At 59.0% G+C, this 69,279-nt stretch overlaps 1 protein-coding gene across 4 annotated transcripts; it reads left to right on the forward strand.

Annotated features, from left to right (window-relative positions):
• Nucleotides 1-2,083: 2,083 nt before the first annotated feature.
• STK35 (serine/threonine kinase 35) lies at nt 2,084-37,286 on the forward strand. Of its 4 annotated transcripts, none has more exons than XR_010751474.1 (5): nt 2,084-2,898; nt 3,536-4,142; nt 16,580-17,329; nt 34,818-36,072; nt 36,153-37,286. XR_010751474.1 is itself a non-coding variant. In XM_066384254.1 (4 exons), exons 1-3 carry the CDS (start codon nt 2,587-2,589, stop codon nt 17,290-17,292), a joined length of 1,632 nt encoding a protein of 543 aa, XP_066240351.1. In that variant the 5' UTR covers nt 2,084-2,586; the 3' UTR covers nt 17,293-17,329; nt 34,818-37,286. The 4 variants fall into 4 exon arrangements, 1 of the variants encoding a protein (XP_066240351.1); XR_010751473.1 differs by having other exon boundaries at nt 34,818-36,012; nt 36,073-37,286; XR_010751475.1 differs by having other exon boundaries at nt 34,818-36,012.
• The last annotated feature ends 31,993 nt before the right edge of the window (nt 37,287-69,279 follow it).

Raw genomic sequence — 69,279 nt, forward strand, 5'->3', positions numbered from 1 at the left:
GAATATTATTTCCAGCTGAGCGTTGTAGTTTATGATGTTGCAATGTTTTTCTTATAAATTATTGTTGTTTTCTCGCCTTTAAGAATCACCTCGCATCTTATTCGCTTAGTTGTTTTTTTTTTGTGGAACAGCTCCACTGTCTCCCTAAATTCCCTGCCGGGACTCCACTCCTCTGCGACCACTTCGGCTCTGCGCTCACCCTAGGGGCAGTGGAGCGTAATGTGATATTGTCAAAGTGCGGTCCCCGGCCGGGCCAGCAACATCAACATCAGCATCATCTGGGACCTTGTTAGAAAGGCGAGTTATCAAGCTCCACCCAAGACTTACTGATTAGCCACTGTGGGGGGTGGGGCCAAGCAATCTGGGCTTTAACTAGCCCTCCAGTCATGCACACTTGAGAACATCACTGTAATGGTGAAGAACTTAGCTACAGAAACCTAAGGCTGTCGGGGTTCAAATCCCAGCCATTCCACTCGCTTGTGATGTCACCGTTTCTGAGGCTCAATCTTGCCATTCGTAAAACGGGGACAAACCGTCTCTCCCGCTTAGTTGTTGTCAGCTGCGCGCGTGGTGCTGGGCAGCGCAATGAGCTCGCTTCTTCTTAAAGATGGCCCCCAAGATTCTGTCCACGGCCCTCTGAAGTCCTCCTCCTAGACCCCTGTCTGCTTCCCCTCCCTTAACCCCTTCCCCCTCCAGCTCCCCGCCCACCACAAAGGCCCTTTCCCATGATTCTCTGCCCGAGTCCCAGGCCACCTCCAGCCCCCAGCCCTGCCCCCTCATTTCCCGCTGCCCTTTTCCTCTGCCTGTTAGGGCCGTTTCGGCTCCCTCTCCCAGTTCCCATCCTTCCATAGTCCTCCCTGCCACCCAACCTTTCCCTCCCAGGCCGGAGTCCCTGCTTTTTCTTCTGGAAACCCACCCCCCCAGGCTGGTTTTCACCCCCTGAAGTATGGGTGTGGGAAGAGAGCGTCACCACTCTGACTTCTAATTACCTTTCCACTTTAAAGGAACGAAAGAAACATGACAGCTAAATGTAACAAGTGATCCTGAATTGGATCCTAGGGGACACCCTAAAGGACATTATTGGGACAATTAAAAAAATGTAAATATAGAAGATGTATTAAATAAAAGAATCATATCCTTATAAATCCCCAATATTGATCATTGTTCTGAGATCATGCCCGAGAATGTCCTTGCTCCCAGGAAATACACACAGAGTATATGGTGATAAAGGGACGTGAAGTCTGAACCGTATTCTAAAATGATTTAGGAATAAACAAAATTCATGGTTTACACACACACACACGTACACAAGAGAAAAAATGGTAATGAAAATGCATCAAAATATAACAATTTGCTATTCTGGTTGAAAAATATATGAGAAGTCTTTACTATTCTTGCAATGTATACATACCCTTGGAATTTTACATATAAAAATACAGCCTTTAACTTTATCAGAAGTGGGCTGTCCCCAACCCCCGGGCATGCTTTAGCTCATTCTTTTTCTCCATCACACCTGTCACAAGTTATCCTGTGTTTAATTCTTATTTATTGATTTGCCAGCTATCTATATATTATAAATATATTATATATATATATATATATATATATATATATATATATATATGGAGAGAGAGAGAGAGAGAGAGAGAGATCAGTTTGCTGTTCGACTTATTCATGCGTTCATTGGTTGACTCTGGTATGTGCCCTGAACCTGGACAGAACCGGCAACCACGGCATATCTGGAGGATGCTCTAACCAACTGAGCACCTGGCCAGGGCTATCCAGTGTTTTTAATAATACCTAACATTTATTGTGTGCAAGGCCCATCTTTGTCTGAGGTGCTTTAATTGTATAACCTCAGTGAATCCTGCAACTACGGTTCTTCTCATTTTACTAATGAGGAATGCAGACACTAGAAATCTGATGAACTTGCCCAAGGTGACCTACATGATCTGTCGTCTCCCGTCGCACAGAATCTCAACTAAGGCAGAAACTGTTGTTCGCTGCTCTTTCCCCAACGACTTAAATGGTGCCCAGCACATTATAGGGATTTAATAAGTGATCTGTAGATTCAGCTAACAAATATTGGGCATAGGGGTATACAGTAGCAGTAAACAAAATACTCAAAAATCCATGCAACCCTGGGAGGTAAGGCTCAGTCTATCTATTTTGCAGGAGAGGAAAATGAGGCTCGGATCTGCGAAAGGATTTACTCAAGATCAAGGGGGGGGGGGGGGGCTAACTGGAGGCAGGCTGTCGATTCCAACCTAATCCCGGCGGTTCCCAGGCAGGAGCTATAAATCAATCAAACCGACCAATCCGGTCAACCAATCGGTATTTATTAGGCGCCTACGGCGTGCAGGTTCGACCTCACGCAGCACCCCGCGAGGAGAGAGGAGGGTGCGGTGTAGCCAAGGCTGCTTCGGCCGCGGGAATTTGGCGCCTACTTTTTTGTAGGTTGGTTGTTCTCGCCTGTGATTGGGCCCCGCGGCCGCGGCTGCGGCTGCGGCTGCTCGGTCGACCTGGGCAGAACCCCGGCGTCTCGGTGGTGCACGCGCGCGCGCGCGCGCGACCCGCCTCCGGGGAATGGGCCACCAGGAGCCCCCGCCCGCGGGCAGAGCGCCTTATATAAAAAGGTTCTTTCAAAGGGTCAGATGGCGCGAACACGTGGAGAGCAGCGGGAGCCCCGACGCCGGGTTCTGCCCCGCGCGCGCCGCTGCTCCCCCCAGTGCAGCAGCCGCCGCCGCAGCAGCAGCAGGTTCCGGCGCACGCCGAGCGCGGGCCGCTGCCTCTCGCGCTGCTGGGGACCGAAGGCAGCCTTGGCCGGGAGCGGACCATCCCCAGCCCGGGGCTCCACGGGGGAAACCGGCCGCCCGGAAGTGGAGGGGCCTGGGCCAGGTAAGGCTGCGGTCTGCGGAGGGAAAGTCAGCGCCGGAGCTGGAGCTGCTCGCCCGCCGCCTCGGGCCCTTGGGAAGGGCTGGGAAGGGCAGCTGGGCTCCGCGTCTGGCGCGCGCGGGGACGCCGAACTTCCCAGCCAGCCCCCTTCCACCCGCCGCCCTCGGGGACTTGGGCCGGCCCGCTGGGCTCCGCTCGAGCTCCATTCAATGGACGGTTGACTCGCTGGAGGGCACTAGGCGGGACGCCGGGAGGGGGGGTACCACTGGGAGGCGGGCGGGAAGGAAAAGCGCCATAGGCCGCAGTGTGTCTGAAAGCAGTGTTAGTGCATCGCAAAGGCTGGTAGTTGTTGTGTTTCCTACTCCTACACGATAAATGAACGGAGAAGGAGGGAGACGGTTGCTTTTTCTTTGCGGCTCCCCTCGAAGCCGCAACATGTGGTTTCGTCCTTCCCGCTGACCCCGCCCCTCCTTGGTTCTCTCGGCGGCGGTGGCTTCCGTCTTAAAGGGGCCGCGGCGGCCGGGACTGGAGAAGGCGGAGGAGGAGGAGGAGGAGGAGGAGGTGGGGCGCGCTGTGGCCTGCGCTCCTTGCCTCCCCCGCAGCCTGGGCCTGCTCGTTTAATCGCTTCTTTCACCCACAGGTCGCAATCCAAGCTCCCGCTCCTCCGCGTCCCGGGGCCGGACGGAGGGATGAGGCAGAGGGGGCCTGGGCAGCGCCGTTGCTGCTCCCCCCGCCGCCCGAAGCCATGGAAACGGGGAAGGAGGACGGCGCCCGCCGAGGTACACAAAGCCCGGAGCGGAAAAGGCGAAGCCCAGTACTGCGGGCGCCCAGCGCGAAGCTGAGGCCGGCGGCTGCGGCCCAGGCCATGGATCCCGTGGCGGCCGAGGCCCCCGGCGAGGCCTACCTGGCGCGGCGGCGGCGGCCGGAGGGCGGCGGCGGCGGGTCCGAGCGGCCGCGCTACAGCCTGTTGGCCGAGATCGGGCGCGGCAGCTACGGCGTGGTGTACGAGGCAGTGGCCGGGCGCAGCGGGGCCCGGGTGGCGGTCAAGAAGATCCGTTGCGACGCCCCGGAAAACGTGGAGCTGGCGCTGGCGGAATTCTGGGCTCTGACCAGCCTCAAGCGGCGCCACCAGAACGTGGTGCAGTTCGAGGAGTGTGTCCTGCAGCGCAACGGGCTGGCCCAGCGCATGAGCCACGGCAACAAGAACTCGCAGCTCTACCTGCGCCTGGTGGAGACCTCGCTCAAAGGTAGGAGCCGCGGCCGGTCCGGGCTCGGACCCCCCGCTCGGGGCCCAGACACACCCTCCTCTCTGGGATACTGGGATGAGTCCTGTGCCCCCACCCCCACCCCCCCTGCACAGTCATTAGCTGCTATTTTCATGACAAGCGTTCGCTTAAGTTCTGACTATTGTCTTGAAGTGCTCAGGACGACGGGTGAGCCATTATTATGAAACGTGTAGTTTTTGTAAGATGGGTCGAGGAGGTGTGGAGGAGGGTTGGGTTCAGAGTTGGTGGAAGAACTGCAGAAGCCCCCCACACCCCCTCCACCGCGCTCTGGAAGGCCTCTTCCCTTTCCCTCCCAAAGCAAACAGAAAAGAAAACTTCGCTGAACCTGGGGGGACCCCTCCCTGCCTGGTTCCAGGTACCCGCACAGCCCCCTCCCCCAGCTTCCCCCCCCAGACTCTTCTAGTCTGTCTGCCTTTTCCTTTGAGACCACCAGCCCCTCGTCCTGGGAGGGACACACAAACTGTCTGTTTTCTGGCTAAGTCCTCCAGGACCTTTAGAATGATAACCCCACAGATGGGCTCAGCACTGTCACATAATAATATCTAACTTTTTTTTTTTTTTTTTTTTTGGTCCACTTTACATTCTTCATGTACTTCTTAACTCTTTGAGGCTCGCATTTCCTATAAGTGCTTTTACTTATAGGAAAGACAGGACTCAGGAAGGCAGGGCGGCTTGGCAGTCCTTAGGAAGACGAGTCCTCTACTTTCCCAAGTTTTCCCTACAGTTGGGCAGTGTGTCCATCCTAAGTCCTCAATGCTCATGGATCTTGTTTGTGCCAGAGGAAGCCATGGATTTGTTCAGACAGGAGCGGGCCAGAAGGGTCTGAGGGGACTTCGTCAGGGGGAGAGGTTACCAGTGTGGGTCCCAACTATGTCCTAGATATCTTCCAGAAGGGACTCTGGGCGATAATTCTGAAAGTCGTCCCCTCTTTCTGTAAGTGGGGAAATGAAGAAATTCAGGATCAGACACGAGCAGACATAGTTGATGAAGGTTAACCGGCGTGTAAAGGAAGTCACATTATGCTCCTGTTTCTTCACTTTTTGTTAGAGGTCAGGGGTTGTGCATCCAGATCTGTCTTGATTCAAGCCTAGAGACCCTTTCCAGTGGGCATGGTGCCCTGCCTACACCAGGGCAAACTAGAGCTGGCCTTTAAGGACGGGGGTAGGATTTGGGGTGGGGTTGGATAGGGCATTTCGTGTAGAGCTTCTGCCTGACTTTGAGATCCTATAGATTGATCCCAAACTTGTTTGCCCATGGAGCACATCCTATTTCCTGTGGGGTCAGAAACACCAAGTGGACAGAAACGCTGGTATTTTCTTCCTTCCTCTGTGAACTAAAACAGGCCTGGAGAAATGAAATATTTTGCTTGAGATGACATACTTAATATGTCCTGTTCAGTAGTTTGGAGTCTTACATATATTTGAGCCTCTATTATGGGTCATGTCATGTTCTGGGCTCTGAGATAAAACGCTCAAGAGTAGCCTCCGCTTGTGACACTAGTAACTGACATGTCAGGCGCTAATGTGGGGAGCAGCAGCAAGCATTTGGGGTGTTGTTGTTGTCTTTGGTGTTAATATTAAAGTGAAGGACAATTGTTTGCTTTTAAAGTGGAGAACAAAGACCCAAAGAACTCCCTTCTCCTGGCTCTAAGCCTCTCAAGTTTAGTAGTCGTAATCTGCCGCTTTGACAGCATACCGACATCACGCAGAAATGTCAGAGCTGGAAGGAGTCTTGGAGATAATGTGGTTCGGCTCTGTCCTTCAGTGGACAGTCCACGGAAGCCACCTTTTCCAGAACGTCTGTGAGGCGCAGTCCAGTGTGGGGCCCAGAGCGGGGTGTGCCTCAGCCCACCTGCATCGGACAGGCCCTTCCCTGAGGCGCAGTCCAGTGTGGGGCCACAGAGCGGGGTGTGCCTCAGCCCACCTGCATCGGACAGGCCCTTCCCTACATCCCCAGACTGTCTTCTCCTTCGCTGTGGTTAATCAGCGGTCTAGATTTGCCCAAAGGAACTCACTTGAAAAGTTTGAGGACTTAAATACTAATCAAGTTCACAGGAGAAAAAAGCAAGTTGGCTTACTAAAAGGTCTCTGTTTGTACCAAGTCAACAGGGATGAGAATCAGAAGTTAGTCAGAAGTTGGCAAGGAAAGTGGGCTTGAAAGAAGGGGGCGGAGGACCAACCAGGTGATCCTTGGAGCACGGGGGAAGGTGGGTTTCACAGCTGGGCCAAATAGAGAATAGTGCTTCCCCCATCAGTATGAACCCTCTGGTGAATACTCAGAAGGCATTTCTAGAGTCTTAACGAGTTATTTGACAGATTAGTAATCCCATAGCCAAGAGGAAAGGGAAGCCTCTTAATGCAGTTCTTGGTATTCTCCAACTTTGTTTTATAGGCTTCTGTCTCTGTCCTTTCTTTCTCTCTCAACATGCACCAGACAAACCCTACCCAGAGCGTTAGGTGACAGCAGGAGCTTCAGAATCAGTAGCAGGCTTAGATGTCTGAGCTGGCCTTGTGTTTCACAGGGGAGGAACCAAAGCCCATACAAGGCACAGGACTTGCCCCAAAGGACTGGCCCCAGTGCCGGCATTCAGACCGGCTCCCAGGAGTTTTAAAGCCACATTAGCAGTCTGTAAATAATTTGGTTGATGAGTTGGTGTCGTTATTTATCTTTTAAATACTTTTCACAGAAAGTAAAGACTTCCACAGTTCGTTTTCATCTCCTTGTGTTCATTGCTAAAGGACCCTGTTCTGAAAGTGCCTTAAGCTAAGTTCAGGATTACGGCCACTTAGAGGAGAGCAGGCTAGCCCGAGCTCGCTGTCAGACTCAGGATTCTGCTGCTCTGAAGCGCACACTGATTCTAGGGGCAAAAAAAATGCAGGACCACTCAAGGCTCCTGAAACCAAATTAGAAAGCTGGAACCTAACTTATCCGAACTTGGTAAAGACTGGCTCTGCTTACTGACTTTTTTTTTAAGTGTCTTTATTATGGTTTTTTTTGTGGTTTGTTTTTTTTTACAGAGATGAGAGTGAGTCAGAGAGAGGGATAGACAGGGACAGACAGACAGGAATGGAGAGAGATGAGAAGCATCAATCATTAGTTTTTCATTGCGCGTTGCAACACCTTAGTTGTTCATTGATTGCTTTCTCATATGTGCCTTGACCGCGGGCCTTCAGCAGACCGAGCAACCCCCTGCTAGAGCCAACGACCTTGGGTTCAAGCTGATGGGCTTTTTCCTCAAACCAGATGAGCCTGCACTCAAGCTGGTGACCTCAGGGTCTCAAACCCGGGTCCTCTGCATCCCAGTCCGATGCTCTATCCACTGAGCCACCACCTGGTCAGGCCAATCATTAGTTTTTCATTGTGCGTTGCAACACCTTAGTTGTTCATTGATTGCTTTCTCATATGTGCCTTGACTGCGGGCCTTCAGCAGACCGAGTAACCCCTTGCTCGAGCCAGTGACCTTGGGCTCAAGCTGGTGAGCTTTGCTCAAACCAGATGAGCCCGCGCTCAAGCTGGCGACCTCGGGGTCTCGAACCTGGGTCCTCTGCATCCCAGTCTGATGCTCTATCCACTGTGCCACCGCCTGGTCAGGCTTTACTGATTTTTTGATGTTTGCTGTTCTCAAGGTGCCATTAGGAGGCTGACACGGGTGGGAATCTTGGCCCGTGGGGGTAGTCGCATCTGCACCAGTGCCTGTGATGACCGTGACCCAGGCATGTATTCCAAGAGGCTCTGCAAAGTCTCCTCATTTGGGCAGCAGACCTGCCCAGGTGGCCACAGAGCAAGGTCACGAAGTGATGGGTAGCCTGGGAAACAGCGGAAGCGGCCCGTGTGCATGCCCGCAGGGCAGCAGGGAAGGGAGACCTCGCTCAGCTGCGGGAGTAGCTCAGCTGCGGGAGTCCCCGGGGAGGAGGACCGCAGCCGCAGGGCAGCAGGGAAGGGAGACCTTGCTCAGCTGCGGGAGTAGCTCAGCTGCAGGAGTAGCTCAGCTGCGGGAGTCGCCGGGGAGGAGGACTGCGGCCGCAGGGGCAGCAGGGAAGAGAGACCTTGCTCAGCTGCGGGAGTAGCTCAGCTGCAGGAGTCGCCGGGGAGGAGGACCGCGGCTGCAGGGCAGCAGGGAAGGGAGACCTTGCTCAGCTGCCGTGGTCGCCGGGGAGGAGGACCGCGGCTGCAGGGCAGCGGAGAAGGGAGGCCTAGCTCAGCTGCGGGAGTAGCTCAGCTGCAGGAGTAGCTCAGCTGCCGGAGTCGCCGGGGAGGAGGACTGCGGCCTCAGCAGTGGATTGGTTGTTGGCCGGCAAACTGCCCCCAGCCTGTGGAGTGCGCAGGGGCGCCTCAGGCTCAGCACCAGGCCAGCCCTGCCCAGGCCCTAGAAAGCAGCTCCGAGTTCTCTACTGCTGCCCGGGGCCTCAGTTATACAGAGACGAGATCCCTGGGGAGAGGCAGAGCACTGAATGGTGATCTTTGGCTGTCCTGACAGTGACGTAGATAAAAGGTGACGATAGCGGCCTTGGGAATACAGGACACAGTATAGAACACCGGTGTTGACTTGAAGTCAGGCCTGGGCTTGCTCCCAGTTTCACCTGCAGACAAGAGCTAAAACGTGCTGATTGTGGTGTGCTAGGTCTATTCTGAAGGTTTTACACCTCTTAAGTGGCTCGTTCAGTCCTCAAAACCGTTGGAAGTCCATATTATAATTATCCCTGCTTTACAGATGAGGCAGGGGGGCCCTGAGGTTAGTGGAATTGCCCAGGTAAAACAGCTGACCAGCCCAGGCGTTCTGGACCGGGTCCACATTCCTCGCTGACTGTGCTGCACTTGGGACTGGTGGTTCGTGTTCTGGGTGGTTCTGTTTTCCCGGGTTGTTAAATAAGCATGATTATGTTTTACACAACTAACGGCTACTATTTATTTTTAATTATACGTTAATCAGCGTCAGTGACTCTGCTGGTTTCTCTTGGTGCCTTGTGGCAGTGTGGCTGCCAGCACCCTTTACCTCCTTTCTGGTCTACGCTCAAGTGTCTGGGGACAACCACACAGACTTCTCTCCTGCTTCCAGACAGCTGCCTTCCTCCCGCGCATGGGGGACTTAGCTCCCAGCCCCAGGAGATGGAAACAGCCCTTACTTAATTGGAGCTGCGTTGAGCAGGGCTTTTAACACTGTGTCAACTCTCAGAGAGCTCAGCTTCCGCCTAGAACGTCAGGCTGTTTTCAACCTCGGCTCCGGTTTGGCCTTAGGTTGGCGACTCTCGAGTTCTGGGTGTCTTTAATTTCCATGTTCTGCATTCCCTGGTCTGGAACTTTGCCTCTTAAGCCTCTCCAGCTCAGAGTTCTCATCTTGATTCTTTCCACCAGTTATTGAGTGCTGGGTGTGCAGTGCCCTGCGGAGCCCAGAGATTGGCCACCCCGTCCATGTCCATGGGAGGAGCCGGGCATGGCCCCCAGCTGCAACTCCGCTGCAGCCTGAGAGAGGCGTGCTGGGGGCCAGCAGCAGAGCCTGGACTTCCTGTAGGGGAGGGAAGGGTGGGCTGTGAGGTCAGTCAGAGGCTGCCTGGCGGGGAGGAAGGCCGTTGCTGACGGAGGGAGAAGTGTCCCCTGCCGCCGTGGGTGACGCCGCTCTGCTCGGCTGGTGGAAGCTGCATGTTTGACACGATCTCTGCAATGTCCAAGGATTAACAGCTAGCCTCACCACATTCTCAGATGTGTGCTCTCCTGCAATCCTCTCCGCGTTAAGCTGGCATTTTTGTGACCTGGTCTCACACCCGAGAAAATGAAGACCCGTCAGGGTCGAGCACCTGTCTGGTGCCACTGCCGTGAAGCGTCGGGCTCTCACGTCCGTCCGGACGGGCTTCCCGGTGTCCTTGTTCTGGACAGGCCGTCTCAGGACCACACCGGACAGCTGCCAGTGGTGTCCAGACACGGTGCCCTGGTTAGCACTCGGCCGTGGCTGCTGTGGTGCCCGGCTCCGTGCGGGAGGCTCTGCGTGTCGCCCCCGAGCCTCGCGGTGGCGGCCGAGGCGGCTGTCTGCTCCCCATGTGTGGAAAGGGAAGCAGCTCATGGGCTCTGAAGCCGTCTGCCAGGGTCACGGAGCCACCGTGTTGACCCCGGCCTGCTGTCACCTTGTCCTTCTGCTAGGCCTGCGGGGGCGTAGCTGCCCCTTGGCATCGGCAGGACACTGCTTGTTGCCCTGGCAGCCGCCCGAGGGGTCCGTTTTCTGGGGCCCGATGACATTGGACTAATCTTGGGAAGTACTTTGAACACACCGGCCAGTGTTGTCTCTGGCCCCAGACTTACAGGGACAGCCCAAGGTCAGTGTGCTGGGACCGAGGCTGGTCTGGGCTCCCTCCTTGGGAGGTGTCCTGAGTGGGTCCCGTCTGCAGCAGCTTCTCGGCCGACCTTCAGCTGGGCCGCTTCTTCCAGACACACGTGTCCAGCCCGTAACTAGTCAGCCCAGGGTGGCTCTCGCCCAGGTCAGCTCATCTTCCCAGTCCCCTTTCCAGCCCTTTTTCTTCAACACGATAACTTTCATGTTTGTTTGTTTTTCACATTAAACTTGCTTATGACATGGTTTTTTATTCAGGTAAACTTTGGTGAAGTATACCATGGCCTTTTAGAGCATCCAACCAAATAGTAATCCCAGAGTTAACTGGTAGCTGCTCTTGGACAGTGGTTCCCAGCTCTTCGTTTTATTGATTTCTTTATTTTTAAGTTTGTTTACACTCTTCACTTTCCCTGTGCCGTGTGGGGCGCTGGTTCTGGCTGGTTTGGGTGCACACTGTGCCTTTTTTTTTGTTGCTATTGGTGATAGCTGCAGTTTTTGTTTGTTTTTGTTGTTTTTTGGCTTTTTGGTACTCTTGGAATAAATTGCTTGAGTGGGTTTTTGCTCATGGATTGAGCGTCTCTCAGATTGGTGGTAACCTGCTGCTCACCAGCGTCTCAGCATGCTGGAGTCGATGATAGCCCTCCACTGGAAAGGGGCCCAGTGTCTGTGGGCTGGCGGTCGGCGCCAGGGGCAGGAGGGGGCTGGGTGGACACTGACCCCCTTGGGCGCAGGTCAGAGTGGGAGTGAGACGTGTAGTGTCAGATTCTGCTGCCGGCATTACGAGGCAGTCGTGGGGTGTCGGTCGGGGATCCCGGCTGCAGAGACTCCAGGGCCTGCCCCAGACTGGCTTCGGGGCCCCAGGCAAGCTCGTCAGTCTTCGAGGCTCAGTTTCCTCACCTGCGAAAGGGGTATTATTGTCATCTAAGAGGAGAGGAGTCTGGAGTAAGTAGACAGGATTGACTGGGGGACTCTGCATTCTCCTGTCCATCACTCCTAACATGTGGTAAGCTCTAAGTGCTGTTGATTCCAAAGCTCTAAGACCTCTTTCTTTCAAACCCCTTCTCACCCCCCCCTCTGGCATTTCAGACCTCCTGATGAGTCTCTTGGCCTCTCATTGGTCAGTCTCCCGTCCTCAACTCCTGGTACCTCCAGAGGGAACTTGTTTCATCCATTCTAGGCATGCTCCTTCACACACTAACTTCCCTGAAGTCGGAACTGTGCGTAGTCGATGGCACACCATGGCGGTGACAGCAGCCTGCAGATCTTACTTATGTGGCCTGTCTTAAAAATGGATGACTTCTTAGATTCAATAAGCAGGACGTCTTTCTAGACTAGATCAAGAACTTGTAGTTACTTCCCGTGTCTTACAGTCAAACCTCAAGTCCCTTTGTCCGCCAGAGAGCGTGTCTCATGGCCGGACACCGGCTGCTGCGTCCCCGGTGACTGCTCCAGGTGGGTCAGGTCCTCCGCTGTCCACGCCCGGCCGCTGTGCGCTGGGCCGTCCATCCTGGGAGGCAGCTCGTGGGCCGCGTGGGCGGGGCTTCTCGGCCCGCCTCCCTCCCCTCCTCCCTCCCCGCCTTCCCCCCTCCTCCCTCCCCGCCTCCCCCCTGCCTCCCTCCCCGCCTTCCCCCCCTCCTCCCTCCCCTCCCCCCTCCCCGCCTCCCCCCCCTCCCTCCCCGCCTTCCCCCCCCCCTCCTCCCTCCCCGCCTTCCCCCCCCCTCCCTCCCCGCCTCCCCCCCTCCTCCCTCCCCGCCTCCCCCCCCACCTCCCCCCCTCCTCCCCCCCTCCTCCCTCCCCGCCTCCCCCCCGCCTCCCCCCCTCCTCCCTCCCCGCCTCCTCCCCTCCTCCCTCCCCACCTCCCCCCCTCCCTCCCCACCTCCCCCCCCCGCCTCCCCCCCTCCTCCCTCCCCCCCTCCCTCCCCGCCTCCCCCCCTCCTCCCTCCCCACCTCCCTCCCCGCCTCCCCCCCCCTCCCTCCCCGCCTCTTCCTGTTGCTCGGGCCGAACGGCGCCCTGGGTGTTCTCCGCGCTGCGGCCAGTCTTCTTGACTGACCAGGACCCTCTAGAAAGCGGGGACCACTTCTTAACTCCGGGCGCTCCGGTGTCTGCCGAGCACCGTTCTATGGAGGTTTCGGTGAATTGACGAGAGCCGGGTAATGAACGGCGGAGGAGGCTGGGACTCGGAATGGGAGGTAAAATCCTGGCTATTTTGTGTCCCTTTCGAGGTGCTGCTGCCTTTCCATACGGTCCATACCGACTTCCTCTAACGCTGAGCGTGCCGGCCTCAAGGGTCTGGGCAGAGGAGGCTGCGTTTTTGGGAGACAGATTCCAACGCTTCCTCTTCCTCTGAGTGATGAGATCTCATTTCTGGGAGACACCTGCTTGATTCCGGCCCCGCCCTGTTCTCTGTCCCCATGAGGGGTGGCACAGGGTGGGTCTGGGGGTACAGAGTTGGCTGCACGGTCTCCTCTCCGTTGGACTTGGGGGAGGAGGTCAGAACCCTCCTGGTGGTGGGTCTGCCTCTTTCGTCAAAGCCCCCGTGACCCGGGAGGGAGCGTGGCTGGGGAGGCCACGCCCTGCGCTGCCCCTCTGGGCGGTGGTCTGCGGCCAGCGCTCCGCCCTTCTCCCCCTGCCCCCGCCTCCAAAGCAGTGTCACACAATGAATGGCCTTTAAAATGGCACCTGGGACCTGGTGCGCTCCCAAAGGTTCATTTCCCTCGAATCCTCACCACCTCTGAATAACACTCCCACTGCTTCTCCCGCCGGGAAGCTCATGTTTTAACTCTAATCAGTCTTACAGAGCAGAACCATCAGATTATACTAAACAAGGGAATTACAAAACTTAATTTCCAAAACTTTCTTTCCTATTCAAGAACTGTAAATGTCATCTGGGAATTCTACTAGTTGCTGTGTATCTCTGTTCCCATGATGCATCCTGAAACTGGGGAGTCCCCGTAGGCCGGCCCGGGCCCCCGGGGCCGCTGCAGTGGGGGGCAGTGCTGAGGCTCCGTGAGCCCACTCCGCCCAGCGAACCCCAGTGGCATTCTGGATCTCCAGGGATCAGTGTCATTTCAGAACCAGCGTCTGGTAATCTCTGAAGTTTCTGCCTGTTTTCCCTTTCACAGTCCCCAGGTAAATGATGAGATTAGGTCTGGGCTGCTCAGCAGCGGGATCGCCTGGGCATCAGGCGCGTGTCCGTAGGCGGGCGCTCCATGGAGTTTGGCTGTCGCAGCCTGAGAACTGGGACGTGTGACCATCACTTCCGTTTTCCGACCAGGCTCATCCTTTGTCTGACACACGGCCTCCAGCACTGGCGTCACTGAAATCGGTCACTTCCTTGGACTAGGCTGGGGTCCAGGAGGGGTAATGATGTTGGTGACAGTCAGGATGTGATGCTCTCAGAGGATCTTACACTTGCAAGACCTGTTTCAGGCCTGTGACCTAACTCACAGTTCTCTGTGGAGCAGTGTCATCCTCGTCTGCTGGATGACAAGACTGAGGCTCAGGGACTTGCCCAGCGTCTGACCGTCCTGCCTCAGTCTCCCCGTGTTTTCCTTTGACCTGAGGGTCCAGTGAACCCGTGGGACTTCCTCGCGCCTGGTCTGTGCTCGTCCCCTGATGTCAGCTCGGCCTGCGGCTCGAGAGCAATGGATGCCTCGAGGGCCCCATCCTTCTGCCATCGTGCTGAGGTGACGCAGTGGCCGGCCAGCCTGCCTGCGGGGAGCGGTGGGAACTCCAGCCTGCCGCTCCTGTGTTGGGTGGGCGGGGGCTTCTGCCTGAAACGTGCTGCAGCTTCTGGGGAACCGCGCCTCCGCGGAGAAGGGCTCTCTGTCGCTAGGACAACTGGCGGTGGCCCCATTCGCCATCTGCCGTGCCCATGGAGGCTGTGTGTGCTCCTGAGAATGGCTCCTCCCCAGTGCTCACCCCTCCCCCAGCACCTCTGAGCCAGGCCCCTTCCCCGGAGCAAGCTCTCCGCCCACCCGCCAGGGTCCCCTCCGCCCCACCCACGCGCCTGCGTGGGGCATCTTTACCCCGTCTCTTCCCCAGGGTTCTCACCACCTGGACTTACACTGTAGTCTGTTTTGCAGACTTGTTTTCCTTCCACTTTGGTTGCCATAGTTCCCAACTCTGTATATAAAATAATCGTCCCTCCCACCCTCTGTTTCCCCACTGCCTCAGTGAAAAAGTTGCACTGTTTTCTGATGTGGCCTTTCGAGAAGGGATTGGATGGCTTTTTAATCGTTTCCTTTCTGGCTCCACTGCCACAGACATTTCTTGTCCTCCTGTTTATGTGTCTTCATTGATTCAGAATTCCAATCACCACCTCATCTGCTGGTGTCTCTAGACGGAGGGCCTGGGCCCAGGAGAGCTGTGACCTAGACAGACAGTCGTGAGATGGGAAACAGCGGACTTAGAAAAAAAACCCCAAAAGCCCATCTGCTCTAAACTGGTTCTACCTGTATCGCTTTGATTATGAGTAATATAAACAAACAAATTGTACAATTGCAGGGGAAATGACGCCTGTCAGGTCGTGGTCAGAAACCTGAGTGCTTCTGCCTGCCCGTCTTACTGCCTCAACCTGGAACTCCCCACGCACTGGCTGCGGCAGACCATGGGCCTTGGGCGTCTCGGTGGGCTGAGTGGGGAGGAGGGCGTCCCGGACCACAGTGCCCTGATAACAGAGACTAAGTGGTCGGTGATGAGGGGACCCTCCAGGAGGCTCTGCGAGGAGGAGCAGCCCTCGACTTTTAGTAGACTCGAGACGCTGAAATGGGGTTCAGAGGACTTGGCCTTAGGCCCTGGCTTGGTCATGAACGGTTCACGTGATCTAGGACAGGCCCGGCCCCGTCAGCTGAGTAAGACAGCTGTCCACTGAGGCTTCGCTCTCAGGCACTGGTGGTCATCCAGTGAGGCCACGGTGTGCTGTGCGTTATTTCATAGAGAATATTGGGGTGTGCTTGGAGATGCTGGTCCCCAGCTGCCCTGGTGCTTCTGAAGTTCAAAAGGAAAGACAGACCTGGGGTTTCAGGCCACACAACTTGATTCCACCTGTCCCTCTGCTTCGGACGCGCTGTCCCCGCCAGACTGCCGCTTACACACCTCGTGTCCGTTTGTTCTTCGTCCCGCTGAGTGGTTCCGTCTCAGCCTAGAGTTCCCTCCTTGCCGATTGACTGCCTGCCCTGTCCTTTTGGGGTAACTTGAGTCCTGTCCCTCTGGTTTCGTTAGATCTGGCAGCTCCTGCCACCTCTCACTGTTCATGAAATGACCTCAGTGCAGGCGCACGGCTTACGGTGGTGGCTGTTTAGGTGCCTGTTGTCCCCTGAAAATGAGCTTTGTGGCGACGGGGAGTGCCGTGTGCTCCCTGTGCCGGGTGTGCGGCGGGCGGGCGAGCAGAGAACTGGTGACCGGAGCGCCCCTCCAGGCCACGTGCTGGGTGCAGAGACAGGAGTCGGCACACAGGTCAGAAAGGAGGGAGGAGAGGTCGTCTGCCTGGCCGGAGTCCCAGGTGTGTGGCGGGCTTCCAGCCCGGGGGCGTGGGTGCTGTGGTTCTGCCCATTTGGAGACGGAATAATGGAACGCAGTGGTTTTGTAGTCTGAGTTGAGCCTTCACTCTTGAAGTCTCTGTGAGCCTCCAGTTCTTTATTTTATCCGATGGGGCCACTGGCTCCTGCCTCTGTAGGTAGTGGCAAATACTCATCTGAAGGCCAAGGGCCAGTGCAGGCACTCTGTAAGTTGTTACACATGACACTGATAGGAAGAAGTAGAAGCAGAAACTGGGAAGGGTGAACCAGGTTGCCTCCTGGCTGGCTGTTCACCAGTGTAACCCTGAGCTGCCGCCCAGGCGCCCTGCATCCCAGTCCAGGTGCTCGGTGCTGGTCCCCACCGCCTGTGTCGGCCGTGTCTCCTTAGCTGCGACTCACCCGGTGTGAGTGGAGCTGGCCGGCCAGTGTGGAGCTCCCCTTGGACGGGAGCGATGGTCCCCAGCCACTCGCACCCGAGGACCCCGCATTCTGGTAGCCCACGGTGGTGTGCGTATGCCCGCCCGCTCACTCAAGCTCTCTCGGTCTTCCTTTGATTTAGGAGAAAGGATCCTGGGTTATGCTGAGGAGCCCTGTTACCTCTGGTTTGTCATGGAGTTCTGTGAAGGTGGAGACCTGAACCAGTACGTCCTGTCCCGGAGGCCAGACCCAGCCACCAACAAAAGCTTCATGCTGCAGCTCACGAGCGCCATTGCCTTCCTGCACAAAAACCACATCGTGCACAGGGACCTCAAGCCAGACAACATCCTTATCACGGAGCGCTCTGGCGCCCCCGTCCTCAAGGTGGCGGACTTTGGACTGAGCAAGGTCTGCGCCGGGCTGGCGCCCCGAGGCAAAGAGGGCAGTCAAGACAGCAAAAATGTGAACGTGAATAAGTACTGGCTGTCCTCGGCCTGCGGCTCAGACTTCTACATGGCCCCCGAGGTCTGGGAGGGACACTACACGGCCAAGGCCGACATCTTTGCCCTGGGCATTATCATCTGGGCAATGATAGAAAGAATCACTTTCATTGACTCTGAGACCAAGAAGGAGCTCCTGGGGACCTATATCAAGCAGGGGACCGAGATCGTCCCCGTGGGAGAGGCGCTGCTAGAGAACCCAAAGATGGAGCTGCTCATCCCCCAGAAGCGCAGGACTTCCATGTCTGAGGGGGTCAAGCAGCTCCTGAAGGACATGTTAGCTGCTAACCCGCAGGACCGGCCCGATGCCTTTGAGCTTGAAACCAGAATGGACCAGGTCACATGTGCTGCTTAAAATTCAGGGCAAAGCATCTTGGGTGTTTTTAAACTAGGTGAGTGTACGCTTCTTGTTGCGCATGCTGTCTTCCTGGACCGGCGTTCCGCCCGGGGCCCCGGGGTGGGCCCTATGCAGTCTCGGGGGAGGCAGGGTGCAGGAGAACTGAGTGCTTGTTATCCGAGACGCCCCAAGTCTGAGGAGGAGCCACGGGGATTCTCTAGGTGTGAGCCGAACATCTGCAAGGGTGTCCTGAATGGGGTTGGCATTTGAGCTGAGTCTGCTGAGTTTTCTAGAAATATTTCTCCTCATCAATTAATAAATGCTTACAGCGGAAAATGTGCACAGAAGAAAAAGGTTTGGGCAGTTTTTTTCGGAGGATGAACGCTGTCCCTAACTGCGTCCCTCCTGTTTGCACGTGCAGTTCTGCCTGGCCGGGTGCAGGCGTGTCCCTGCTCTCTGACGCCACACCAGTCTGAGCATCTCACCTGGTGCCGTGCTGTGGAAATGTGGCTTTCCATAACTGACATTCATCATGTCCGCCATAATGTCACCCTTCTTCTTTAGCTATCAGAGGGTTTCTCCATTTCTAGGCACTAAACAGTGCGTGAGGGAGTGTTCTTACCTGGAAGTTTTGCTTATTTAAGTTACTGCCCACATTTATCGTGGGCTTTTCCTCCTCAAGTATCGTACCAGGCTCTGGGGCAGCGGTGGTAAGCAGCACTGGAAACTGGCCCCATCCTCATGAATTCTGCAGCTTGATGGAGGAGAGAAACATTCATATTTATCACAGCTGCTTTGCAACAAAGAAGAGGTGTTAAGGAACATTGACCTTTCAGGAGATGGTGCTCAGAGGCGAGAGCAGGGACCTGGGGCCACCGAGGGAGCAGTCCGGGTAAAGACCCAGACTCTGCAAGGACCGGAGCCAGAGGGAGCCTAGCGCACTTGAGGGACTCCACCGATTTGGGTATCGGGAGAACAGTGGTCATATGGATCAGTGGTTTTCAGCCGCCAGTCTGCGGGCCGGTGCTGGTCCGGGACAGAATCAGCCCCGATACTGCATGAAGATGATGGAGTCCTGGCTCCCGGCCGGCCTTTCTGTTAGACCGTTGTCACAGCTGTGACTCCGGCTGCACGCAGGAGACACACGTGGCCCCCATGCCGGCCCCGTGAAGAGAGGCCTCCATAACTGGGGTCGTAGGTTTCAGAGTACCGTTTAAATCAGGGTTTCCGTTTTCTAGCAGTGAAAGGCAGTGCGCTTTGGGTTGGAAAGACGGCATCCTTCGGAAAGGAGTGCTGCCTGGTGGCCTCGCTGGGACCAAGTCCTGGTGTCTGTGGTTCACTGGCTGTGTGACTTCAGGCCAGTTGTTCTACCTCTCTGGCTTTTATCATCTATGAAATAAAGCGGATCGTGTTTGTCTCATTGAGGTTGTTGGGATGCACAAGAGGTTGTGAAAGCGCCCTGTAAGAACGGTCTAGACCAGGGGTCAGCCAGGTCCCTACCGCCCCCTAGTGGTGGTCAGCCCGGTCCCTGCCGCCCCCTAGTGGTGGTCAGCCCGGTCCCTGCCGCCCCCTAGTGGTGGTCAGCCCGGTCCCTGCTGCCCCCCTAGTGGTGGTCAGCCCGGTCCCTGCCGCCCCCCTAGTGGTGGTCAGCCTGGTCCCTACCACCCCCTAGTGGTGGTCAGCCTGGTCCCTGCCACCCCCTAGAAGGTGTTCCAGCTTTCATGGTGGGCGGTAGCGGAGCAACCAAAGTATAAATTAAAAGATAGATTTAACCAGAGTAAGTTGTTTTATAAAGATTTATTCTACCAAACGGCAAAAATCTGACATAAAGTACTTGGTAAGTAATTAATTAGTATATGTTCTAACATGCTGTAACTCTGCTTTATAAATTTTATAAAGTAAAGTTACTTCCCTACTTTATAAATCACCATGACTGTGGAACAGGTGGGCGGTTAGAAAATGTTACTACTAACAGATACAAAAGTGGGCGGTAGGTATAAAAAGGTTGACAACCCCTGGTCTAGATGAAATGGTAGAGGGGAGGATTTTAGATGCGCACTTCTGACTCGGGGTGGAAGTCTTGTCTCCTGCTTTTTCCTGAAAGTGGGGGTCTTCCGCGGGGGTCTTGCTTCTGGTGCTTACCAAATGTTTTTTTCCCAAACAGAGCTGTCCCCAGGGCAACTCTGTCCAATGGCTTGTTTGAGGACAGTTATCTATTTTTAAAGGTCACTCAGTGATGAATTCTATCTTTCTCTTATTTGTCATTTTTTTTAAAGATGCTTAATTCCTTTCTAATGGTTGCTGCCAGCCGGCCACAAGCCTGACCCAACATGGGAGGCCAGCCAGCCTGATGTCCCAGGTGCCAGCGCCCACATGTCACCAGGGAGGGTGTTCTGGGGCTGAGGGACTGCGTTCTGGCCGGCTCACTGTCTGATACACAGGCCTCGGTTACTAAGGCCTTTGGGAGCCAGGGCTGCGCGTGACGGTTCTTTGGAGCAGACAGCGCCAGCTGCTGAGGCAGTCGTGTGGGTGTGGTCTGAGGGGCCACAGGGAAGTCCTCGCTCCCTCTGACCTGTCGCTGCTCCCCCTGACCTGTCGCTGCTCCCCTCGGAGAGAGCAGTCAGGCCAGTCTCTTGTTGAAGTGGCGAGTGCTGTATGTACCCTGGCCTGGGGTAGCAAGCGGGGGTCTGGGTCGGCCCCGTGACTGGTTTCCGATTTTGCTCCTGTTTTGCAAGAGCTGAGGCTTTTTGTTTTTGAATGTGAGGGTCGTCACACCTCTTGTTGGGCCCCGGTGGTCTTCTGGACTCACAGACGTCCACTCGTCTGACCGCAGCAGCATGCTAGCTCACACTGAAGCTGTGGGAGCCGCTCGGGTCACTTGCTTCCTCTCGGCTGGAATTATATCCCAAACCGAGTCACGTTCCAGAGTGGCAGGTTCATCAGAAGTGACAGTAAAAGCTCAGTGAGAAGGGGCTCAGCTGACCTGGCTCATTTCAGACAGCGAAGTCTCCAGAGCACAGTCACGGAGGGTAACTTACAAATGTGGTTTTAGGTGAGAAATGGGGAGCCCAGGACGAGATCTGTCCACAGGTCTCTTCTGTTGAGAGTGACTTCCTGGCCCAGCCATCAGGACTGCCCTCCCTGGGGGGGTGGCCAGGGTAGCTTTGGGGCTGCAGCCCCCGTGGCCGCCCTGCCTCCCGAGTGTGGAGGCCGAGGGGTTCGGCCGAAGGGGGCACAGTCCTGCGTTGACCAGAGATGGTGTTACGTGTAGGTCCTCCCTGGGCAAAGTGCTTTATGACCCTTATCTCGTTACGTCAGTAAGTACCTTCCTGAAGGTCACAGAGCTAGTAGGCATACAGCCATGGTTGGCTTGACCCCGTAGGGTGTGTTACCCCATTGAATCACCTGTAAACGCAATGCTTTTATAGCTGAATTCAACAAACAGCTGCGCAGGGGGTAGATGGGTCCTCTGGGTGTGGGGGCAGGGTGGAGGTGGGGGCCCTGGTGCAGTAGCTTCCAGCTTGGAGGGCGTTGTTCTCTGAGACGCTCAGTGCTGGTCAACAGCTAGGCAGGAGGCCCGAAGGGATGTGTAAGCAAGCAAGGAAGGCTTCATGGGAGAGGCGAAACTACCGCAGGGACCAGAGCTAGAGGTTTGATTCTTCACCCCTGAGGCTTGTCCCACTGTCTCTGGTGAAGCCTTGAGCAAAGGGAGGGTGGGAGGAGGGAGAGGCCAGTGACCCAAAGCGGATGATTAGATTCTTAGAGAGTGGGGGTTTTAGTTAAAGTGCAGAGATCATTGGGAGGAGTGTGTGGGCTGGCGAGTCCTTGTAAAGGTCGTTGGTCCAAGCAGACCCGGGACCTCGGAGCCTCTTGGGTCCCTGTCTGTAAAGTGGAAGTCCAGCCCTGCCTCCGCCTTTCTCCCCAGACCCCAGGGAGCTGTGCGCGTGAGGGGCGCAGGGAATGAGGGGCGCCAGGTCGTTGGCGTCTCTGTCCCCCGAGACGTTAAGCTCAGCCTTCGCTGGGTGGCCTGGTGGCCCTAGGGACCAGCATGCAGGACGTCCTCTGGGGCCTGGCCTGTCTCGGCGTTTCCTGGGAGACCCCGGTGGGGAAGGCTGCTGTCTGTGAGGTCCGCCAGCCCCGAGCGCTCTGGTCCCTGCTCCTGCGGCGTCCATGTCAGCGAGGCGGCTGAGCCGTGGGTTATGTAACGTGGCCTCCAGGGATGCTCTGTCCCTTGAAGCTCTACAGGACATCAAAGCATCTGCGAGGGGATAGGCCTGCCGCAGGCTTCGCTGCTCCTGTTATCCTTGGCATCCGCGGCTCCTCCCAGCCCAGACAGCGTCCCTCTGGGCAACTCGGAACTGCTCCTGCACCTCCCTGCTGTGAGCACAGCTGCCTGACGCTGGGGCCTCGGGTTCCTGTCCTCTCACCGGGTGCACAGAGAACCCAGCAGCGGCAACAGTTCCTGGTTACAAAAGCCCGCTCTGAGGGCCCCTGACGAGTGCAGGGCAGAGAGGGCTGCCCTTTTATCTCCAGTCCTGAGTTAAGGACTGTAGTATGTTACTATCCTAACGGCATCTGCAGGCTGCTTCCTGTTCCCGCCTGTATCTGCAGGTGGGAGAGCTGAGAACCACTCGCCTGTGAGAGTCAGATGTGAAACAGGGTTCCTGACGGAACATTCCGTGGCCCGTGCTGCCTCTTCGGCCTCTTTAACAGCGGCTTCTGATGGGTTTCTATATTTTTCGAGGCAGACTGAGTTCCCCTCCAAACAGCATCACACAGGTGGCCCTGTTGCTCATTTATTGAACCTTGACTAGAGCAAGGGACTGACTGCATCATTTCTGCCTGTCCTTGGTGTGGCTGCCTGCAGCCCTGGGTGGGAAGGTCCTGGCCGAGGCCCACCTGGTGAGCGGGCATCGCCCGGTGGAGTGTGGGTGCTGTAGAAGCTCGTGCTGCCCCCGCGGGGACGGGCGCAGCAGTGGGGATGAGACAGGGGCAGCGCGGTAGTAGGCGTGACTTGGAAAGAGTGGACAGAATGCTTTCTGGAGGACGTGGCGTCTTGGGCTGGTTCTTGAAAGTACGTAGGTATAGAGGTGCCTGTTGGCCAGGTGACGAGTGAAGAGGCCACATCTTGGGGTTTGTCAGGACTCGGCTGGCAAGGGGAGAGGGCACTGTTCTAGAGAAATTCCCAGCCAGCGATGCAGCCACGGCCGGGGCGCACGCAGGGGAGGGGAGGAGCTGGGGGGGCGCACGCAGGGGAGGGGAGGAGCTGGGGGGGGCGCACGCAGGGGAGGGGAGGGGCTGGGGGGGCGCACGCAGGGGAGGGGAGGGGCTGGGGGGGGCGCACGCAGGGGAGGGGAGGGGCTGGGGGGCGCACGCAGGGGAGGGAGGAGCTGGGGGGGCGCACGCAGGAGAGGGGAGGAGCTGGGGGGCGACCGAGGCTCCGTGCTGATGAAGGAGGGCGGCCCTCCTCTCGTTCCCCCGGCGAGCCCTCAGTGCTGCTACAGAATCAGGGAGCCAAGACCTCCTGCCGCAATTCCAGGGTTCAGAGGCCTGGCAGGCCTTAAAACCGCCAGGCGGGTTTAAAATAAATCAATACCATAAAATACAGCAATGAATTTCCCAACTTAAGAGGAATTTCACTTTCTGTTAGAGGTGCCAGGGGAAAGCTGTAACTCAACCCGCATCGCACACAGGTCAGAATTCTGTTTTGTTTCTTTGTAAAAGGAAGTGATGTCTGGGGACTTGGGAGGGATGGATTAGAGCCACCCAGACGTGCCACCGGGCACGGGGAGGGACGTGGTGGTGCTGTGTCCCTGCGGCACGGAGGAGCTGGACGTGGGCCCAGGCAGGTCATCTCGCGAATGGTGACCTGATTTTTCAGGATGACGAGGCGCGGCCCTGCGGCAAGCCGGCGGGCGGGTCGGCTTCTCTGGACCGTGTTGGGTTGCAGTCTCGGCCGTCTGTTCCGGTGGCAGAGTCACATGATGCGAGCCGTTGACTCATTCTGCATTTACGTCCATCCTTTTGCATAAAGGAAACCCTGAAATGTCGTGTGCAACACCCTCTGGTCTCCGTCTTCTGCCTTTCCTCAGACATGCCTAAGACATGTCCTCCCAGAAGGCTCGGCCCGGCGGCCCGCGGACCGGAGGTGTAGCGCTCACAGATGTGGGCAGGACGCGTGAGCCTTCCCGGCTCGGCCCAGCTCGCAGCAGACACGGGAGGGCCGGGCATCCCGGGGAAGGCTCGTTTTGTTGTTAGTAACCAGATGGCCTGCTTGGAGTAGATGCAGATCTGGAAGGAGCCCCCTGTTTGCGGGGCGGTGGGAGTGTGACTGAGCCACACCCCGGACACACAGCAGGGTGACGTTGACCTTTAGAAAACAAAGTCACTTGGGAGTTTACTCTAGTTGCCTAAACTGAAGTCCAGATGTCACCGCTGACATTGTCCCGAGTTCTTCCTCCCGGGTCCCTGCAGCCCGGGGCTTCCGGAGTCCCACAGCAGGGGCTCAGCTGTCCCTGGAACGCCAGCTTCCCACCTACTCACAGGGTCTTATTGAGTTTGGGCATAACCGTGGTGCCACACCAGACCCAGCTGTGTGAGTTCAGGGTCGACAGCCGGTCACATGGCCTGGGTCCAGTCTGGGTCCAGTGACCACGGTCAGAAAGGCCGCTCCCACGTTAGCAGTGGACGGAAACAAGGGGGCTGTGAGCAGGTGTCCTGTGAGCTGGGACCAGCCCTCCCTTCCCCCCCTCACCCCCTCCCGCCCCTCAGCGCACGCACACAGGGCGGTGACACCTTAGCACAGTGGCTCTCACGGTTGGTCCCAGACTGGCAGCATCCCAGGGAGTTGTTAGAGATGCCCATGTCCGGCCCCTCCACAGACCCCGGGGTGTCAGCGGGGACGGTGCTCAGCAGCCCCTGGGGACGCCGCTGCTCTCCGTCTGAAACTGGCCGGGCGGGCGGAGCGCCCTCTGCCACGTAATCAGCTGTGAGACACGAGCCAGCTGCCTCGTCTCTTCCCCCTTTGCCCTCAAAAAGATCCAAACAGCTTGGATCTAGGCCTAAGAGCTGGGAGGGCCTGCCAGGTTCCGAAGCTGGCGCTGTCTTCTGCAACTAAGCCAGCCCTGGGACTCCGGGCATGTCGCTCCTGCAGGCCGGGGGCTCCTCATCCGGAAAACCAGAGGCCCTGGAGGACCCCTCCTCCCGGCCCCCCACCCCCGCACCACATGGGGACTCCTGGCTCCTGCCTGGGTCCTCCCGGAGTGGGGGTGATGTGAGGCCTAGCAGCCTTCTCTTGGACTTCCCGGCCCGAGTGCAGCAGACGTCTGAGCCCTAGTAACAGGGAACATCTGGGGGTGCTCTCGGCGAGTGCCGTCAGGCATAGTGGGTCCCCGAGAGGCCCTGCGGTAGGATGGGGGGGGTCACACTTAGAGAAAGGGGAGTTTGCGAGGCAGCAGGGCGTGGGGAGTGGGGAGCAGTGGGGTGCACAGACAAGGCCCTGGTCTCCACGTGGAGCCCCAGGCGGGGCTCTGAACCCGAAGGGAAGATTCCACCTGTCCAGTCACAGCCGTGTGCTGAGCACCTGCCGGCGTGGGCCGTGGGCTGAGGGTGACCCCTGGCCTCACTCTCCCAGCCTGGGAGTCCTCGTCCACCGGGGGGTTGCTAGCGCTTGTCGGTAGGATTTTCCTGAAAGGCTCATGGAAAGTGGATGGGAAGCTAGCCCGGGCATGCCGTGGGCATCCATGCCGAGTCCTGCTCTCCTTTCATGCCCGTCCTTGGCCTTGCAGCCAGCAGAGCTCCATGTGGCCGAGAACGAGTGTGGTTCATGTGCTCTCCAGCCGTCCCCCGCCGATGAACACCCCCCCGGAGGGGCCTGCTGCTGGTTCCGGGGTGACTGTGTGTCGTAGGCACTATGGTGGGTCCTGCCAGCACCTCGGTGGAGCACTAGACCTGGTTCCTTGTCCCTGAGGCATTTATACCTCAGTTCACGTGTCATCCAGGAAAGCTACAGACACAGTTTCAGGTGTGCACGGATGAAGGAAATAGAAAACAGGGACCTGCCCGAGACGGTCAGAGAAGTCTTTCTAGGGAGGTGACACTGTGGCTAAGACCTGAAAAATGAGGCCTCTGCCAGCAGAGGGGCGGGACCTGGCCGAGCAGGCCAGACAGGAACCCGGTGACGCCGACCTCTGGGGACCCCGACGACCCACAGAACAGCGGCTTCGGCCCGTCTGGGCCCCTGTTTGAAGGGCACCCGGCGCTGTGGCCAGGGGCCTTGGAGAGGCAAGCAGGAGCCCTGCGGCCTCCCAGGGCGGGGTGGGCAGCTCAGCCGACGGAGGAGGCCAGGTGAACTCAAGGTGTGTTTCCGAGGGTTCTGAAGGGCTCCCCAGTGGGCTGTATCAGGGAGGTTAAGGAAGGGGTGACCAAGAGTAACCCCATTATCTGACCAGAGCCGCCGGGCATTAGGACAGAGCCACTCAAGTTATAGAGAACCGCAGGAGGCAGGGTGTGGAAGAGAGTAAGGAATACACAGGGGTGTCCTGGGCATGTGCGTGTAAACCCCTCTCCTCCGGACGGGAAGGTGGTCAGCTGTGGGCTATCGTCTGGGTCTTCCCGGAGGGCTGTTGAGTCCCGAGTGTGGGGCTGACCCCGGTGCCTCCCCGGGCACGGAGCGCCCTCCCGAGACCCAGGCTGCGTTCACTGCCTCCTGATGGCTGGCTGTCCATGGTTTGTTTTCCCCTGTAATCAGCCTCTTGTTAGGAGACCGCCGTGTCTGGCTTTTCTGTGTCTTCATTTGCATATGCTATAATTATGTCTCAAGAACATAGCATTTTGTTGTTTGGGTATCTGCTTTCGCTTCTTAGAGCTGAGGGGTGGACAGGCTTGTGGGTCTGCAGAGAGCCGCTTTTTAAGTTATATCAACATCAGGAATCAGGACCATAATTGCTGGTTATAAAATTGAATTTGAGAGCCACATTATTTTGTAAATTGGGAAGTATTTTCTATTTCAGATTAAGAAAAGGAGGTGGGGACCGCTGACCTCTGATCTTTCCTATTTGTAAGTACAAGTACCAGGCAGGGGTGGCCCGCGGCCCGAACTGGACGGCAGCTGGTGGGGCAGGGGGGGCCCCGCGGACTGAACTGGACGGCAGCTGGTGGAGCAGGGGGGGCCCCGCGGCCCGAACTGGACGGCAGCTGGTGGAGCAGGGGGGGCCCCGTGGACCGAACTGGACGGCAGGGGGGGGCCCCGCGGACTGAACTGGACGGCAGCTGGTGGAGCAGGGGGGGCCCGCGGACTGAACTGGACGGCAGGGGGGGGCCCCGCGGCCCGAACTGGACGGCAGCTGGTGGAGCAGGGGTGGCCCCGTGGCCCGAACTGGACGGCAGCTGGTGGAGCAGGGGGGGCCCGTAGACTGAACTGGACGGCAGCTGGTGGAGCAGGGGGGGCCCCACGGACTGAACTGGACGGCAGCTGGTGGGGCAGGGGCATCAGTCAGCCCTTCATCTAGACCCCTGGTCGGCAAACTGGCTCAGCCACACATGGCTCTTTGGCCCCTTGAGTGTGGCTCTTCCACAAAATACCATGTGCGGGCGCTACCTCGATAAGGAATGTACCTGCCTGTACAGCTTAAGTTTAAAAAACTTGGCTCTCAAAAGAGATTTCAGTCGTTGTTCTGTTGATACTTGGCTCTGCTGACTCCTGAGTTTGCTGACCCCTCACGCTTGGTGTGGCTTGTGCACAGAGCACAGGGTGGAGGCGGCCCCGCCCACCTGGGACCGGGAGAGCCTGGGTCCTTTCTGGTCTGGTTTGGCAAGTAAGTGCTTCTGGAAGTTTCTGCAGCTCGCTGGTGTCTGGGGTCCTCTTGGTCTGTTTCCTGAGAATGAGCCTGTGTGGCCTGGAGTCTTCACCAGCATAAGGCACATGGGGCGGGGAGGAACGGACACCTCTCACCGGAAGAGGCTGGGCTCCTGGTGTTTACCAGACTTCATCCTCTCCCTGTCCGTCACCTTGCTAAGGCCTCATGTGTGTCCCGGGCACGGTGCCCTCCCCACCCACCCCCACTCCCACTCCCACGGAAGTGATTTGCCCCCTGCTGACACGGCTGGAAGCCCCCCCGGTGCCATGGTCTTTCCCGGGAGCTTCTGTAGATAGGTCACAGGAGCCAGTCTGTGGTGCAGCACTGTCTCAGGGCTCCCAGGGGCTCAGGAGGGAGGGGGGTCTTGGGCTTGGTTCCCACCGAGGCCACAGCAGGAGAGCACAATGACCCTAAGTTGCCAAGAGCCTTGAGTGTCAGCCTAAGGGGGTTGACCTGCACCCTGTAAACAGTGGGGGTAGGGGAGGGGTGGGTAAAGCTCTATTTTTCACAGTTGGGTGGGTCCCAGTGAGGGGAGAACTGTCAGCCCCCTGGGGGCGTGGGCGCGGGCAGGGAGATGAGATGCTGCACCTGACGCTAAGTGACACCGGTCTCAGGAGTGGGCACAGGCGTCCCCCGAGCATGTGGCTTCCGTATGGCTGTAAATCACAGCTGTGCCACTTACCAGCTGGGCAACTCTGGACAAGTCGCCTAACGTCGGGTGGCCTGTTGCCTCACCCATTAAACGGTCCTCACTTAACACCTGAGCTCACTGTACGCCTGAGGAGACCGCACGCAAGAAGAGGCCCACCGCCGTCCCTGGCAGGTCTGAGAGCTCGCTGGTGGTGGTTCCCTCTCTCTCCCTCTCTCCCTCTCTCTCTCTCTCTCTCTCTCTCTCTCTGCTGGCCTCATCCCGTCTGTCTTTGCCACATTCTCCTAGGCTAATCACCGTCTCCACCTCAGTTCTCTTCAACAGTCTGCGGAGCCCATCTTGTCCCCGTGGGGCCACGCCCCTCGGTGCACGCCCGGTGAGTTCTGTCCACACGGGGCTCGGGCTGGTCCCTGGAACCAGAAGTCCATATGGTCTTTCCGCCTGGGCCACTCTGGCATGACTGTGGCTGAGTGTTTGTAACCACAGACTGTCCTGTGCCCACATGGCGGAGTGACCTCTTCCCTGTAGACGTCTTCCTCCTGGCCAAGGGCCCACAGGAGGGAGCCCCGGGAGCCTGGGGTCCCCCTCGCCCATTCCCTGCTCATTACAGCAGCTGCAGCTGGACCTCAGCTCTTCGGGGACCACTTGTGACAGCTTTCATTTCATCCCCACACTCCGTAGTCCAGGAAGGGAATTCGTTGAGGTCTCCCCGTAGCTGCTGCTAATTGTGAGGCTGTTTCTCGAGACCAAGAGGCACCTCTGGTTTGTTTTGAGTGAGTCCCACCGGGTACCTGTCTACCAGCCAAGGCGCAAAGGGGAAGTCACCGGCACCAGTGCCCTAATGGCTTCCACGTGTGACTTCCCAAGGCCAGAAAGACCAGGTTTAAATAGTCTTTAAATAGGCGTGAGGACTTGGGGGGTATCCTGCTCATGGCTGGTCCCCAGAGAGACCGCCACAGCTCGGGGTCTGAGGTCCGCCCCTGTGACAGTTTGGGCAGTTGGCAAACTTCAGTACTGGCATTTAGGTAGCACTCTCCAAGGAATTGAGAAGTTTAAAATAATATTAAGCAAGTCAACAGCAGTGACAGCATGGTCACGGCCGCAGCGTGACCAAGTCTCTGTGTCTAAGCTTCCACCACGGCTGCCCCCTTCGGCGCATGGAGCGTCCACGGCCGTGTCCACACTTCGGGCGCACTCAGGAGAGCGCCGACGTCCACTCGCACGGCTCTCAGCCCTGCGTGTCCCCTGGGCCGGCCGGTGCCTCCACAGGAGCGGTGTCTTTGCTGTGAGACGAGGATCGGGCTCGGCTGGCCCAGCACGGAGCCCGCCTCCTCTCGGTGGCGCTGGTCAGGCTGCGGGCGTCTCGGAGGGGGACGCCGCCCTCCCGCCCTCCCGCCCTGCTCTCCGATTGGAGGTTTTCCTGATCAGATAAGGGGCCACGAACCTGCTCTTCCTTCTCAGCCGTCCCGTCTGGGCCCTTCTCAGAGCCTGGGCGCCGGGCTGTTCTCTCGGAAACCCGCCCGTGACTCCAGGCTGCGGTCTGCACACTCCTGCAGGGGGCTGGCAGGCCTGTGCAGCCCTGGTCCTGAGACCCTCATTGGCAAGAGGTGATGTCCCACACAGAGAGGGCTCGACAGGACCGGGAGCCCGATTTCCCACCCCGTGGCCACCGGGCAGGACCCTCCGTGCTCCTCGGGCACTTCCCTCTGCTGTCTCCCAGCAGCAGGTTGCTGCCCGGCGGTCCCCTTCTGCCCCTGTATTTGTGGGGTCACAGCCGGGCGACCCTCCGCCTTTCTGAGGGCTGCTTCCTCGGCTCGCCCGCGTAGGCGAAGAGGAGGTGGAAGATGGGAAGGGTGGCCTCTTAGGCGCAGGGTGGACCCTGGTTGCCGAGGGCTGGAGCTCCGTTCCTCAGGGCCGCCTGCCCTCACCGCCACGGTCTCCACAGTCCGTGGATTGTGCATGCGGAGTAGTGGAGTCTGCCATCCCTGACCGCTCCCTAGCCAGGTCTCGACCACCTCTCGAGCCACTTGTCAGCTAAGGAGAGTTGTGGGGCACCCCCCCCCCCCGCAGGCAGCTGGGCCTGGGCACGAGGCCGCCACGCGGGTCCCTGAGGTCTGGGCACGAGGCCGCCACGCGGGTCTCTGAGGTCTGGGCACGAGGCCGCCACGCGGGTCTCTGAGGTCTGGGCACGAGGCCGCCACGCGGGTCTCTGAGGTCTGGGCACGAGGCCGCCACGCGGGTCCCTGAGGCCTGGGCACGAGGCCCACAGAGCTGAGGTCTGGGCACGAGGCCGCCACGCGGGTCCCTGAGGTCTGGGCACGAGGCCGCCACGCGGGTCCCTGAGGTCTGGGCACGAGGCCGCCACGCGGGTCTCTGAGGTCTGGGCACGAGGCCGCCACGCGGGTCTCTGAGGTCTGGGCACGAGGCCGCCACGCGGGTCTCTGAGGTCTGGGCACGAGGCCGCCACGCAGGTCCCTGAGGCCTGGGCACGAGGCCCACAGAGCTGAGGTCTGGGCACGAGGCCGCCACGCGGGTCTCTGAGGTCTGGGCACGAGGCCACCACGCGGGTCTCTGAGGTCTGGGCACGAGGCCACCACGCGGGTCTCTGAGGTCTGGGCACGAGGCCGCCACGCGGGTCTCTGAGGTCTGGGCGCGAGGCCGCCACGCGGGTCTCTGAGGTCTGGGCACGAGGCCGCCACGCAGGTCCCTGAGGTCTGGGCACGAGGCCGCCACGCGGGTCTCTGAGGTCTGGGCGCGAGGCCGCCACGCGGGTCTCTGAGGTCTGGGCGCGAGGCCGCCACGCGGGTCTCTGAGGTCTGGGCACGAGGCCGCCACGCGGGTCTCTGAGGTCTGGGCACGAGGCCGCCACGCGGGTCCCTGAGGCCTGGGCACGAGGCCGCCACGCGGGTCTCTGAGGTCTGGGCACGAGGCCGCCACGCGGGTCTCTGAGGTCTGGGCACGAGGCCGCCACGCGGGTCTCTGAGGTCTGGGCACGAGGCTCCCACGCGGGTCTCTGAGGTCTGGGCACGAGGCCCACAGAACTGAGGCCAAACCCACGTGTTCCGGTCCAGCCTGCCCTTGTCCTTCACCTCCGGGCAGACTGGACCAGGGCCGCGCTCTGAAGCCGGGCCAGCCCCAGCCGGCCACACCCATGTTGCGGGCTCCTCCCCAACGAGGCAGGTAGCCTCTGCAGACAGCTGGCCGTCCTAGTCCTCATAGTCTCCCTCTGGAGGGTGGTCCTGTTCACAGGGCGGGAGGAACGAGTGGTGACTAGGCTGGAGAGGGACCGGAGCTTCTTGTGGGGTGGCAGGAAAGCCCTCACCCCTGTGAACCCCGCTTCTCCCAGCCGCTCCAAGGTGCAGGGACAGGGACTGGAGTGGTGGCAGTTAACACAGGTGAGACCCTGGTCCCGTTGCCCCCCCCTCCCCCCCCCCCGGCTGCTGGAGCAGCCCTCTCTGCCCTGCCCCGGGGCTGGCGGGGACGTTCTGTGGGAACTCAAGCAGAAGCAGGGATGGTCACAGCCATGCTTTTATCCTGAAATCCTGTTGTGCCCGAGTGACTCCGCGAAGTTCGCACAGTGGTCTCAGTGCCACGTGCCCCCCCCCCCCGTGTCTCTGTCCAGCTGCAGCCTCTGAGCTCCTGGGCAGGAGCCTGTCCCCGTCCGTCCTGGAGGAGCCTTGAGGTTATGGGGGGGTGACGTCCAGAGCATGGCCGGTGGGGGCTGCGGTCACGCCGTGCCGGTCCCTGGAAGCTGCCCGTCTGGAACTGCTTCCTGGGAGGAGGGGTGTGCAGGGCACCTCAGAGGCTGAATGCCACCTGCGGGGACAGAGAGGGGACAGGGCTGGGGCTGGGGCGGGTGGGGTGCGCAACCTGACCGGCAGTTGCCGAGGCCCGAAGTGGAAAGGCTGCCATCTGGAGCGAAGACTGGCTTGTGGCCACGCCGTCTGGTTTGGGACTGGGCCTGAGTCGGTGCCAGTCGTGAGTTTTGGTGGTTTTGGTGGTTTTGGTTGTGACCTGAAGCTGCCATCGCTCCTGTTCAGTGCAGCCTGTGCCTCACGGCCTTCCACAGACCCTGTCGCTGGACTTCACACCCTGCACGGTAGACGCTTCCGTATCTCAGGTTGAGAAAACGGGCTTGGAGGGCCTTGACTTGGCGAAGGTCAGAGGGCGATTGGTGGAACCGGGGTGTGGATTTTAGGTCCTCACGCTCCTCCAGAGCTCCTGCGGTTCTGTGACACGCGCCCTGAGAGGCATCCCTCACCAGTGTGGGACCCGCTCCTACCTCGCCAGGTGGTTTGGGTCTCCTGGTCAGGGCTCAGAGACTACACGATGCCGGCGTGTGGCTGCGGGGAGCCCCTGGTGGGTGGGTGCGCTTTGATCACCTCTGGGCTTCTGTAGCCTCGGAGGCGGAAAGCACTGTCCCCTACTTGTCACCTACCCCCGTTTTTACCAACAGCAGGACCCCTGTAGACTGCGGGGGCGCTTGGGCCACAGCCGCCCCTGGTTCGCCGCCTGCTACCGCCCACGGTTGCTGCGGAGCCCGAGAGGGACGGCGCGAGGAAGCTGGGCCGCCCGCCGTCCCTCTGACAGATCCGAGGCGACAGTGGGCCAGGCGCCCAGCCCCCGAGGGCTGGCACAGTGCTAACTGCGTCTGCAAGGCCAGCTGCTCCGTTTGGTGTATTAAACAAGTGAAGAGTGACTCCCTCCGAAGCTAATCCTGTTTAGAAGGGGAGGCCTGCCCCCATGACCCCGAGGTCGCCTCTGCACCGCGCTCCGCGGCGTGGTAACGCTGGAGCCCAACCGAATGGGGCGCATGGGCGGCTCATCTGCAGGTGGAGGGCGTGCCCGCGCCGCCCTTTGTTGGCACAGAGGAGGCAGTGCATGGCCAGCCTCGCGTGGTACTGGTACCTGGCCTATCAAACGCGTGGTTAGCTCAGCAGTCCTGTCCCCACGCAGGACTGGGGGGAGGAGTCAGGTGGGGGTGAGTTCCTGGCCACCCGCCTGGCAGTGCTGCTGTTGAGCTGATACCGTGCTTGGTCTGTGAGCGTGACAAGCAGATGATCTTCCCGCCTCGTGAGCGCGGCCCCCAGCCCAGCCCCCCCTTGAGCGCCACTCCTCACGTCCCTCCCCGGGCTCTGCTCTCCACACTGCCCGTGGCCGTCCCTTGGAGGACGTTCCTTGTTCTAGCCTGGTTCCTCCTGGTGGGGCGGGGGGTGAAAGCCTGAAAAGGTCCTGACTGGTCCCAGAGATCATCCTAGCGGACCACACATGACCATACAGTTTACCGAGGGTTTCTGGTCGTATTTCAAGAGGACTTGGCGTGCACGCCCTAGATGGTGAGGCCCTCCCCCGGCTCCTGACTGCTCTGCTTTGTCTATGGAAGGCATGGGTGAAGGCTGGAGGCATCATGGGACGTGCGCACGGTTGTTTCAGTGTCACACGTCGGAAACTGAGATGCAGGCCCACCGTTGGGTTTCTGTTGAAAGGACTTAGCAGGCAGCGCACAGGAGCAGCAGAGGGAGAGGCTCGGCCCGAGAAATGCCGTGTTTCCTTTCAGATCAGACACCTTCCCCGTGCCGCCATCATCCAACCCCGCTGTCCCCCCAGATGCTGGGCCACCTTGCCTGTGCAGCACAGGAGGGAGGCACAGGCTCACCTCTCAGAGGTCGGACAGGTGTGGGGAGCTCCGCGTGTCTCCACTGTACGTGGAAGCTTCCAGAAGAGACCCAAACCTGGTGCCATGGGCCTCTCGTTGCTCCTGGGACCTTTCTGCTGGAGCCACCGGCTCTAGCTCTTGCTGATTGCGGGGCACTTACTCCCATTACAGAGTCGAGCGTGACGGCACGCTGTGCTTGGCGCTGGCCACGCGGAGGGCACGTGGGGGCGGGGCGAGCGCCGCGCTGTGGTTTCCTGCACTCGGAGGTTCTGTCTCACAGTCGCGGTCCTGCTGTCCCCTGTCACCCAGGGAAGTGCCCCTCTGCCACGGCCCTGCTGTCCCCTGTCACCCGGGGAAGTGCCCCTCTGCCGCGGTCCTGCTGTCCCCTGTCACCTGGGGACGTGCCCCTCCGCCGCGGTGCTCGTGTGCCGCCCGGCCTTCCAGTTCCTCTGTGACTGTCGCCGAGTGGGTGGGTCACGTGCTTAACTCTCCTATTTGTGATTTGTGGGTTGTTGCCTCATAATTTGTGCTTCAGTGAGCGTCTTTGTTCATCAAGTCCTTCTCTTATTTAGGATTATGGGTTAAGCTTCATTTCCAGAGGTGGAGTTTAAGGTCTGCAGGTCTCAACAGATGTGGAGCTCTGAGGACACACTGGCGGACGGCTCTCTGGAGGCTGCCCACCTCCTGCAGCGGGCGTCCTCTTTCGGGGCACCCTACCCCACTGCGTGCAGTGTCGCTGGTGGTTAAAGGCCCAGGGCCGCCGCCTGCGAGAATCCGATAGACTCAGAATTTCTGGTGGGGATGATGGGGGTGGGGGTAGGGTGGGCGCTCATCACATGTGTCCGCCCTGCTGTGGGCCAGGGACCCTCTAGTTACTCACCTCAAAATAGAGCCCCCCACTTCTCAGGAGAAAACCGAGGCTGGCAGGAAGTAAACTGCTGGCTGTCCCTGTAGCCCGCTGCCTCTCGTGAGGACTGGCAGGCACCTTCCCAGGACCGAGGACCTGCCAGTGTTGTTGGACTGCAGGCGGCAGGTAACGGTGGGGCAGGCGTGGGGTCACTGTTAACGGTACGAGAAGCCACTAGAGAGGGGGGCCCAGCATTCCTGATGGGGTCAGTACCCCTGGGTCCCCAGCCAGGGTCTGCGCCGCAGTCTGTGTGACCTTGGGCACGTTACCTCACCTGCACCCCAGTTCTCTCATCTGGAGAGTCCGCAGGTGTGTCTGCAGCGAGGCGCGAACAGTGAAGCCAAACGGACTTCAGATGAATTACTTAGGGACCCCCGCCCTGGGTGCTGGCACCTGGTGGGGGGTCTGGAGCTTGGCCGCCCCTCCCCCAGGCCACCAACCCCGTGTCCACTCACCCTGCCTTCTGTCTTCCAGGTTGATCCTCGGGACCCACAGTCTCAAGTCTCTCGCAGAGCACGGCAGAGGGCACAGGCGGTGGCCTGGCCGCCGGCGACCTCCCGACTGCTAGATGTCCAGCAATGTGAAGCTTTCGTTTGGATTTTCCCTCCTTCTTCAGTTCTGCCTATATTTTATTTTAGTCTTTTTTTTTTTAATTTAAATGGTTTAAGACTTCAAAAGAGCAGAATCTTTGCTGTGGACAGGCACCAATTTCTTTTAAAAAAATTAATATGGACAAAGCCTATGTATAAATTTTGTTTTCAATTTTTATAAGCAGATAGGGAGCAATTTTGTTTTTGTCTGTTCTTTTCCCTGTCTGTCTTCTTGACCCATTTCTCAGTTCTGCATATTAACACCTCACTTCCACCGAGGAGGCCCACCTGCCCGCGGAGGCGCGAGGACGGAGGAGTCCTCAGGGCCGCATTTCCAGCAGGTGCAGGAACTGCCGGACTCCAGTGGGCTCTCTCCTGGCTGGCCCCTGCGCCTCGGACAAAGAACCACCTGGAAGAAGATGGCCCGGCTTTGGCCAGGGGAGCTCGAGAAAGAAGTGCTAAACTGTGGGCATGTTCTCGTTCAGCTGGAGGCAGCCCAGGCCACACAGGACTTACCAGTGGTGGAAATCCGTGACTCAGCTGCCCTTTAACTGGGGTCTCCCAGGGCAGGGCAGTGGCGGGGGCACGGGGAACAGGACAGAAGGGGACCGTCTCCCACTCCCTGGTGGTCGAGCAGTCAGCCCACCCCAGCGCTACGAGCCTGCCTTTCTGTAAGTGGTCTTCCTCCCGGAGGAAGGTCCCTGGAGAAAACCTCGTGCCAAACCTCCGCCTGGGACGCTGCGGGGTCCTCAGCAGGTGTCTGCCACCCCTGTGGCCTCTGCACCCATCACCTGCCGGCTCCTGCAGCACCACCCGTGCCCACCGGACATCCAGGCTGTCGCGGAGACTGCCTGAGACCCCCGAGGTCCACTTGTGACCATTGCCACGTGAGCAGGGTGCCCTGGACGGCCTGTCACTGTCACTGCAGGGAAGAGTGTGCCCCATGCGCCGGGTCCCCTGGCACCACTGACGGTGACATTGCCCAGCACTGTCTCCCTCTCCGGGGACGCGCTCTCAGGTGCCCACTTCCTGCGTAGATGTGTCTGATGGGGAAGGACGGGGCTGCCGAGAGGAGGGAGGTGCCCGGGGTGTGGGCTCACCCCCAAGAGCTCCCCACGTGAGCTGCCGAGAGGAGGGAGGTGGCCAGGCAGACCCCCGGTGCCCGGGGTGTGGGCTCACCCCCCGAGAGCTCCCCACGTGAGCTGCCGAGAGGAGGGAGGTGGCCAGGCAGACCCCCGGTGCCCGGGGTGTGGGCTCACCCCCGAGAGCTCCCCACGTGAGCTCCTCGGTACTTCAGAGGCCGTTCTCGCTGTGACAGCTGGGCGGAGAGGGGCTTGGGGGGAGTTCTCGTGCTTGGGTTTGGGTTTGGTTTTGGTTTTCTCTAAACCAGCGTAGGGGCCGTAGGGAAGGTCGCTGGAAGGCGGTTACGTCCATGGGTGACCAAGGAGGGCATTGCGCGCTCTCAGCAGCAGCCCCGGTCCCGAGGCTCCGCACATCCGGAGAGGCTTGTGCGGCGCCAGCCCAAACACAGCAGCGTCACTGACCACCTCCTGCCTTTTCTCACGCCCCTCGGGTGCCGGGGCTGCTTCCGCCTGGGCGGGGGGTGGGCTGTGGTGAGCAAGGCCGGCGGGACTGCGGGTGGTGACCAGGCCCTTCCTTCCCCTCCTTGGCTGAACTCCTTTTTGATCACCTGTCTTTTGTCTCTCCTTCCGTCTCCGGTGAACCGCTGTCTGTCCCTGCAGCTGCGGCTGGGGTCCTGGCATCCCCTGGTGGCACACACGCTGCCCTGCCGTGGGGCCGTGTCTCTGTACACAAGCAAAGGGGGAAACCGGTCCCGGAGCTCAGCACCCTGGCTCCCACTGCGCTCATGCGTGGAAGTCCAGCGTGGGGCTCCGGACCGTGGTCACCCCCTTTTGCTTCTTGCTCCTGCCCTCCCCAGGCCCTCGGCCGTCTGCCTGGGGCCCTGGAGCTGCAGCGATCCCCCTTGGTTATTTTTCCTGGCACTAGAGGGTCCCCTCTAGGTCACAGGATGTGACCTTTCGGTGGGCACCGTGGGAGTAGCCAGCTTCCACGCCCCGTTACCTGGTGGGACTCCCAGCCCGCCCTGGCTTGGTGGTGGGACCCCCTTCCCTCGCCCCGAATGCCATCGTTAGTCCCAAGTGCCTGTTGCTCCGCCTCCTCCCACCGCCACCCGCTCCATCCTGTGGACCTGAGGCACCCAGGGGGCCCCCTGTGTGAGCGCGGGCTCTGCGCAGTCCCGGACCAGCCCGGGTGGGGCCCGAGGAGCCCCTGTCGTCTTTCTAGGCCCCTGGTCTCCTGTTCCCACCGCGGTCGGCGTCCCCGCCTCTTCCCGCCCCCGCCCCGCCCCCGGGCCTACTCTCCCCGCCCCCGGGCCTACTCTTCCCACCCCCGCCCCGCCCCCGGGCCTACTCTTCCCGCCCCCGCCCCGCCCCCGGGCCTACTCTTCCCGCCCCCGCCCCGCCCCGCCCCCGGGCCTACTCTTCCCGCCCCGCCCCCGGGCCTACTCTTCCCGCCCCCGCCCCGCCCCCGAGCCTACTCTTCCCGCCCCCGCCCCGCCCCCGGGCCTACTCTTCCCGCCCCGCCCCTGGGCCTACTCTTCCCGCCCCCGCCCCGCCCCCGGGCCTACTCTTCCCGCCCCCGCCCCGCCCCTGGGCCTACTCTTCCCGCCCCCCGCCCCGCCCCCGAGCCTACTCTTCCCGCCCCCGCCCCGCCCCCGAGCCTACTCTTCCCGCCCCCGCCCCGCCCCCGGGCCTACTCTTCCCGCCCCCGCCCCGCCCCCCGGGCCTACTCTTCCCGCCCCGCCCCCGGGCCTACTCTTCCCGCCCCCGCCCCGCCCCCGAGCCTACTCTTCCCGCCCCCGCCCCGCCCCCGGGCCTACTCTTCCCGCCCCGCCCCCGGGCCTACTCTTCCCGCCCCCGCCCCGCCCCCGGGCCTACTCTTCCCGCCCCCGCCCCGCCCCCGGGCCTACTCTTCCCGCCCCGCCCCCGGGCCTACTCTTCCCGCCCCGCCCCCGGGCCTACTCTTCCCGCCCCCGCCCCGCCCCCGGGCCTACTCTTCCCGCCCCCGCCCCCGCCCCGCCCCCGGGCCTACTCTTCCCGCCCCCGCCCCGCCCCGCCCCCGGGCCTACTCTTCCCGCCCCGCCCCCGGGCCTACTCTTCCCGCCCCGCCCCCGGGCCTACTCTTCCCGCCCCCGCCCCGCCCCCGGGCCTACTCTTCCCGCCCCCGCCCCGCCCCCGCCCCCGGGCCTACTCTTCCCGCCCCCGCCCCGCCCCCGGGCCTACTCTTCCCGCCCCGCCCCCGGGCCTACTCTTCCCGCCCCCGCCCCGCCCCCGGGCCTACTCTTCCCGCCCCGCCCCCGGGCCTACTCTCCCCGCCCCCGCCCCGCCCCCGGGCCTACTCTTCCCACCCCCGCCCCGCCCCCGGGCCTACTCTTCCCGCCCCCGCCCCGCCCCCGGGCCTACTCTTCCCGCCCCGCCCCCGGGCCCAGCCGCAGCAGCTCCCATGTTCATCACCACAGCACCACTGGTTTGTTCAGTTTCTCTAAGTTCTAGATGTTTCCTGACCCTAAAATAGCAGTCGTTCTGTTCTCTTCTCCCCTCTGTGGGAGGGAGGGCCTGGCCTCAGCCTCCGGGTCTGAGCCTGCTTTCCCTGCGCCAGCGGAATCAGCAAGACAGATCCTAGTGCCTTATCCCCCTGCCTTCCCGGCCAGAGCCTGGCTCCCGGGCGCACGTTGCTTCCTCCTCCTCCCTGTCCATCTGTCTTAGACTCACTCCCGTTCACAGAGGGCCGCGTGGGAGCGTTACCCTCCCAGGCCCCGCACTGCTTCCAGAGGGCTGCAGCCAGGCCCCCGCACTGCTTCCAGAGGGCTGCAGCCAGGCCCCCCCCCCCCCCCAGGTGCCCTAGCTCCTTCAGCCGAGGACGGGAAACTGCTCCAGACAGGTGCACCCGGCCCCTCGCTGCCCAGTGAGTCCCTGCCTTTACCTCGAGCCAGGAGGTGCCGCAGGTCTGTTCCTGCGAGACGAGACGAGATGAGACGCGCTCGGTCAGACCCCCCTGCGCACGGGCTGAGGTCGCAGGCCTCGGCCTCCTCTCCTCCCAGAGGCATCGGGACAGGAGGGTGGGAACCCCTGCCAGCCGCCCGGAGGTGGTGTGCCCCTCGCGGCCGCCTTTCCGAGGGAGTGTGTTATGTTTACTTGAGAAATACCTTGTTTACAGCCAGAGGAGAGAGCTGCCCAGCACTAGGTGGAGATTGACTCGGGACAGGGCCCGGCCTCCTGGACGGCGGAGGGGCGGGGTCGCTCCCTGCACCCCTCTGCTCCTGGTCCTGCGGTGCTCAGACCACTCGCCACCTCCCCCAGCCTTCTGGCCCCTGGACATTCCCCCCCCTCACTACCTTCCTCCAAGATTCTCAGCTCCTCAACATATCAGTTGCTTCCTAGAGAACCAGTGTTTGGAGCAATAAGATTTATTTTTTTCGCTTGAGTTTTTCTCAGATAAAGGAAGAGGGTTGCCGTGTGGGACTGCCGCTGGCCACCTACCTGAGAGGAGGGAGGGTGCATGTCTGGCTTTCGGCTTTGGTGTATCGTCTGGAAGCTTGGCGAGGCCGGAGTCGGGCTTTCGTCCCCTGAGAAGGGGACCCTAACTGCCCCCACCGTGCTCCATGTCACCTGGGCTTCTAGCCCCGCCCTCCCAGGTGTGCCTCCCAACCCCAGTCCTGCTGGCGCCCCCCACACACATCAGGGGCACAGGTGGCTCTGACTCGAAGTGGGGCTCCTGGGTGATGCCCACATGGGTCCATCTCCCTTCCTAGGGCTGTCAGGTGCCCCAGACAGACAGCTGCTGGAGGCTCCTAGGAATAGCGCCGAATACGGCCAGGTTCAAGCTGCTCAGTTCTCCAGGCCCAGAGACCCTGCCGGGCCGCCCTCCCCACACGGCTCCGCCACAGACCCACCTCTGGCCCTGCCCGCCTGAGCGCGGAGAGGTGCCCTCAAGAGCAGAATCAGAAGGGGCCCCGTGGGGTTGGCTAACGTGAGCATCCAGGGCCGCTGCCAGGAGCCCCTCATACTGCAGGGCATACCAGACGCCCCAGGAGGCAGGCTTCATCAGAGCCCGGCAGAGACCCCTGCGTGCCCGGGGGCGCAGGGAGTGACAGCCGCGAGGGCCCTTTCCGTGTGCAGGAGGTTGTATCCCAGACACAAAGTTCGTTTCAGATACTAATTAATAAATATTTTCCTTTATTTTCTTTTTTGCACAGAAGCTGGTAATCTAGGACCTACGTGTGAACAACTTTATATGAGTATTTTTTGTACTTGGTTTACTTGGGTTGGTATGATACATTATATTTAAGTTCCTTGAACACTGTGGATCCCCTAATGTGTATGAATGACTGCGGCTTTGTAAATTAAGGGACGTTTGTGTGAATAAAGTTATTTTACGGGGTCAGAGAAGCCATATGTGATTTGAAAATTGCGTGTTTGTGGTTTTGTGTCTGGGAGGGAGGAGGACCCAGCCCGTGTGACAGCTCCCTGTCCTGGTCCCAGCAGGTGAGCAGTGTCCTCCCACTGGTCTTCCCACCCCACACCTGGGAGCAGGTGCTCAGTGGGTGGGGCCTGTGCATGGGGCAGTGGGAGCCCCAGCCGCCCGCAGATGTCCGGTACCTCTGAGGCCGCAGACCTCTCAGAAGCCCTTTGGGGCCCCAGCACTCTGCTTCTGCAAGCTCGGCCCCAGGAGTCGTGAATGTGGCGGTAACCAGGGTCTTCAGGTCACGCAGCGAGGGTGGGGGGAGCAGGGCCAGGGCGGAGCAGCTCTGGGCTGCGAAGCGGCACCGGTCAAGCGAGGCCACGGTGGGGGGTCTGGGGGAGAAGCAGACACGGCCCACCAACGCCACGTCTGCGGAGGAAGGAGGACTGACTTGCTCAAAGCCAGGCCCCTCTGACACCGCTGGCCCGCGTGGTCGGTGTGGCGTGAGCCCCTCTGCCCATGAGAAAACGGGAGCCCAGAGAAACCCAGACCCCTGGGCGCGTGGCCGGTGCTCTGGGGAGAACAGGGACGAGGCCGGCTCTCTGCACACCCCTCTCTCGTGCACCAGGAGGTGACAGCTCCCCTCAGAGCCTAGGGGTGGCCCTGCATGTGGTCGGCTCAGCAAACAACCTCTAGTTCTCTTCTCCCCAGACAGGACAGACAGGTTTGGGGTTCCCCGGGCGAGCCCCACTCCTGACCCCCGCAGCCTCGGGAAGGCTCGTCCATCCCGTCGGGGTTGATGTTTGGGGGGGCCAGGGGGCCACCACTGGGCCAGGAGACCTGGTGAACCCCGGAATCAAAACTGCAGGCGAGCAGAGTTGGGACCGGGGATGTGTGTCAGAGGAGAAGATAAGCCGGGCGTCCTGCCTCATCTGGGAGTGACCCGGCCCGGCCGACGCCGGGCCCAGGCTCAGGTGCCCAGCGGCCGCTGGGGCTGACGCTCCCTGCAAAGGGCGCTGTGTGCGCAGCCGGGCAGCAGCCTGGAGCCTGGAAAAGGGTGGCCGCTTGACCACCCACCACCCTCTAATTCCATTTTTATCACTTCAGAAAGAAACTCACACCCACCAGCAGTCACGGTCACATCTCGTCCCCTCCCGAACATGCACACCCAGCCCCTGGCAACCCCTAGTCCCCCTTCCTGTCTCTGGATTCGCCTATTCTGGGCATTTCATTTGAAGGGAGTCGGATAGTGTGTGGCCTTGTGCGTCCGACTTCCTCCCCTTCACAGTGTTAAATCAGTTCCCACCCGCAGAGTAGCACGTTACCCGCTCATCAGTTGATGGACATCTGGGTCCCCCCCCCCCTTGGGGCTCTTATGAATAATGCTGCTATGAACGTTCCTAGACAAGCTTTTGCAGAGACCTATGACTCACATTGTTTCTTTCAAGTGCCCTTTATATTTAAGGTTCGTTTGTATCCGTTTCAGGTGAGACCCACGTGGTGGGCACTTGATACATCTAGCAGCAGAGTTTGCTGGGTCCTATGGTAACTATAACTTTTTGAGCGACTGCCCAAAGAGCCTGCACCATTTTATATTCCCAGGAGGAACGGGGGAGGGTTCGCTTCCTCCCCAGCCTCGCCCTTGTTTATAGCCGTTCTGGTGGCTGTTACGGATGTTCACGCGCCATCGTGCTACTGATAGCAGGTGATGGGAGAGTAACAAACGGGTGCCCTGGCTGCTTGCTTCAGCCCCCGATCCCACCAGTGGTGGGTGCCTGGCGGAGCTCAGAGAGACAGGCGGGCGCCACTGCTCACCGGCTCAGGGACCTGGAGGCATATACACCCCCTTTCCCACTTCATTTTTCTCATCTGCAAAGCAGTAAATATTTCCACTTCGTTGGATGGTTGGAAGGGTTGAAGATTTCATGCAAAAATACAAGGTGGGCATTGCCCTCCCTGTCCCAGGCACCGTGGGGTTCAGAAGGGTGGGGTTCAGTAGGGCAGGGTTCTGCAATGAAGGGGCTCCGAGGAGCTCTGTGTTGGTTTGGGGCGTGGGTGATAAACCAGGAATGCTTTCGCGTAATACGGTCCACTGAGCGCCGACTCTCCACACATGAGACAGGCGTGGGCCCCAGGCCCCGGAGGGAGGACCTGGCGTGCCTGCAGCAGCCCAGCGTCCATTCCACTGGAAGAAGGTAGACAGCCAGGCCCTCCCTCACTGACCGCCTCCTGACCTGCTCCCACCCGCCCACTGGCCCCCAGCCTCTGGCTTCGTGGGTGGGTGAATCCACACGCCCAGCCACGCCTAATGCTCGTGAACCGGACACACTGCCGGCTGGAGCTCTAGGCTCAGAGGGGGACGAACTCGGAAAAGACAGGTGCATCCTCGTGGCCTGCTGGGCCCGAGAGGGACCCCCAGGGTCTGCGGACCAAGGGAGCAGCCAAGCAGTGAGCCCGAGAACCGCACGCGGTCCAGCCTGCTGCCCGCCCGGCTGGGCTGCGGCCCCTCGGCCTGCGGTGAGGGCCCTCCAGGCTGCAGCGGGCCACACGCCCGGGTCCTCCGCTCGCCTTTCCATCTCCCTGCCTCCCGGGGCGGTGGGGGTCTGCACCTCATCATAGCCCACCCTGAGGACCCAAGGGAGGGCCCGGGGCACCGAGACCACTGCTGTCCACACTGGCCGCACCAGTCTGTGTGACCGCCGACAGCGGACGGGGCTGGCTTTTCCGCCAGGTCCTCGTCAACACTCCTTGCTTGTCGAGTCGTTGGTGATAGCCCTTCTGACAGGTGTGCGGAGATAGCTCATGGCGGTTTTAACTTGAGTTTCTCTGACAATTAGTGACATTGAGCATGTTTTCATATGTCTATTGGCCATCAGTATGTCCTCTTTGGAGAGTGTCTCTTCAGGCCCTCTGGCATTTTATTTATTTATTTTTTTTACAGGGATAGAGAGAGAGTCAGAGAGAGGGATAGATAGAGACAGACAGGAACGGAGAGAGATGAGAAGCATCAATCATTAGTTTTTCGTTGGGACTCCTTAGTTGTTCACTGATTGCTTTCTCATATGTGCCTTGACCACAGGCCTTCAGCAGACTGAGTAACCCCTTGCTCGAGCCAGCGACCTTGGGTCCAAGCTGGTGAGCTTTTTTTTTTTTTTTTTTTTGGCTCAAGCCAGATGAGCCCGCACTCAAGCTGGCAACCTCGGAGTCTCGAACCTGGGTCCTTCCGCATCCCAGTCCGACGCTCTATTCACTGCGCCACCACCTGGTCAGGCTCTGGCCTTTTATAAATTGGATTTTTATTTTCTCAGTGTTGAGTAGTGCTTTATAAATTTTGGATATGAACCCCCTTATCAGATCTATCACTGGCAAACATAACTTGCCTCACTTTTCCTTTAGAGCACATCACTATCAGATCGCTTTATGTACATGCACCTACATAGTACATATAATAAGTGTGTGTAGGTAAACGCTCCTTGACTTACGTGGGGTTACATCCCAACACCGGTTACTCGCCGCGAGTTTAAAATATCTTACGCTGAGAATACATTTGATACACCACGCCTTCCAAATATCACTGCCGGGCCGAGCAGCCTGCTTTGAGCATGCTCTCAGAAAGAACACTTACATTAGCCTTCACTCTGACACAGAGCCTGTTTTATAATAAAGGGTTGACTGTCACATGCCATTGACTGAATACCGTACTGAAAAGTGGGGAGACCGTGGTCACGTGGGTATTGCTTCTGCACCACGGGACAGTCGGAGAAATCCAAAGTCCAGCCACCACCGTACACCGCGGACTGTCCGTACCGAAATGATCTCTCTGTCCTTGCACAGTGTCTGACGTGGCTCACAGTAGGCGTTCAGTACGTGCTTCCTAAGCAGACGGACAGAAGCACGTTCCATCAGTCGGGAGCGGGGCCGCCGTGGAAGTAACCCGCTCAGGAGCCCACGGCGGGGGCCGCCCTGAGACAGGAACCCACCCTCCTGGCTCGGGCTGCAGCTTCTCCCCCCATTCCTGAGGTTTGGCCACAGTCCTCCTCGTTCCCATCGACCCCGTGCGAGGCAGGAGAAGGAATCACCAGATGTGGATGAAGATACTGCTGGGCTCTGGTTTCTCTCACCCGGAACAGGGATCCGCAGACGTTCGCGAGGTTCCGAAAAGTAAATACTCCGGGCCCAGCGGGCCGCGGACCCGCCCTCCGGCGCCTCCACGTTGCCGTGACAACGCAGACAGCCGCGGACAGTGTGGAAACAAGGGAGCGTGACGCTGTGCTCGTAAAATTTGATCTGTGGACACGGAAGTTCGAATTCCGTGTAGTTTCTACCAAAGTGTCACAAACACATGACTTTTCCTGGAAGGTTTAAAAAAGAAAAAACAAAGACAGAACCGCGCACACCCAGAGCAGCCCAGGGCTGGCTTCTGTGAGCTGGGCTGGGTGGACGGCATGGCCCCTCACGGCTGGGTCCAGTCCAGCGACTTGTCCCTGTGTCGTGTGTCGGGTCCGTCCAGGTGAACGAGAGGTCCCTGTCGGGTGTCGCTGACAAGGCCAGAACCAGGCCCAGAAGTCCTGCTTCACCTCCGGCCGGGGCTCTCGGCCACAGCACTGGACATGGGGAAGGGAAGGGCAGAGTTGGGGGTGGACATCACCCACCAGCTGACCACAGGTTCATGAATCCAGGAGCAGGGAAGGATGCAAAAAAAAGGCAAAACACACAGTTGGAACAGAAGTCAAGAAACAGGAATTCGGCCTGACCTGTGGTGGCGCAGTGGATCAAGCATCGACCTGGAATGCTGAGGTCGCTGGTTCAAAACCCTGGGCTTGCCTGGTCAAGGCACATACGGGACTGATGCTTCCTGCTCCTCCCCCTTCTCTCTCTCTTTCTCTCTTCTCTAAAATGAATAAATAAAAATAAAACTAGTCCCCTCAATCTTTAAAAAAGAAAAAAAAGAAGAAGAAAGAAACAGGAATCCAGCCTGACCAGGCAGTGGCGCAGTGGATAGAGCATCGGACTGGGATGCGGAGGACCCAGGTTCGAAACCCCGAGGTCACCGGCTTGAGCGCGGGCTCATCTGGTTTGAGCAAGGCTCACCAGCTTGGACCCAAGGTCGCTGGCTCGAGCAAGGGGTTACTCGGTCTGCTGTAGCCCCCTTGTTTCTTATCTCTCTCCTTTCCTGCCAGTCTGTCCCTACATGTCCCTCTCTCTGTCTCTGTCACATACACACACAAAAAGAAACTGGAATCCAGACCCAGGGTGGCCTTCTGCCCACTGTGAGAGGCGGCAAATTCTTTCCTCCCCGGGGCAAATAGTACGGTGTATTCCGGAATCGGACAGAAGGGTTTGGGTTGCAGCCTTACCACGTCCGGTCCTGTGACCTTGGCGGGCTGCTCGCCGAGCCTCGGCTTTCCTACCTGTAACATGGCAACGATACCGGTGCCCGCTCTGTGGGTTTCCCTGAGAATTAACGAGATGGTGCACGTATAATCCATAGCACAGTGGCTGGCATGTGTACATTGTCCATACATGGTATCTATGGATAGGGAAAAAACATCCTTTGAGATACTCCTCAAAAAAAAAAAAAAAAAGACTCAAAATGTGAATAAGGAATGCTGTATATATTTCACTCCGCTCCGGGAGTGTCCCCATGCACGAGAAGTGCTACGTCCCGGAATGAGTCGTTTCTCAAGCTTCTTGGATCCCCAGTACTTCTGCCTTGAGCCCCTCCCTGTCCGTGTCTCCTGAGACTGGTGTTCTGTGGCCAGTGCTTCGGAGACACTACAGGAGACCGTGTCTGCAGCCCGCAGGTCCGACCTCCCCGTCAGGGGACATCAGCTGCCCCGTCCTGCTTCGCATGGGGCTGGAATCACCTCCCCCTTGCAAAAACCGCCACTAATTGTTTGTGCTTGGTCTGCCGGTTCCTTGAGGGCACATCGGAACTGGAGGAATTTAATAACCACGGTCTGGGTCCCCCCCCCACCTGCCAAAACGCCGGAGGGCCCTGGCCCAGACAGCTCTGCTGCGGTGAGGACACAGAGAGCATCTGCCCCACCAGCTGCCCAAGGTCACTGCCGGAACCCTGGCATTCCTGGATCCCACGTTGGCCGAGCCCTCTGGCCCTCCGGCTAGCCTTGACCCCGCGCAGGGAGCGGCTTGCGGCCTGCTGGGAAGCACCTGGAGTTTAGTGGGTCTGCCCACAGGCCCAACTGTGAGGCCGCCCGGGTTCGAATCGGCCTTGTCACACGTAAAATGGGGACAATAACTGCACTTGCGTCTGTGACAGTTAGGTCTTCCTTGGCTGCCTAAACAAGAGACTTGCGAAGAACAGCAGCTGAAACTGAAGAGAAGTGGGTTTCTCTCTCACCTGAAAGTGAGAGGGGACAATCCCGGGCTATCCTGCTGGTCACTTGAGGTCATCGGGGATCCCGTCTCCTTCTGTCCTCCGGCTCCAACATCTTGAGCAGGTAGCTTGCGTCTCCAAGGTCCGGGCAGGTGGCCGGAGTGCAGGCGTGTTCCCCTCCCGACGACAACAACAGAGAAGGGGAGGAAGAGAGAGAGCTTGCCACCTCCTCCTCCTCCTCCTCCTCCTCCTCCTCCTCCCCCTCTTCCCCCTCCCCCCTCCCCCTCCTCCCCTCCTCCCCCTCCCCCCTCCTCCTCCTCCCCCCCCTCTTCCTCCTCCTCCCCCTCCTCCTCCCCCTCCCCCCTCCTCCTCCTCCCCCTCCCCCTCCTCCTCTGGCACCTTCCCTGAATCCGCACCATGCTTCCACTCACGTCTCCTCGGCTGGAACTCAGCACACGGCCAAACTGGATGCCAAGAAGCCTGGGAAACAGGGCGGGCAGGGTTAACCAAGGTCGAGAGGAGACATGGTGTTGGGTAAGGTAAATAGCCACTCTGCCCCACAAGTGGGCTTCTGGCTTACTCTAAGAGAGGGTAGGTGTTATCATTACTGAGAATAGCTCTGCAGGCCTGGGAAAGAAGGAAGGAAGGAAGGAAGGAAGGAAGGAAGGAAGGAAGGAAGGAAGGAAGGAAGGAAGGAAGGAAGGAAGGAAGGAAGGGAGGAAGGGAGGGAGGGAGGGAGGGAGGGAGGGAGGGAGGGAGGGAGGGAGGGAAAGAAAAGCAAATTAGTCAGAAGGGACCGAGGGCACCTTATTCGGAGCCGGGACAATGGCCACCTGTGAACTGGGAGGACTGTTGGGTTGTGTCCCTGCCGGCTGGCATGTCATTTGTTTGATGACTAGGTACTGAGTGCCGTCTCTGCGTCACAGCCCTCTACGGCGGGGGATACAGACGAGATGGGTGAGGAGGTATTTTGTGGTGATGGAGGGGGGTCTGAGATACCGTGCTGGGGTTACAATCCCAGTTCTGCCCCTTGCTGTGTGACCCTGGACAATCCGCTTAACCTCTCTGGGTTTCGTCGTCTCCCTCCCTAAGATGGAGAAGATGATAAACGCTCTCACATAGGATTAGTCTGATTGAATGAATTTATACAAATAAAGTGCTTTGAACACTGAAAAAAAATAAAATAGCCCTGATCTCGTCAACAGACCCAAGGGGGACTCCCTGATACTGACTCTGCCTTCTTCCTGCCTGTCTTGAGCGTTCACTGAGCACCTACTATGCTGAGCACTGGAGAGTCGAAGATGAGATACATCTAGGCACGATCCCCTCGTCGTAGGGATATCTCCCAAGCCCTGGCTGTGTGCTGAGCCCCGTGTCACCAGCTGACCGTCCCAAGGAGACGAGGCAGAGGTGCAGCGTCAGGGGTGGACCACGCAGAGGACGTGTCTGAGAACTTCGGCTCGGGCACAACGGAGCTACGGGGCTGAGAGGCCTGGGGTCTGGTCCCAGCTCTGCCGATGAGCTGCGGCCTGCGGCCATCAGTGTCCCTCAATTCTAGACGGGCAGCTGGGCCAGGCTGGTGGAAGGGACCTGGGACAGGAGGCCACCCAACTCCAGCCCCGAGAAACAGTCCTCTGTTTTCCTGGGTCGTCAGACGAGCAGTCATCGGGGAACACAGGACGATTAGCCGTGGATGCCTGTGGGGCCAGGCCAGCCGCCCACACCCTGAGCCAAGCCTGCCTTCAACCTGTTTCCCAGGACTGACCCTCGGACTCCCTTCCCGTCCTTGCCTGGTTCTCGAGACCCGCACACTCCCTCTCCAGCCCGCTCTGGAGAGCGGTTCAAATGGTCGGCTCTACCCACCTGCCCCCAGGGCTGCTTCTATGCATTCTCTGTGACAAGCAAGAGGATCCCTTCAAGCGTTTCTCCTTTTCAGTGAACACGCCGTGAAGCTCTCAGCAGAGGACTCTGGAGGGGCGCTGCGGGAGGTCAAGGCTTCCGGCAGTCGCCCGCCTGGGGCGCGGGGTCTGTGGTGGATCCCTACCCCTGGCCCACACGGGCACAGGACACCGTCCGTCTGCAGGGACGGTGTTTCTACAGCCCTCCTGAAACTAGAGCCCCTTCGCAGCCTGTGTCCTAGAGAATCTCACGTAGCCAGGAGTCCCCCCCCCCATCCCGGCGCACACGTGACCCGCTAGTCTGAAGGCCACCTGCCCTGCCAGTGCCCGGTGTCCCCACTGCCCAGGACGCTGTGTGCTGAGTTCCTGCCGCCCCTACACACACACACTGTAGAAGGCTGCCTGCTGCTCGTCCGGAGAGTCTAGACCAGCTCCAGCCGGGCTGAACCACGAAACTTCCCTGCTGTCCAGAACTACCCCCTTTTCCAGGGGGTTTAGATCGCCTTCCACCTGGGTCCTTCCTTGGGCATTTATGGAAGAAGAAAAAAAATAAAACTACAGCTAACTTCATGCTTAATGGTAAAAAGACAGACACTGCTTTCCTTTAATGTCAGGAGCGAGACAGGATGCCATTCTTGTCATTCTGCGTCACACCGGACTTTCTAACCAGCGCAGACCGACAAAAGTAAAATGAAAGAAATGAGCAGCATGGGATTGAAAAGCAGTAAAGCTGTCTTCGTGGGCAGAGGACGTGATCATCGACAAAGGAAACCCAACAGCTTCTACAAAGAAAAGCTACTAGAATGAGTTGAGGTTTAGCCGTGTGGCCGGAGACAAGAGCAATACACAGCTGTTGTTCTCTCTGCTGGCAACGGATAATCGGGAACGGAAACAGAAGAAAGAATGCCGTTGACAATATCATGCAAAAAGTATCAACAACTTGGTCTCGCAAACATTCTGGAAAACTTGTACAGCGAAGACTAGAAAATGTTGCTGAGGAGAAGTGAAGAAAAACTCCAGTCAATGAAGAGATACAGGTCGATCCTCACAATTTGTGGATTCCGCATTGGCCAATTGACATCCAAGCTAAAAATGTGTCTGTAACCCCCCAAATGGATAACGACGGTGCCGTTGCGGTCCCTCACGGGCACGCACACAGGGCAGCAGCCAAGAAAATCGAGCAGCCGGATGTGTGGCCAGCTGTGGTCACACAAGGTGACCCCCTGCCTTCCTGTCCCAGCTCTCGTACTCTCAGCAAGCGCCCTTCCCGCCATCCAGTCAGTGCTGCCACATCTCTCGCATTTGTCCCTTTGTTGGTGGCTTTTCAGTGGCCCCCAAGCACACTGCTAAAACCCTGTCTAGGGTCCCTTTGTGCAAGAGGGCTGTGCTGTACTTAGAACATCGGTGGTGCTAGATCAACTTCGTTTAGGCAGGAGTTGGCCGTGAGTTCAATGCCCGTCAATCAACAGTGGACACCCTACGGGGTGGCTTTAAACCGAAACACACCTGGGACAAAGTTATGTCTTGATCAGCGGATGAAAAGGTGACTAAGCGGCATACGGGAGTCTCGCCCTATATCCCCCTAGGAGCAGTGGTTCAGTGTTTGTTAATTCGGTGCTCATGAAGACTGCATAGAACATAACTACCGGAAATAATGAGAATTGATGGTCCTCTGTCCATGGGTCAGAAAACTCAATATTGTTCAGATGGTCTTCTCCCCAAATTGACCGATAGAATCAATGCAAACCTAATTAAAAAAAAAACCCCAAAAACAGCTGGCTTTTATTTTATTTATTTATTTTTGTAGAAATGGACAAGTCGATTTTTTAAAATTTATTTTTTATTTATTTATTTTTTATTTATTTATTTTTTACAGGGACAGAGAGAGAGTCAGATAGAGGGATAGATAAGGACAGGCAGACAGGAAGGAGAGAGATGAGAAGCATCAATCATCAATTTTTCGTTGCAACACCTTAGTTGTTCATTGATTGCTTTCTCATATGTGCCTTGACCGCGGGCCTTCAGCAGACTGAGTAACCCCTTGCTCGAGCCAGTGACCTTGGGTCCAAGCTGGTGAGCTTTTTGCTCAAACCAGATGAGCCCGCGCTCAAGCTGGCAACCTCGGGGTCTCAAACCTGGGTCCTTCCGCATCCCAGTCTGACGCTCTATCCACTGCGCCACCGCCTCGTCAGGCTGGACAAGTCGATTTTAAAATGCATATAGAAATACCAAGAACCTAAAAGAGTCAAAGCAACTCTGAAAAAGAAAAAAAAAAAAAAACATTTGAAGGCTAACAGTGTCTGATTTCAATAATTTTTTATGCAGCTGCAGCCATAAGAACAGGAAGGCACAATGACAGACACGTGGGTCCATAGATGAGCATGGGGTCCGAAGATAGAGCACACGTCTTCGGACAGCTGATGTTTTACGAAGGTATGAAGACAGGGCGGTGAACGAAGGCCAGACTGAAAAAGAAAAATGGTGCTGGAACAACCGGATAAACACACGAAAGAATAAAATGAACTTCTCATGTTTGCCTCACACTGGATACAAAAATTACAACATGGACCGTCAGCCTAAGTGTCCAACTTAAAACCATAAAACCTGTAGAAGAAAACATGGCCCTGGCCAGTTGGCTCAGTGGTAGAGCGTCGGCCTGGCGTGCAGAAGTCCCGGGTTCGATTCCCGGCCAGGGCACACAGGAGAAGCACCCATCTGCTTCTCCACCCCTCCCCCTCTCCTTCCTCTCTGTCTCTCTCTTCCCCTCCCGCAGCAGAGGCTCCATTGGAGCAAAGATGGCCCGGGCGCTGGGGATGGCTCCTTGGCCTCTGCCCCAGGCACTGGAGTGGCTCTGGTTGCGACAGAGGGACACCCCGAAGGGGCAGTGCATCGCCCCCTGGTGGGCAGAGCGTCGTGCCGGGTGGATCCCGGTCGGGCGCATGAGGGAGTCTGTCTGACTGTCTCTCCCCGTTTCCAGCTTCAGAAAAATACAAAAAAAAAAAAAAAAAAAAGAAAACTTAGGAGAAAATCTTTGGGACCTCGGGGTAGCTAGGCCACTCCTAGGCATCTAACTCAAGAGAGAAAAGGAAATAGACATCCGGTTACAGAGATGTCCACGAGTGTTCACAGAAGCTTGTAAGAGCCCTAAACTGGAAATAACCCAGGGGTCCATCCACACATCAAGACGGGGGGGTAAACAGGTTGTGAGACAGCCCTCAAGTGACGTGCGACTCAGCAACCCAAAGGACAAGAACACGGACCAATCCCTGAAATCATTCTGCCCAGTGAGAGGAAGGGGACTGAGGGAAAGGCATAACAAAAGCCCACCTCTATTATTTCGCAGAAAGCTCGAGGAAATGCAAATGAATCTGTCCTCGGATTGGAGGGGGCCCGGAGATGGGGAGGGGCTGGACAGGAGGCTCACGAGACCCGGGAGAGAGCACGCAGCAGGGGACCTGTGATGGACGTGGACTTGTGCTCCATGTTGAATACGGGGATGGTCCCGTGGGTGTAGGCAGACGTCACAAATCATTAAAGTGTACACTGAAATAAATGCGCAACTCATTCTGTGCTTCAATTAAATTGTTAAGTTGAAAATGGGGAGGACGGCCTGACCAGGTGGTGGCGCAGCGGGCAGAGGGTTGGAATGGGACATAGAGGACCCCGGTTCAAAACCTTGAGGTCTCTGGCTTTTAGCACAGCCTCACTAGCTTGAGTGCGGGGTCACTGGCTTGAGTGTGGGATCATAGACATGACCCTATGGTCGCTGGCTTGAGCCCAAAGGTCACTGGCTTGAAGCCCAAGGTCGCTGTTGAGCCTAAGGTCGCTGGCTTGAGCAAGGGGTCACTTGCTCTGCTGTAGCCCCCCCCCCCCAGTCAAGGCACAGATGAGAAAGCCATCAATGAACAGCTAAGGAGCTGCAACAAAGAATTGATGTTTCTCATCTCTCTCCCTTCCTGCCTGTCTGTTTCTATCTGTCCCTCTCTCTGTCTCTCTCTCTCTGTCTCTGTCACACACACACACACACACACACACACACACACAAACACACACACACACAAAATGTGGGGGACATAAGCGCCCGTGTGAAGGGACTCCCATAGACCAAACTTGGAACAATTTTTTTTTTTGTATTTTTCCGAAGCTAGAAACGGGGAGAGACAGTCAGACAGACTCCCGCATGCGCCCGATCGGGATCCACCCAGCACGCCCACCAGGGGGCAACGCTCTGCCCACCAGGGGGCAATGCTCTGCCCCTCCGGGGCGTCCCTCTGCCGAGACCAGAGCCACTCTAGTGCCTGGGGCAGAGGCCAAGGAGCCATGCCCAGCGCCCAGGCCATCTTTGCTCCAATGGAGCCTCGCTGCGGGAGGGGAAGAGAGACAGAGAGGAAGGAGAGGGGGAGGGGTGGAGAAGCAGATGGGCGCTTCTCCTGTGTGCCCTGGCTGGGAATCGAACCTGGGACTTCTGCACGCCAGGCTGACGCTCTACCACTGAGCCAACCGGCCAGGGCAAACTTGGAACAATTTGAACATCAAAAATAACAATGGATTTTTACACATCTTGAATAGTAATAATAATAATAAAAATAAAAGAATCCACAGAGGGAGGGGACAACTTCTCTTTACAGAAGGATGGGGGAGAAGATAATGGAATTAGGAAATACCCCATTTTGCGGCCACCAGTGAAATCATTCGGAACAGGTATCTGTACCTGCTGAAATCGCGGAGTAGAAATTGGCTCAGGAATTCACACGGGACAGTCTCAAATACACAGTTCACTCCACAGATGAACGGTCATTCACAGAGGCACAGATTAACTTCACAATGGGCAGAGCTGCTGGAACCGGTCTGATGAAATGACCCACATTGAGCACCGGTAATGACAGGACTCTGGCTGGCACCAGGCCCTCCTTACATAACGCACCAGCCGCACCAGCCGCGGCGGACGCGACCTCGCCTCGGTAGTGTGATTGCCCAAAACGTCCCTCTCAGACTCAACCACCAGGAAACGATGGAGGGACATTCAACAAGACAACTGAGCTGTCTCCAAAAAAAATGTCAATGTCGTGAAAGAAAAAAAAAAAAAAAAAAAAAAAAGGCTGTGTGGGTGGTGCAGTGGGCACTCCGGGCTCTAGATCAGACACGAAGGGAATGTGCCAACCGGATGAACTATCTAATCCTTGGTGGGTCCAGGATGGGGGGGTTAACATCAGACAGTGCTGAAGGGGCATCATCATACATCCGGGGGACCCAGGTTCCAGGCTATATGCTGGTTGGATCAGAACACTGTTACACACTGTGGCTATTTTAGTGTTTGGGGATTTTGTTGAATCGAATAATACCCTCGTTTGGGGGTGATACAAGGGTATGAGCTGATGTATGTATTTAGAGGTGAAGTGGACTGATAGCTAAACATCTCTATTCTCTCTCTCTCTCTCTCTCTCTCTCTCTTCCCTCCCCCAACTCTCACCCCTGCCCAGAGAGAGGCCGGAGAGAGAGAGTGCATAGGGGCAGGGTATGTGTGTGTCTGTGTGTGTGTGTGGGGGGGGGGGAGGTTATCACAAGACTCCTTTAATTTTTCTGTTGGTATAGAAATACTCCAGTTAAAAGTTGGAGGGGCACAGATGTGGGGTGACTGGCCCTGAAGGGTCTTTCCAGCCCGGACAGTCAGCTTCTGGCTCAGACCTCTGACCACCAGGCACAGCCGGGCCTCTCCTGACCCACCCCCGGCCCTGTGACCCTGTCTGGTCTGGGCACTGACAGCAGGAAGTCTGTCCCCTCCTGCCCAGGGTCTCCTCCTGCACCTTCCCTCCGAGAACTCCCGGGAGTGGAGCTCAAAAAAGCAGGGGCCAGCTGCCCCGGGGCGGGGGTGGGGGGGACCACTACGGAGAAGCAGCGCTGTGAGGAGGGACAGCAGTGTCCTCACCACACCTGCGCCGGCCTGGAGAGCACGAGGCCACCGAGGCCACCAGCCCCGAGTGCAGACGGGCCCCACGGCGCAGGTCCGCGAGGTCTTCCTCTCACTGAGCGTAACAAGTCCTAGCACGGCACGCAGGCCCTCAGTGTGCCATGGGGTCCCCTCCCTGGCTCTCCCCCTCTCCCCGCCTCGCTCCCACCGTTCCAGCCCACCCCCTTTTCTGTTGCGGGGACACACATCACGGCCCCTGCCCTGGGCTTCTGCGCTCACCACCACCGCCTCCAGCTCCCTCCCTCTCCCCTTGTCTCCCTGGCTGCCTCTACTCCGTGTTCTCCCTCCTGGGGGCACACGCCACCCCCTCCCGCGCCTTCTCTGTGTCCTGCTCACTGTCCACAACGCCCAGCCCACCGGGCTGCCAGTTCCCCCGGGGACAGTCGTGTCTGCCCATGCTGCTCGGGGGCGGTATTCCCAGCACCTAGAAGAGTGCCTGGCACGAAGCAGGTGCTCAGTCAAGATGTCTTGAGTGCCTGACTCCAAAGCCAAGTTCCTGTCCCTAGACAGTGGTGTGCGTGCGTGCGGGCATGCCTGTGCGCCCCTGCCTGTGCGCGTGCGTGCGTGTGCGTGCGGGCATGCCTGTGCACCCCTGCCTGTGCACGTGCGTGTGCGTGCGTGCGGGCATCCCTGTGCACCCCTGCCTGTGCACGTGCGTGTGCGTGCGTGCGGGCATGCCTGTGCGCCCCTGCCTGTGCACGTGCGTGTGCGTGCGTGCGGGCATGCCTGTGCGCCCCTGCCTGTGCACGTGCGTGTGCGTGCGTGCGGGCATGCCTGTGCGCCCCTGCTTGTGCACGTGCGTGTGCGTGCGGGCGGGCATGCCTGTGCGCCCCTGCCTGTGCACGTGCGTGTGCGTGCGGGCGGGCATGCCTGTGCGCCCCTGCCTGTGCACGTGCGTGTGCGTGCGTGCGGGCATGCCTGTGCGCCCCTGCCTGTGCGCGTGCGTGTGCGCGTTGGGCGGGGGCGGGGGTCGGGGGCTGACGGGCTGGCTGGGCCGCGCTCCTGAGACTCATTTCCGGGAGTGTGAGCCGAGTTCTCAGAGAGCTGGGCAGATGCCACTCGCGGCATCAACACGTTACATAACCTGGCTCCGGGCAGGGGAGAGGGGGGCTGGCAGGACCTTCCTTCTGTGTTTGCCCAGAGAAGCGTCCCCAGGCCCCATCCCCAGCTGCCAAGCCTTCAGTTTCGTGCTCCCTAATCGCCCCGACAGGACCCACTGGCCTTTCACTCTGCCCACTGGCCCTGAAAGGAACTGCACGCCCGGGCACCCAAAGCCTGGGAGGAGCTCGGGCGCTGGCATGTCCCGGCCGCTGGCCGCTGCCCAGGGCCCCCGCCCCTCCTGAGCATCGGTGACCCCGGGAGGCTGCGGTCACCTGTCTGCCCACCTGCCCACACATGCCCGCGGCTCCCAGGGCTCACCTGGACACTCGCCTCTCTGCCCGCTTGACCTTTCCTGTGCTGGGACTCACGGCGTGAGCTGCCTCGAGGGTGCACAGCCTCGAACAGCCCCTTGTACAGATGGGAAAACCGAGGCCCAAAGATGTGAAGTGACTCCCCTAAGCCAGCCAGCTGGTGGTGAGTGGCGGGGCTGGGATTTGAACCCGGGCAGCCCTGCTCCTGAGCCTGACCCTACCCTGGGTGGCCCAGCCGTCAGCCCAGGGTAGGGTGGAGGAGGCTGAACCCAGAAAGGACCCGGTTTCCGCACCTCTGCCTCTGTCCGTGGTACTGCCACCCGGGACGACGCTGCTGTCCCCAGACTCTGACGTCCTGTCCTCACGTCCATTTCACAGGTGAGAAAACCAAGGCGGAGGGAGGGCCGCCGCCCCGGGAGCCGATTGTGCACAATGGGAGAGCGGCAGAAAGAGGCCGCGCTGGGGCCCCCTCCGACGCCCACGGTCACGCTGACCTGGAGGGAGGCAGTTTCCTCGAGGCCTCTTCCACGTGGCCGTGACGCGTGCGTGCGTGGGAAGGTGGGAGGCGCCAGGAAGTCGCGGGGAGGGCGGGCCAGGCAGGAGGAGGAGACGCGGAAGCTGAGGACTAGGTGGCAACACTTCAGGGGGTTTCTTTTGGATGAAGACGCAGTTCATTACTGAGATGGCCGCCCTGTCCCGCCGCCTGACACGTCCAATAGCCGCGGGCATCGGAGGCCTCTGGCTGGCGGCTCAGTCCCCCGAAAAGAATTTCCATGTAGATTTCAGCTGGGAGCGCTGAGTTCTTCTACTTAAGATGGAAAGAAGTGCACGTGCGAGGTGTTTTCTCTGAAGTGGGAATAGACAATTGATTTTTTTTTTTTTAAAGAAAGATCTTTCTGGGCTTCCGGAAAGTGCTTTCTGGTCCCGTTCTCATTTTCCCGGTCATCAAGGCAATTACCCCGGGGCCAGCTCTCTGCGTGGGACGCGGGGACTCGCAAAGTCGGCACAACAAATGTTTCGCTGGAGCTTTTTCTGGTCACAAGAAGGATGATTCTATCGGCTTGATTCACATCCGAGAAAGAGAGAGAGAGAGAGAGAAACCAGGCCCTGCCTTCGTCAGTGAACGGAGGTGGGAGATTCTGGAAGGTTTGGAAAGCTCCCCCACCCTCCACCTCCACCCACAGTGTCCTGCTGGGAGGGCCACCTTCCCTCTCTGTGCCTTAGTGTCCTGTCTGGACAACAGTGGTCATCACAGTCCTGACCTCTGCAAATACCCACCAGTGCTACACGGTGAAAATGGCCACACGTCTGACCCTCCCTCCATCCGCGTCCTTTGGTGGTCCCTCCTTCACCCTGACGCCGGGCGTGGCCCTGTGACTTGCTTTGGGTACCATAGTAACCGTGATGCACGCAGAGGCCCCTGCTGTTTGGGACCCCGAGACCACCGTGAGAATGTGCCTGAGCTAGCCCACCGGGACGTTGGGGAGGCCACGGGCCCCCAGATCGACCAACCAACCTGTCTGCCAACCTGCCAGGTGGCATGAGGCGGTTCTAGACCATCCAGCCCTGGTGAGCTGACCCAGACCAGCAAACCGTCCCAGCGGAAACCGCAGAATGGTGTGAAATGACTGCCTGTCGCTGTAAGCCACCGATCTGGGGGGACTTTCGTCCCAGAGCCACAGCTAACGGATACATCCCCTCTCCCCCTGGCATCCATCCTCAGGCTCTTGGGCATTTGAGCAAAAGGAGAATGGATTGGGAGGTTATTGGGCATCAGGGAACCGCCAGGGAAGAGCCAGGAAGCGGGCAGGAACCTGAACGGTGGTCGGGGCCCTGCCTGTGGGAGGGGCGGCTCCGCCCATCCGTCCGTCTGTCCGTCCCGGCATCACTCACTCCAGCACTCCAGGCCTCAAGTCCCATCCGGCTGCACAAGCCGGTCCCGTGCCCTGCCTCAGTGGTGGCGGAGTGCTACGAAGCAAGCCCCGGGGCAGCACGATGCATCCAGAGCTGGCTTATCTCAGCTCGCATCCCAGCAGCTGGGTGCAGGCGAGGTCCCCGCCAGCTGGCTCCGCCCCCGCCCGTCCGCGGGCTGGGAACCGCATCGTGTGCGTGCGGGGTTCACTGAGAACGAATGAACTGCTGATACGAGAGACCAAGGCCCGGCACTCAGAAAGCACTCAGTAAACATTAGTTATTGCTACTATTATTATTCTCTTCTGCGGTGGGAGGGGAGAACCCCAGGAATTCCCTTGAGGGGCTCGTCAGGTCACTCAGGTGCAATGCGGGAAAGGTAATCAGTCCCCCGAAAGAGAAATCGGGGTGCTGCTGTTAGGAAGGGGAGGATGGATACGACGTGACCAAAAACGATACAGGTCCCCATTACGGGTGCTGTGAGGACTCGGCTCTGTCACGCGGGTTACTGAGCCCAGCCTTGTGCAGGGAGACCCAGACACCTGCTAAGATGGGCCTCGCCCCTCGCCCCTCGCCCCTGCCGCTGGAGCTGGCCCTTGCCGGGGGAGGGGGGGCGCACAACACAGGCACTGAATAAACGAGGCCATGAACAGCACGGTGGTCCCTGTGTGCGAAGGAGGAGGGAGGAGAGGGCCAGGGGACGGCTGGGGCAGCGTGAGGGGTGAAGAGAACGCTCAGGGCACTGGGGGCACTAGCGTAACAAAGTAAGTGGTTTAGCACCTTTCCGGCTGCCGCTTGATGTCTGCAAAGGCCCTCAGTCCTCCACTGGTGTTACTTCCTCTGCCCTCCTCTTGGGGAAGCCCCTGGGGGTGGGGAGCAGGAGCTCTCGTCCCCTAGTCCTCCCAGAGCTCCTCAGACAGTCCCTTCCTCTCTGGGAGCCTCAGTTGCCATGTCGACGCGATGAAGGTGCTGAGTGGTCAGCAATTGTTCAACAATCTTTATTTATTTTTTATCTTTTTGCCTTCCTCTGTTCCCTGTGAGACCCAAATACAGTGGATGACATGGGGGAGGAACACCAGAGCCCCACTTGTGAGCTCAGCTGCTCTGGGGGCCCCGGGACACTTCTGCAGACACCCAAGGTTCTAACGGGTCCCGCCTGCAGATCACCAGCGTGGGTGACGCCTTGGAAGAGACGGAGTGGCTGGGGTCCTCGCTGCACCTCTCCCTCGCTGTGGGATCTCGGGTCAGTCACTTGAGCTCTCTGACCCGTCTGCTCGTCTGTCCGGCGGGGACGGGAAGGAGGCGACGGGTCTGGGTTCTGGAGCCCTTGCTCCACGGCTGCTTCGCGCTGTCTCTTGGCAGGACCCTTCCCTTTACTGGGCCCCAAGCCTGAGGGCCGGTTGGGACTCCTCATTCCAACCCTCTTGGGTCTGCCTCTCCTGGAATCCCCAACCCACAGCCTGGCCCTCCCTTCTTCCCTCCCTCTCTCCCAGACTTTATGGGGGAGAGAGATCTAGGAGGCCACGGGCATCCCCCAGGGCCCAGAAATAGCAGGTCAGCTGGTAGGCGGCTGACCCCCCCCCCCCCCAGAGAGCCTGAGTGGAGGCCTGTTGCCTAGCGACAGGCACCATCACATATCGTGGGTTGCTACGGTGCCCATATCAGCAGCCCAGACCAGGTCTGCCAGGGAGCTGAGGAGGGCAGACAGCGTGTCCGCGGAGGCTTAGAAGATAGCTGCCCTATTCCCCGGGGCCTTTGCATGGGGTCCTGCCCACCTCCAGCCTCCTAGAACCTCCTAGAAGCACCAAGGCGCTCCTGGTTCTTATAGGGACCAGCGTCCCCGTGTGCAGGTAAGGGAACTGAAATCCTGCCTGGCCCAGCGTCTGGCTCAGGGTCAAGTGATGGGTCCACGGACAGCCCTTCCCCAGCGGCCTGAAGAGAGGAAGGCCGGAGGGGCCGGGCGCCCTGGGTAGGTTTGGTGGGAGACGGGAAGATGAAGAGAGATGGGTCGATACCTCCCAAGTCCCGGTGACACAAGGTCCAGGTTACAACCGCAGTGGAGGTGACTGTCCCAGGAGGTCAGGGCCTTACGCTAACTGCGGCAGAACGGGCCTGCGTGGCAGCTGGGCTGTGGCTCCCGGAGGCGGCCCCTGCACGGACACACTCCAGATCGCGGCCCTGGAAGCGCTGAGCCTCCGGAGACTGAGCCCGACTTCAGACACCGCCTCCGCCTTCTGTGGCCAGCCCTTCCGTGGTCTTTAGGCTGTGCTTCCACTGTGGAGACAAAGGCCCGCGGACTAACACCTTGCGCAGACCGCGTTCCAGCTCCCGGGTCTCCGCCTGCTGTCTGTGTGACCCTCCCCAAATGCGCCCACCCCTCTGGGGGTGCCGAGCATTTCTCCTGAGAATACCTCCTCGTGGGTATCGCCATCGTCATTCCACAGTTGAAGAACACTGATGCTCAGAGAGGTGAAGCAACATACTCAAGCTCACACAGCTGGGCAGGGCAGGGCAGGGCAGGGATGAGATTCAAGGTTATTTGTTCCAGTTATCTCTTCGTGCATAACAAACTATCCCACCGCACAATGATTTCCAACAGCAACCTTTGCTGTGTGCCTGAAGGCGCAGTTCCGGCAGGGCGTGGTGGAGACAGCTCCTCTTCGGGCTCCCGCGGGCATGAGGCGGGGTGGCTCAGAGGCTAAGGCCAAGCTTCTTCCCTCGTGCGTTGGGGGATTGGCACCGGCTGTCCACGGAGATGCTAGCTGCTGAGAGGCTGGCCCGCCTCACAACACGGTGCCCTGGTTCAAGAGCCAGCGTCCTGGGCCTGTCTCCAAAGCCCGTGTTCCCCCCACAGTGGGGATTGGAGGAGGGGGAATAAAGCTTCACTGGGAGGGGGGAGGCAGCCAGGAGAGCACAGGTGTCCATGCAGGGTCCAAGCAGCATGCTCCATCAGCCCGTGAGCCCTGGGCACGCCTGGGGGGCGGGGCTGAAGCAGGTGCTCAGACAGAATCTCTCTCAGGGGCCCAGGAGGGAGCCGGGACTGGCCCTCAGAGGTCTGAGCCCTTGGACCCAGACCGCCAGGGAGCTGAGGCAGAGAGGCCCCAGGCAGAAGCCGGCCTTTCAAATGGACACAGCTGCAGCCACTTGGAGTCTGGCTCCTTTCAGGCCGAAGACCCAGGCACCCTGGCTTCCTCCTCGCGCCGCACGCCGGGCAGCGCCAGCCCCGCAGGGCGTGAGTCTGTGTCCCTCCGTCGGCTCCACAGTCACAGCGGGCGCCCAGCCCCCAGGGCGCTCGCCTGGACAAGTGCAGCGGCCTCCTCACTGTGAATCCTGCCCAGCTCCAAGTCACTTCCCACTCAGCAGCCAGAGAGGTTTCAACACGGTAAACCAAATGTCACAACACTCCCGGCTTGGAATCTGAAGACTTCTTATCCTTAGAGTAAAACTATAAACTCTTCAAGCTCCAACTCCGACAGGCCTCGCCGTCAGCTCTGTGCCCTTGTCACCCCCTCCCGTGCCCTGTCACCCCCCCCCGTGCCTTGTCACCCCCTCCCTGTGCCCCTGTCACCCCCCCTGCAGGGAATGGTCTCCCACACCTTCGTTTGTCTCCTTCCACTTTATCTTTCTGGTCTCAGCTCCAACGCCACCTCCTGGGAGAGGTGTTCCCTGACCACCTACCTGGTCTAAATGGGTCCCTAGCCCTCGCTGAGCTCATCCTTGTCACCCTGTGATGTCACTCTAGTTGTTAGCGTGCTTTTTTCTTTGTCTTCCCCGCCCCCAGCCCTGGTCTCATAAGAGCAGGTACCCCGACCAGCAGACACTACCGTTTCCTAAGCGTCTAGACCAGGGTCTGGAGCAGAGTGGACACTTGATACACACTTGTGAATGAGCGAGAGAGTTGAAGAAATAAATGCACCAGTAGAAACACACGTGCTCACTCCGGACATGCCATCCCGGGCCCTGACCCTCCTCCCACGCTCGCAAACACACGCACTCATCCACGCCTAGCTCACAGGTCCAGACTCCCCCACGCTCATCCGCAGGTGAGCTCCCCGATGTGCGGGTGCCGGTAACCAGGGACGCTGTCGCCCCCTGCTGGACCAGTCCCGGAAGTGAAGTCACTTCGCTGGGTGAGGGCTAATCCTAGCTCTCCTAACCCTGGAGATACCAGGGGGATTCCTGCCCCCTGTGCCCTCCCAGGTGTGTGTGTGTGGGGGGGGGTGTCTCAGTATCATTTCTTCCTCCCCCCCCTCCCTATGGCTGGGACTTCAGAACGCTCTAGCCCGATGTGCACAAGGAAGGGGGGAGGAGGAGAAGTGGGAATCAGATACCTCACCTCTTCACCTCCCCAAGCCAAACTGCAGGGTGATTGTCACAGGTCGGGCCCGGTAGGTACGCCACCAACGTGTACCCTCTGAGAGGTTTTGGATGAGATGGCAAAGGCTTTGGATTCCAGGATGAAGTCCTGGATTTATCCTGTGGTTCATAGGGAGTCTCCTTGGGTTTTGTGGGTTTTTTTGTATTTTTCCAAAAGTGAGAAGTGGGGGAGGGCGGTGCAGCAGACAGATACCCACATGCACCCGACCAAGATCCACCCGGCATGCCCACCAGGGGGCGATGCTCTGCCCATCTGGGGGGTTGCTCCCTTGCAACTGGAGCCATTCTAGCACCTGATGCGGAGGCCATGGAGCCATCTTCAGTGCCCGGGGCCAACTTTGCTCCAGTGGAGCCTTGGCTGTAGGAGGGGTAGAGAGAGACAGAGAGAAAGGAGAAGGGGAAGGGTGGAGAAGCAGAGGGGCGCTTCTCCTCTGTGCCCTGGCCGGGAATCAAACCCGGGACTTCCACACTCCAGGCTGATGCTCTACCACTGATCCAACTGGCCAGGGCACCCTTGAGTTTTTTGAGCAAGGGAGAAAGAAGAGGATCAGAACGATACTTCGGAAAGATAAACCAGACCACGTGCATCCATCCATCTATCCATCTATCCATTCATCTAACAGGCTCTGGGAAGCCAGCAGTGACTAGACAGAGGTGATCCTGGCCTTCATGAAGCACGGTCTGGGGTAACATGCATAGGAGCGGGGATGTGGACACAGAGAGGCAGTGCCCCCGTTCTAGGCATGGGGAGCCCCGGGCTGAGGGGTGACTCACATGAGAGCTGCCCAGGGGAGCCCCTGAGTGCTCAGCTGTCTCCCCAGCCCACCTGACTCAGAGCTTCATCCGCTGATTTTTTTTTCATTTCCCCCTGTCCAGTCAAGTAAATGGAAATAGCATGCAAATATATACACGAGGTCCTAACTCTGAGTATGTTAAATAAGGGTATTATGGTCTGCCTGCTGCAATTATAGTCAAACTTGGAAGCAGTTGGGATGTGATCGACATGAAATCCTGAGCTGATTTTGGTACCAGATAGCAGCATCATTTCAGAAACAAAGGGAGGCAGAGACCCCAGGGACCCGGACAACCCATGTGGGGGGACGCACCCACAGGCAGGCATCTGGGGGGGATTTGCTGCGCTCAGGAGCTGAGAAGAGGGGAGGGGACAGTTTTCCTTCGAAGGAACGTGAACGAGGACTTAGATGTCCCAGGCCACTCGGTGGCTCTGTAACCTCCGACCACTCACATCGCCAGTTCATTTTCTCCTCTCCACAGTGGGTCCACTGGTGGGGACGCGAGAAGGAGACCACAGCTGGTGCCTTGGGTGAAGGTGCCCAGTAGTTGGCCATTTTGCAGATGAGAAAACTGAGGCACAAAGAGGTTAAGGAACTTAACCCAGGTCATGAAATGAGTGAATGGCAGAGCCAGGCTTTGAAGGGCAGAGGGGCTGTTAGAATCTCTGCTCTTTTTGTCTTTATCGTTCTGCAATATCGGTCCTCTCTGTAGTGCAGATGACTCCTAACCAATCATAATGACGACTCGATTTTCCTGGCCAGTGATTGGTTGGAGAAGGGCACACGCCTCACTTCTGGCCTATGAGATGGGAGAGGGAGTCTGGGGGGGGGGGGGGACTCTAGGGCGGGTGCCCTCGCTGATTAAAAGAGGTGTTCAGAAAAACACACGGCCTCCCCTCTTCCTGATGTTTTCATGGTGAAGCTGTTGATGGAGACAGCCAAGGGCCATGCCTAACGTCGGACGGAGGTCCGTGCAAGGAGGCGTGAGGACAGGCAGTGGCGCAGTGGATAGAGCAGTGGACTGGGACGTGGAGGACCCAGGTTCAAAACCCTGAGGTCTCTGGCTTGAGCACGGGCTCATCCGGCTTGAGTACAGGGTCGCTGGCTTGAGTGTGGGATCATAGACATGACTCCGTGGTCACTGGCTTGAGCCCAAGGTTGCTGGCTCGAGCAAGGGGTCACTCGCTCTGCTGTAGCCCCCCCCCCATCAAGGCACATATGAGAAAGCAATCAATGAACAACTAAAGATCCACACCGAAGAATTGATGCTTCTCCTCTCCCTTCCTGCCTGTCTGTCCCTATCTGTCCCTCTCTCTGTCTCTCTCTGTCTCTGTCACAAAAAACAACAAAAAAGAAACAAGGCTGGTCCTTATGATGATGAAGCCACCACGGCACTGAAATGCCCAGCCCTGGAGCCTCCTATTTTGTGAGATAAACATCTTCACCGCGTCTGGCAGTGGTGGTCAGACCTGAGCGAGCGTTAACATCACCTGTTAGAACACAGCCAGCTGGAGCCCGCCCCTAGCCTTTCTGATTCGGTGGGTTAAAGCCAAGAATTTGCGATTTAAAATTGTTTCTTTTTTTTTAAAGATTTTATTTATTTATTTTTTAATTTTATTTATTCATTTTAGAGAGGAGAGAGAAAGGGAGAGAGAGACAGAGAGAGAGGGTGGGGAGGAGCTGGAAGCATCAACTCTCACATGTGCCCTGACCAGGCAAGCCCAGGGTTTCGAACCAGCGACCTCAGCATTTCCAGGTCGACGCTCTATCCGCTGCGCCACCACAGGTCAGGCAGAATTTGCGATTTAAACAAGTTCCCAGGAGAGTCAGATGCTGGCTGATCCGGGAACCACGCTTTGAGAACCACCGCGTAGAATCTGGGGTTAATTAAGCTTTTGCTCCTTGAAGCCGAAAGCATCCTGAGGCATCCTAGGACCTGGAGCTGTGAGCCTCTCAAATCCTCTGGGGTAGGGGAGGTCAGGGGTCAGGAGTCAGGGGTCAAGGAGGCAACACCACACGGCAGAATAAGCTGCAGAGTGGGCGTCCGGAGCCCAGGATGCTCCATCCCTCTCCTGTGACCTTGAGCGATTCGTCCTTCCCTCCCCCTGCAGGGTCAGTTTCTCCATCCATGACATGGGAAAGCGGTTGGAGGAACTAGGGCTAACTCACTTTCTGACTTCGACACTTATTCTAGGAGTCACCGAACGGAACCGACTGACCTTGGGGACGCAGGTGGTGTCCTGCCAGGACCGTTTCATCAAGCCATCGCTTCCTCTCCCTCCCCCACTCAGCCGCCCCCCACCCCCCACCCCCACCCCCACCCCCACCCTCACCCCCACCCCGAGGCCTCCACTCCCGCAGCGTCCAGTGCCGGAACCTCTTCCTCCCCCACTCAGCCGCCCCCCACCCCCACCCCCACCCCGAGGCCTCCACTCCTGCAGCGTCCAGTGCCGGAACCTCTTCCTCCCCCACTCAGCCACCCCCACCCCCACCCCCACCCCGAGGCCTCCACTCCCGCAGCGTCCAGTGCCGGAACCTCTCCCTCCCCCACTCAGCCGCCCCCCACCCCCACCCCCACCCCCACCCCGGAGGCCTCCACTCCCGCAGCATCCAGTGCCGGAACCTCTCCCTCCCCCACTCAGCCGCCCCCCACCCCCACCCCCACCCCCTCCCCCACCTCCACCCCCACCCCCACCCCCACCCCGGAGGCCTCCACTCCCGCAGCGTCCAGTGCCGGAACCTCTCCCTCCCCCACTCAGCCGCCCCCCACCCCCCACCCCCACCCCCACCCTCACCCCCACCCCGAGGCCTCCACTCCTGCAGCGTCCAGTGCCGGAACCTCTCCCTCCCCCACTCAGCCGCCCCCCACCCCCACCCCCACCCCCACCCCGGAGGCCTCCACTCCCGCAGCGTCCAGTGCCGGAACCTCTTCCTCCCGCACTCAGCCGCCCCCCACCCCCCACCCCCACCCCCACCCGGAGGCCTCCACTCCTGCAGCGTCCAGTGCCGGAACCTCTCCCTCCCGCACTCAGCCGCCCCCCACCCCCACCCCCACCCCCACCCCCACCCCCACCCCCACCCCGAGGCCTCCACTCCCGCAGCGTCCAGTGCCGGAACCTCTCCCTCCCGCACTCAGCCGCCCCCCACCCCCACCCCCACCCCCACCCCCACCCCGAGGCCTCCACTCCCGCAGCGTCCAGTGCCGGAACCTCTCCCTCCCCCACTCAGCCGCCCCCCACCCCCACCCCCACCCCCACCCCCACCCCCACCCCCACCCCCGCCCCCACCCCGGAGGCCTCCACTCCCGCAGCGTCCAGTGCCGGAACCTCTCCCTCCCGCACTCAGCCGCCCCCCACCCCCACCCCCACCCCCGCCCCCACCCCGGAGGCCTCCACTCCCGCAGCGTCCAGTGCCGGAACCTCTCCCTCCCGCACTCAGCCGCCCCCACCCCCACCCCCACCCCCACCCCCACCCCGGAGGCCTCCACTCCCGCAGCGTCCAGTGCCGGAACCTCTCCCTCCCGCACTCAGCCGCCCCCACCCCCACCCCCACCCCCACCCCGGAGGCCTCCACTCCCGCAGCGTCCAGTGCCGGAAGGCAGAGGCAGGCTCCACAGTCATTTTTAACATATTAAAGCTCCGGGCAGAAAGCTCATTTGGAGCTGGTGTTAGCAGCTGGGAGCAAAGAGGCTGCAAACTCCCCCAGGGGTTGCGTCTGCCCCGGCTTAGGCCGGGAGGTGGCACAGGCCAGCATCTGAGGGGCACGGCGCCTGGGTCTGTGGGAGCCACCCCAGGGCTTCTCAGTTAAAGGTGTGGGGTCCACACGGACTCCAGCACAAACCTCCCCCCCCCCCCATCCCACCAGTCACCAGTTACTGGCTCTCACCTCCTCCATGTCACATTCAAAGCTGCCGGGCTCTCCCCGTCTCTCCGCCCTGGATCCTTGGCACCAGCTCAGACTGGGCTTTCCGCTTCCCGTCCTGTCCCCCTGTGCCCTCCTGTCTCATGATTAACACCCACACTGGCCTCTGGAGAAAGCTGAAACTGCTAGCCTGAAGCACCCACTTCCCTGCCTGGCCCCTGCGCTGTCCCTGGCATTCTGCACCCTCTAGCTCCAGCTGGACCAGAGCACGGCAGCTTCCGGAATGTTCCGGACTCTCACCTGGGAGCCTTTGCCCGTGTTGTGTTCCCTGCCTGGAACACTGGGCTTTGCAGCCTCCCCCCCCCCCCCCCCCCCCGCGGCCTGGCAGGTGTCCGTGGGGGTCCCGGAGCAGAGTGAGAACGTGAGGCCCATCCTTGTTCGAAACCTATCGGGAATTTCAAGATGGCAGCAGCAAAGCGTGAAACCAAGTTTGAGGCGAACCCTGGTCGAACCGACCGATCTCTTCTCCTGGCACTGGACATTTGGGGCTAAGAGTTTAGTCTGGGCTGATCTCTTGATTAGAGGACCCGCAAAAACCTTACGGTTCCTGGTGGCCATGGCAGAGAAGGAAGGGTGGAGAGAAAGTCTCTTGCAGGTCCCAACTCCATGCTACATACCTTTATCCTTGGAACTCCAGGAGAAACTTCTGTATCTTGTCACTCTTCTTCCCGTAAACTAGCTTGGGCGAAGGGGGGGTGGGGGAGGACTATCTCTTTTATTTACAACCAAGAATCCTAACTGTTGTGAGGAGGTTCTTTAAAACTGAGAGTTGGAACTCAAAGCCCCTCCCCAAATCCTCACCATCTTCCTCAACTCACCGATTGGAACAAAGTGGAGTGAGGGTGACCGGCAGAGAGAGGACTGTTTATTGAGGCTCTACTATTGTGCTGGGCTCTACTATTTCTATCTGCTAGCTTGTTCATTGTGTCACCAGAGTTCATGGTGGAAAAAAACCACACACACACACAAAAAACAGATCCGCCAGAAATAAATAAGAGCCTTATTGCAGGAACTTGCCCTTATGCAGCTGTGGGAGGTAGCTCAGTTTATCTGTCCGTGGTTGATGCTTCCGATGCCGGCTGGCCTGGGGACCACACCGGTGTTGAGCATGAAGAGAGAGAGGCAGACAGGCGGGGAGGAAGAAAGGGGATTGTGAAGCAGGTGAGAGCGAAGAAAACTGGACCCACAAGAACGCGCTGGAACCCGGTTCAGTCTCTCACCAGTTCCCAAGCCTCCCACTGGCACGATGCAGGTGACCGGTGGGAAGGACTTTGCCCGGGAGCCAGCCGCACAGGAGCCCGGCCCAGGGTCCAGAGAATCTGACGCTGCTTGCGGACCAGTGTACAATGCAGCCTCTCCTCACGCCTCCCACGCTCCAGCAGAGCCGGCCATCTTCACAGCGGCTTTCTGCGGACCGGTTTGGTTTGCTCTGGCGAGGGGTGGTGTGGGTGGTGGGGCAGACCCAGGAGCGTGGGGACATCTGAAGGAACCCAGAGTGTCACTGAGATTCCAGGTGGGGAAACCGGAGTCCAGAGCTGGAGCGGACACCAAGGGCGTCAGCCACACTCTCACCCCACCCTGAAAACTGAGGTGCTATAGGGAAACCTTTCCCGAGGCTTGGAGCCAAGAGTTCCAGCCAATCGCATTTCGATCTCAAGATGCAGCGAGGCCCCAGCTCGTAACAGGGGTTGGAGAAATATTATACATAAATAAGTGCAACTCCAACACCACAGCAGCAGCCTGTGGAGAAGGCTGAGGGAGACGTGCCCAGGAAGACCATGTGCCCGGGCCCATGGCACGATCACAGTTGGTCTGAACTCATCCCAACGGTCATGTTCTCCACCGTCCCAGCTGAGGGCGGCTCGTGATCCAGCTCTGGCTAATGAGACCCAAACAGAAGTCTGCCGAGTGGGCTGCAGGGTGGGCTTGGAGGTTCCGAAACCTTTTGCCTGGAACACAGACACGATGGTTGGCGCAGTGGCAGCCATCTTGTTATCATGCCCGCAGGCGACGTGTGCCAGGACACAGCTGAGCCGCTGAACCAAACCCAGCAGCCAACCTACCTCTCTGGTCTCGTTAGGTTTGAAAAATAAAACCTCGACTGGTCGATCGCCGCTAGGGTCAGGGTTTTTTCTGTTTCTTGCCCAAAACACATTTCTATCTGGCGCAGAAGTGGATGAAGGAAACTGCTTCCCCACCCGCTCCCCCTGGACGCCCCCGCCACACACGCAAACCAAACGACTTTGG

The sequence above is a fragment of the Saccopteryx leptura genome, chromosome 5 (assembly GCF_036850995.1).
Source record: "Saccopteryx leptura isolate mSacLep1 chromosome 5, mSacLep1_pri_phased_curated, whole genome shotgun sequence".
Classification (NCBI taxonomy): domain Eukaryota; kingdom Metazoa; phylum Chordata; class Mammalia; order Chiroptera; family Emballonuridae; genus Saccopteryx; species Saccopteryx leptura.

Coding starts and splice junctions, on each gene's coding strand:
- STK35 (XM_066384254.1), top strand. CDS start 2,587: ATGGGCCACCAGGAGCCCCCGCCCGCGGGCAGAGCGCCTTATATAAAA. Junction 2,899..3,535: donor AGTGGAGGGGCCTGGGCCAG/GTAAGGCTGCGG, acceptor TTTCACCCACAG/GTCGCAATCCAAGCTCCCGC. Junction 4,143..16,579: donor GGTGGAGACCTCGCTCAAAG/GTAGGAGCCGCG, acceptor CCTTTGATTTAG/GAGAAAGGATCCTGGGTTAT.